General features: G+C 35.3%; 11 protein-coding genes across 18 annotated transcripts; 9 read left to right on the top strand and 2 right to left on the bottom strand.

The window, feature by feature from the left end:
- The first annotated feature begins 12,357 nt into the window (after positions 1–12,357).
- LOC110621628 (cell division control protein 6 homolog B) lies at positions 12,358–18,641 on the top strand. Its single transcript, XM_021765897.2, has 17 exons — positions 12,358–12,777; positions 13,076–13,178; positions 13,275–13,495; positions 14,046–14,120; positions 14,194–14,303; positions 14,487–14,593; positions 14,701–14,760; positions 15,168–15,241; positions 16,197–16,247; positions 16,340–16,389; positions 16,555–16,690; positions 17,189–17,278; positions 17,493–17,555; positions 17,640–17,735; positions 17,905–17,994; positions 18,071–18,192; positions 18,279–18,641. The coding sequence occupies exons 1-16, from the start codon at positions 12,553–12,555 to the stop codon at positions 18,101–18,103; spliced, it is 1,584 nt and encodes a 527-aa protein (XP_021621589.1). The 5' UTR covers positions 12,358–12,552; the 3' UTR covers positions 18,104–18,192; positions 18,279–18,641.
- A 105-nt stretch (positions 18,642–18,746) lies between these two features.
- On the bottom strand, positions 18,747–20,786 carry LOC110621635 (60S acidic ribosomal protein P0-1). The gene is made up of 5 exons (XM_021765903.2): positions 20,483–20,786; positions 20,210–20,278; positions 19,629–19,727; positions 19,158–19,550; positions 18,747–19,057 (listed from the first exon to the last, which is right to left on the bottom strand). Exons 1-5 carry the CDS (start codon positions 20,738–20,740, stop codon positions 18,908–18,910), a joined length of 969 nt encoding a protein of 322 aa, XP_021621595.1. The 5' UTR covers positions 20,741–20,786; the 3' UTR covers positions 18,747–18,907.
- Positions 20,787–21,577: 791 nt separating this feature from the next.
- Positions 21,578–26,204, top strand: LOC110615219 (anthranilate synthase alpha subunit 2, chloroplastic). 2 transcript variants are annotated; one of them, XM_021757104.2, is made up of 11 exons: positions 21,579–21,933; positions 22,670–22,854; positions 22,940–23,129; positions 23,509–23,660; positions 23,974–24,089; positions 24,189–24,435; positions 24,526–24,582; positions 24,672–24,824; positions 25,024–25,104; positions 25,302–25,388; positions 25,594–26,204. In XM_021757104.2, the coding sequence occupies exons 1-11, from the start codon at positions 21,699–21,701 to the stop codon at positions 25,915–25,917; spliced, it is 1,827 nt and encodes a 608-aa protein (XP_021612796.1). In that variant the 5' UTR covers positions 21,579–21,698; the 3' UTR covers positions 25,918–26,204. The 2 variants fall into 2 exon arrangements, with proteins under 2 accessions (XP_021612720.1, XP_021612796.1); XM_021757028.2 differs by having other exon boundaries at positions 21,578–21,933; positions 24,189–24,582.
- A 581-nt stretch (positions 26,205–26,785) lies between these two features.
- Positions 26,786–39,663, top strand: LOC110614899 (probable NAD(P)H dehydrogenase (quinone) FQR1-like 3). Of its 7 annotated transcripts, none has more exons than XM_043959274.1 (6): positions 26,788–27,067; positions 32,736–32,965; positions 37,775–37,881; positions 38,008–38,101; positions 38,295–38,560; positions 38,986–39,663. In XM_043959274.1, exons 3-6 carry the CDS (start codon positions 37,856–37,858, stop codon positions 39,209–39,211), a joined length of 612 nt encoding a protein of 203 aa, XP_043815209.1. In that variant the 5' UTR covers positions 26,788–27,067; positions 32,736–32,965; positions 37,775–37,855; the 3' UTR covers positions 39,212–39,663. The 7 variants fall into 7 exon arrangements, with proteins under 7 accessions (XP_043815215.1, XP_043815218.1, XP_043815209.1 ...); XM_021756764.2 differs by having other exon boundaries at positions 32,699–32,965; XM_043959280.1 differs by lacking the exon at positions 37,775–37,881 and having other exon boundaries at positions 26,786–27,067; positions 32,699–32,965.
- Positions 27,595–33,112, top strand: LOC122724667 (uncharacterized protein K02A2.6-like). Its single transcript, XM_043960352.1, has 3 exons — positions 27,595–27,670; positions 28,189–28,629; positions 33,048–33,112. The coding sequence occupies exons 1-3, from the start codon at positions 27,595–27,597 to the stop codon at positions 33,110–33,112; spliced, it is 582 nt and encodes a 193-aa protein (XP_043816287.1).
- A 485-nt stretch (positions 39,664–40,148) lies between the features above and the next one.
- LOC110619582 (pleckstrin homology domain-containing protein 1) lies at positions 40,149–40,810 on the top strand. Its single transcript, XM_021763097.2, has one exon. The coding sequence runs from the start codon at positions 40,212–40,214 to the stop codon at positions 40,641–40,643; it is 432 nt and encodes a 143-aa protein (XP_021618789.1). The 5' UTR covers positions 40,149–40,211; the 3' UTR covers positions 40,644–40,810.
- Positions 40,811–51,004: 10,194 nt separating this feature from the next.
- On the top strand, positions 51,005–52,885 carry LOC110618392 (UDP-glycosyltransferase 71K1). Its single transcript, XM_021761517.2, has 2 exons — positions 51,005–51,162; positions 51,293–52,885. Exon 2 carries the CDS (start codon positions 51,319–51,321, stop codon positions 52,738–52,740), a length of 1,422 nt encoding a protein of 473 aa, XP_021617209.1. The 5' UTR covers positions 51,005–51,162; positions 51,293–51,318; the 3' UTR covers positions 52,741–52,885.
- A 189-nt stretch (positions 52,886–53,074) lies between these two features.
- LOC110614580 (pentatricopeptide repeat-containing protein At2g29760, chloroplastic) lies at positions 53,075–55,910 on the top strand. The gene has a single exon (XM_021756182.2). The coding sequence runs from the start codon at positions 53,219–53,221 to the stop codon at positions 55,436–55,438; it is 2,220 nt and encodes a 739-aa protein (XP_021611874.1). The 5' UTR covers positions 53,075–53,218; the 3' UTR covers positions 55,439–55,910.
- A 924-nt stretch (positions 55,911–56,834) lies between these two features.
- LOC110614812 lies at positions 56,835–58,257 on the top strand. Its single transcript, XM_021756518.2, has 4 exons — positions 56,835–57,032; positions 57,423–57,468; positions 57,558–57,718; positions 57,807–58,257. Exons 1-4 carry the CDS (start codon positions 56,835–56,837, stop codon positions 58,131–58,133), a joined length of 732 nt encoding a protein of 243 aa, XP_021612210.1. The 3' UTR covers positions 58,134–58,257.
- A 1,726-nt stretch (positions 58,258–59,983) lies between these two features.
- Positions 59,984–61,593, top strand: LOC110614656 (ammonium transporter 1 member 3). Its single transcript, XM_021756300.2, has one exon. The coding sequence runs from the start codon at positions 60,036–60,038 to the stop codon at positions 61,440–61,442; it is 1,407 nt and encodes a 468-aa protein (XP_021611992.1). The 5' UTR covers positions 59,984–60,035; the 3' UTR covers positions 61,443–61,593.
- Positions 61,594–61,803: 210 nt separating this feature from the next.
- Positions 61,804–63,568, bottom strand: LOC110614733 (dehydrodolichyl diphosphate synthase 2). Its single transcript, XM_021756408.2, has 3 exons — positions 63,031–63,568; positions 62,875–62,942; positions 61,804–62,482 (listed from the first exon to the last, which is right to left on the bottom strand). The coding sequence occupies exons 1-3, from the start codon at positions 63,442–63,444 to the stop codon at positions 62,035–62,037; spliced, it is 930 nt and encodes a 309-aa protein (XP_021612100.1). The 5' UTR covers positions 63,445–63,568; the 3' UTR covers positions 61,804–62,034.
- Positions 63,569–68,699: the final 5,131 nt, after the last annotated feature.

Here is a 68,699-nt window from a genome sequence, read left to right as displayed (position 1 = left end):
AATGTCGATGGAATAGCTCGGTCAGGCCCTCCTTGATAAGTCAGTAGAAGAACCAACCTAGCCGCCTTTGGCAAGTTGGTGGAAGAGCTCCGGCTAAAGATTGACGGAAGAGCTCCGGCGGGTTCCCTTCAGGAGGTCGGTGAAAGAGGTCAGGCCAGTCACTTTCGGAAGATCGGCAAAAGGAATCAAGCAGGACGACCCCGATGGACCGACAGAGCAAGTTAGGTCGACTGGTGCACGAGCTCAACCAGAGCAAGTCCCAATTAATCGAGGTCGGCAACATATACTCCAACTACAGAATCATTCTGTGGACTTCTTCCTTGAGCCAAGCTCGTCAAATTGGGCACTTTCTCTCTTTTATTTTGTTGTTGGGTTGGTTGATTAGCTTTCTTCATCCCTTGATGAGGGGAGCTACCATGCACATCAATTATGGGGAGCTGGACCTCTTTCTCCCTGGGAGACTCGGTGACTTTACTTCTCTTCCCTGAAACCTTGTCAGAGGGCATTGCAGATGAAGAGCTGGAAATGTTATGGCCTTTGTTGAATTGGACTTGGTAATCTTCCTCGCTATAGACCGAAGAATAAAGCTTGTCCACAGGGGTCCACCGTTCCAAACCTTCTTCATCAGATTGCTTGAAATGTATCTCAACTTCAGCATCTCTGGGCTATGAAAGGCTTTTGGGATGCTGGTGTTGAACCACAGAGCCCACACCATCCACCAAAGGATCATGAATAGAAGCTGTATGGTCAGTGATCCGCTTGAAGCTAGGAAAAACAAGCCCAGTAATGAAGTAGATGATCCTCTGGCAAATCCCATAACGATGAAGGGAACGGACTACCGGAATCCACATCCTGTGTAATGGTGAAACGGGTGGAGGATAAGCGTAAATTATTTAATGCTCAGGGGTCGACGTGGCTCTTAATGGAGCTGGAAGGCTGCAAGCAGAAAATCACAAGTGGGGAGCTCGGACAATAGCAGGTCGGCCAAACATCAAAATTGTAAATTTTTTAAGGTAGAGTTTGATGGGAGTGGAGAAAGCCACGCGTCCACATGACCCACTCATAGGTGGTCGACGTGGCTCTTGACGGAGGTAAGTATCCAAATTCCCTACAAATATTACAACAATGCCATTGTAAATAATTTGTTAAAAATAGCTTGCACCCAATCAACTCCTGCTGCAAACAATTAATTATTATTCATCATCACAACCAGATAAACTTCAAAGTTGAGAGCTTCTTATCACTACTTTCATTTTACTTATCATTTTACAATTATTATTGATTGTAAATTTATAAGTTTACATAATACTTATGTGGGTGTGACAACTTAAAATTAAATTTACTAAATTTTATGTGTTCAAGCATATTGTTTTATAAATTAAAAATTAAAAATTAGAATATTTAAAAGGAATTTACACATGCAAAATATTATTTATTGAATCTCTAAATTGTATGAGCTAATATTGTTAGTTAGAGCTAACATTTACATTCATCCGAAATATGAAACTAAGTGACATGTGCGACATATTATTTATTGATAAATATTATTGAATTAACAACGAGCATCATCGTTATACACGCTATGTGCAAGCTTTTATTTTGCAGAAAAATCTTGAATCTTACGCAAGACCTCAGTGAGGTAGAAGACCGGGATCATCCCCAAGATCTCCCGGCACCAACATAAACCAAACTAAGACATAGAGACCTCAGGGAGGTGGAAGACCGGGATCCCCAAGATCTCCTGGAGCTACAAGTAACCGAACTGAGACATAGAGACCTCAGGGAGGTGGAAGACCGGGATCTCAAAGATCTCCCGGAGCAAAAAACGGCCGGCGAAGATCTCAAAGATCTCCCGGAGCAAAAACGGTTGGCGAAGATCTCAAAGATCTCCCGGAGAAAAAATGGCCGGCGAAGATCTCCCGGAGAAAAAACGGCCGGCGAAGATCTCAAAGATCTTCCGGAGCAAAAACGGCCGGCGAAGATCTCAAAGATCTCCCGGAGCAAAAACGGCCGGCGAAGATCTCAAAGATCTCCCGGAGCAAAAACGGCCGGCGAAGATCTCAAAGATCTCCCAGAGCAAAAAACGGCAGGCGAGATCCCCAAGATCTCCCGGAGCAATAAAGACCAGGATCCCCAAAGATCTTCTGGTGTCACATGCTCACAGCAAACAGCGGCATACAATGACAACACACAAAAACAACTCATAAGAGCATAGTTCCGACCTCACATAAAAGATCGGGGCACGGGACCATAAATGAAAAGCTAAACTCTGACCTCCCAAAGGAGCTCGAGTCATAAGGTAAAGAGACTTTGATCTCGCACAACAGCCAAAAGCGCCAAAGTGCCATGCTAACCTCAAGAGGGTGTTGGAATAAAAATAAAAGAATTTGAATCCAACCTCTCGAAAGAGCTCGGATTACAGGCTAATAAGACCCCGATCTCGCAAAGTAACCAGCATATAACGAAATTAAACAAAGTTGACCCAACGCCTGTATTGTGTAACAATGCGACCTGCTAAAGGCCGATGCAACGCTCACGGCGCCAAAGCACCATGCCGATCTCAAGAAAATGAGCCTGGTACTGGTAAATCCAATAAGCAGACCGAATTAAGGCGAGGCAAATCCTAAGCAAAATGCATACCAAAATACAGAACCAAACAAAGAATCAGGGGCAATCATAAAAGGCACCGACCTTGAGAATTGATCGCTAGCACTAAACCAGCTCAACTAGCCTAGAGAGAGGTCTAAGCAGCAAAGAGCCCGCAAAACGCTCGAGGGTAGACAGCCCAGAGAACACTCGGGGGCAAAAAACCCAACTAACCGATACATACACAAGAGCCAAATGCTTAGATAAAGAATCAAGGAGACAGGAGCAACGTAAAAAGCCAAATAAACCATTCTGAACGACCGAATGGGGCAGTAGAAGGCCCTGACTCATTAGGATACAAAAGAATCGAGCTCCCTCTATGAAAAGGCCCACAAATGCAGGAACGCATAAAAGGATAAACGAAGGCAAAGGACCGTGCTCATAGCTCGGATTAATTTGCAATAAACAAACATTTAGTAAGAATAACCCAGGAAGAGGAAAACGACAAAAGAATGAGCTCTCTATCCGAGTGGAGCACACAGCTTAAACCTCACTGACTGCCAGAAGGTTATCTCAAGAGAGACAAGGCGTCTGAGCTCGTAACAAGAACAAGATTTAAAATCATCTAAAGTGGGGCACTTATACAAATAAGACATTTCTCTAGGTATTATGTATCCGAGCTCGCAACAATGACGAGATCGTGAGTCAAAAACAGAAATGTCGTCATGGGAATAAGAAAAACTCGCAAGTCAGAAGCTTAACCAGACTCCGAGTTCTTAGCCCGGGTCAGTTCGGCTAGCAAAGTCCCAGTAGAGCCAGCCTGGTCCATCAAGTAAGTAAAATTGACAAAGCCAAAAGACAGTCTGAGTAGAAAATAATGATGATGCACAGGCCGAGGTGAAATATCATTCATCATCAAGAACACATCTTCAGATCGCCATACATTTAAACACCAAAGTAAAGAGATAAAGAAATAAGACAAGTAAAGGACGTTTTGACAAGAGCTGTTCTCGAGCTGCACGGTCATTAATGGAGCCTAAGTATTTACCCCCTCACTAGTCATGGAATAACTGCTGAGGAGGTAAAGGGGCAATTGATAACCTACAGATCTTCCCTAGCCCAGGAATAAGGTTGGATCCAAAAGAAGGCCACAGGTCCAAAGCCCATCAGATCATATGCTCGAAAGACGGCTTGACTTCACGAGCCTGGGCCAGCGACCCAGGGCAATCTGGATCAGATACGAGCACAAGCCCAATAGGGGAGTAGGCCCAATCACTCACCAACCCTGTTCGCATGCGTGCCAGGGTGAATTAAATGGCCACCTGCGTAGAGAAGGGTCTGACACGTCCGTACGTACGGGCCTGAATGACACAGACAGGTAGCACTATAGATGTGGGGGGGGGCAGAAAAAAGGCAAGCTCTCCTCCTCTTCTTCTTCTTCTTCTCCTTCTTCCTCTGGAGGGCCTCCATATTTTTCTCTGAAACTCGGGCCTATCCATGAAATATTATATCATAAACCTGACTTGGGCGTCGGAGGGTCTCCGCCGGGAGTATCCCCGGTAGACCCCTGACCATTTTTCCCTATTTTGCAGGCCCCTTCGTCAAATAGAATATCGAGAGATCCATTTGATGAACCCATATGATGGACCAAGAAGAAAATCAGATTTATCATGGAAAATGAGGAGAAAAAGATTTATCATTAAGATTTTTTAAAATATTTAAAAATTATTATTATATATTAATAGTATGATATTATTAATATTATTTTAATATAAATATAAATATAAAATTTAAAATAAAAATTAATAAAATTACACGTCACTTTTTATACTTTTTTAAAAAAACAGCAACATCAATCGGGGTTAACTGAGAAACGGATCCGGGTCGATTGTTGTATCGACGTGTAAATGATAATTTATAACTTATATATATATATATATATATATATGTTTTAAATCAGTTTATGACTTATATATTACGAAATTTTACATAAAAATAGAAAAAACAAATATTAGTAATAAAATATTTAAATTAATTATAAATAATTAAATATTATTATATATGAAAATGTGAATATCATTTTATATAAATATTGCTATATAAAAAAATCTTATTATATCATTTGTCCCGGTCCCACTACAGGCAAGAGAAAACGGTGCGTTTGGGATCCTACTCGACTGGTCTTGCGTACATCGGATCTGATCTCGCCATTTTTGAAGTGCCACGTCTTCACTCACACCGGTGCCAATTCTCTTTCTATTGCTACCTCGAACTGGGGATTTTTCCAATGCCTTTCGTCGCACGTGTATAATTTATATTTTTATGAAGAAATGCTAGCAAGATTGATTATTCAACATTTATCATCCTGTTAATATAAAATATAATAATTAATTAATATAATAAAATAATTATCATTAAAATAAATATATTTTAACCAATATGAAAAAGTGTGAAATAATTTATTTTTATTGAGAAATTTATTAATTAAATTCTCAATTTCAAAAAATATATTAAAATATTTTTATAATATATATAAAAAATAAAATAAATAAAAAGGATAATAATATTTAAGGTTCAATCATTAATCTATAGTATCTCCCAATAAATAGTGACATTGTGGGCAGTGGTCTTTCAGATTCTTTTTGGAGTTGTGTCGTTATATAATGAAAATGTTGAAAAAGACAAATAAAAAGAAAAAAGGAATAATAATTTCTAGTTGAAGGATTAAGAGGTGAGGCATTGACGGCCCAAAATAAAAGAACGTGAGAAGAGGAATGCTGTACTTGCTGCCACTTGCTCTTGTCTTGCTGCTCTCAGTTTGCGGGAGGAGATCAGAGAAGTAATTTCTCAGTACTTTGGCAATGATTTGTGTACAAAATTTTAAAATGTCATCATTATTGAACCTAAGAGAAAATCTTTATATTTTAATGATTGGGGTTCATTTTATTTTATTTTATTGAACCTAAGAGAAAAATGTAGAACAGTAATCAAATTATATTGATGTTATTTGATTTTTCAGTAAAAATGAGAGAATATATAGTTATGGATTACAATTACTTTTTCTTTATTACAGTGTTAATGAATTTTATATTTAATATAAACAATTTGTGATAATTAAAAATTAAATTTCTAAAGTATATGTTTGATGCATTTCAATGTAAATTTTATTTTTAAATTCGACTTAATAAATAATTTAATATTTAAAAATTATAATCATTTCTAGATAATTTATTAGATATGATCGTCTTTCTATTTAAGATGATATATCTCTTTATTTGATTAAATTTTATTAATACAACCAATAATTTTATTTAAAAAAAAATTAGTTAATATAGGTAATTATAAAGTTTAATTTATTCATTATTGATTTTGTTATTAAATTGAGCTTAAAATTATAATTTTGGATTAATTTAAATAATTTTTTTAAAGCAGTTAAATTAAACATTTAAGTATATAGAAAAAAAATAATAAATTAAGCATCTAAGTCACCCATGCAGCAAGTTGATATATACGCAGAGAGCAGGCAATTGGAGATGGTGAATCAGATAGCACTGTGAGTCCTGGTGCAAGGCAAAGGCGCTGCAGGCAGAGTGGCGAGGTCAGATGCAAGTGGTCGTGGGTCAATAGCGCGGTACCCGACAATACATTCGGGGCCATCAAGGTACTGTTATATCTATTGACAGTCTGGCTGTGCCACCTCCACTCTCCTTCCCGTTTACATTTTTTAATGATCAATATGATTTGTTGAGATTTATTCCTATTTAGATTCGTATATATTCTCAAATTCAGTGCCACTTCCTTTTATTTTTATCGAAAATAATTTTAATCTAAACGACACCATTTTACAAACTCAAGCTCACATATCCAAACTCTGTTAGATAAACCCACATCCTCCAAAACTTGCAGCTACTATACCTTTTTTTCAGAGAGTTTCAACATCGACTGCCTTGAGGGAGTATATTCAAGCAAGCAAGCAAGGGAGAAGCAATCTCAGATCTTCCTTGCTCAACTCTAAAGGTAATATATAGCAATGCATTAGGAAACACAAGAAAACTTGTGCTATCACATGAGAGGAGAGAGTGACTATTACGAAATCTCCCCTTCAACTGCCAGCACATATGCTGCATGCAGTCCCCCGTTAAAAAAAACAAACAATTGAACTCCAACAAGAAAGCTCATCTATGCAGGGAACTAAAGTGTATACAATAAGACTAAAGACAATAGTACAAGAAAACTAACAGAAAATCTTTAAAAGAAAAAAAACAAAATTAAATGAGTTGGGTGGGAGGGTGGGCACCCATCTCTAGAGAGGAAAGAGAGCTTACAAGTTTATAAAGAGAATGGTTTAAGCTTTAAATTTAGTGGCTATTCACTATAAGTTATAAGAATATAATAGTTTTATTGGAAGATTAAATTACTGGCAAATTTTGTGAGCTATGTTACTGTCTTGTATTGAACAAGGAGACTAGCATGTGCAACCATGACTCGGCTTTAGATTTAAAAATAATTTTCAATATTTACTTGATATAAAAAATGTTAAGCGAAAGTTTGACTCACAGAAAAGCTTATGAATTTGATTGGATAGGTGAAAGGTTATGTTTTTCGGAAGAGTTCGAAAGTTTTCCGCCTCTAAAATTGTTAATAATATTTGTTCTTTAATATAATTGGTTCAGGGTATTAATACTTTGACTGTTCAGAGCGTTTTAATGTATTGTCCTATTGAATACGGCGATGGAGTGCTGCAGCTCATTTATGTGGATAGTCGGCTAATAAATGTTGAGTCGCTTCATCTATATTCTGTCCATCACATATCTCTTTACTGTCAGTCTTATTGCACATGCAATTATAACTTTAAGAGGAATCTGCGTATCTTAAAGAGGTGTTTGCTTTTTCCAAACATTGGTGAGGTAAGCTTGTATATTCCAAATATTAATAAGGTCAAAGGCATAAAAAATCTAACATGCATACTATGACGATTGGATCCTTCATTGTGCGGTCGGACCAAATAACTTGCCGCGAACTCTTCTACTTCTCTTATACACACGTATTACAATTTCAGATAAATTCATCATTATTATATTATTATTAACTAAAACATATACAAAGTTCCATACCTAAATATGAAAATAATGATCTTTATATACTGTATTTAATTTTTTTTAATTATAATAGATTAAACTAAAAAAATTATCCAATTGTAATTACTCCTAATAAAATTTCCTAGTTTCATCTATTTTTCTTTTGTGCCCATTTGTAATTGGGAGTAATTGAATGATGATGAAAGAGCCATGGATTATAAAGAGACCAATCAGGTGATAGAAAAATCTAATTCACACTTTTGAGATCTAATGAGTTAATTAATAAGATGATGACACATAGATGAGAATTTGATTTACGTTGAAATTAATGGATTTAACTGGATAGTTAAAAGGGATAGGGGTCAAACTAGTATTTCTGAATCTAAAGACGTTGAGAATTCTTTTTTGTCTATGAAACTCTAGGATTTGAGTTTTTTTTTTAAAAGAAAAATCGTCATTTTGTATAATTGGTTCAGGGTTACTAGTATTCTGATCACTCTGCTACATTCTGATGGATCGTCCTATCGAGCACAATGGTAGAGTATTGCGGCAGAAATGCCAGACAACTTATTTATGGTAAACAATTGGCTAATAAAAACTAAGTTATTTTTGCTATGCTCTATTTATCACTCATACCGCACACAATGATAAATCTGTTGAAAACTTACGTATTTTAATGAAATCGACTTATGCGTTCTGTGCATGAATGAAGTAAAAAATATAAGAGGTTGGGCTTGCATTCTACGAAGGAAGGTCTTCCCGCAAAATAGTTGGACTGAACAAACTAATATCAACCCTTTTTCTTTCTTGTACATCGGTAACTATTTCAAAGGACCCATAATAATGGTATCACTAATTATATCAATTATATATATCTAGAATAGTAAAGCGCACTTAACGTGGACAAGACCGATAATCTGTATGAAAAGGAATTATAAATAATTAAAGAAACTTCTACAACGATGGAACATTACCGTTTTATGATATTCGACTATCATATATCATCAGAAAATGAAATGCTATAATCTACCTTCTCTCCTTTCTCTACGTGAAGTAGGTTAAGTTTACAGGGGAACAGTTCAGTTACCTGTTCTTAATTATAAAAAGTATCACCATCATGTGGATTCAACTAGAAATTGCTACAGATCAACAACAAGGCATTGGTAGTTGTGGGAAAGTTTTGTATTGATAGAAACAATGCTCATAAGAGCAGCAGGCGCAATGAAAAATCTTATTTAAATGTATTTTATTGTATATGTAAGTTTCATATAATTTTTATATGAAGATAAAAGCAGATTTAAATTAAAGTTTTCCCGTAGTCACGATGTATGCACATTGTAGAAGAGGCCACGAAGCCAACGTTTGGTTGTGTAAAAGCAATTAATGCCCTAACGACCCATTCTTCAATTTATTGCCTGAATTTTATGCCCCTTTTATGTAAGAGGATAGCGAGCTGGATTATTGATGCATGGACATCATCGCATCCCAAGGAAATATTCTGGCCTGAAAACGACCCTACCTATGGCTATGGACCATGTCAACGAATGCCAATTGTTGTTGAACACTAAATATTAGACAAATGTCTTTAGAAAACTATCGAAAATATAATAATAAAAGAAATCCATCTTAAATGCACAACATCCATGTAGATATTCTTAGTCACAACTATTTATTTTTAACTTTCTCTTGTTATAAAAAATTATTTTTTGCCTTATTTACTCATTTAATTTTTAAATAATAAAATAATTTAATTTCTATAATTAGTATATTATATTTATACGGTACTACATTATAAAAATTAAATTATTCAACTATTAAAATTAAAGAAATGATATTTACATTATCATGTGAAAAATTATATTATTTAAAATTTAAAAATTAAAGAAGTAAATAGAATAAAAATAAAATCAATAGTTAAAATAATTTTTCATAAAAAAAGTGAATGAAAAAAATTACTTATTTAACTTTTTAAAAATAAGTATACAACAATTGATACGGTGTAGCATTAGGCTATCAATTCCCGGAACTAAACCTGTAAGAATGTTAAAGTTTGTTGTAGAATAGAGTTAAAGGAAGGAGCAGACATAATCAAGAACAACAGTTTCATGTTTATTTGTCTAATCTTGAGGGAAATTAAAGATCGAAGGGCGTGGAGACCTATCATTTGTTTGGCAGCGAGGGAAAATAGCCAAGAGGAGGAAAATATAGATACAGAGTGGACAGTGGGTTCTGTGGGTGGGCCTCATCAAAGATTGGACAGAGACATGCAGACACTAATGCCACGCCAATCTCCTTATCTCCTCAGCTTCTCTTCTCTCTTTCTCTCCCCCTCAATCAAACACCCCTTTCCATTTGATAACTTTATGCATCTCTCCTCAAGCAATTCTCATTTTCATTCCCCTTTCCAAATTACTTAAAAATTCAACTTACAGCTACAAACATGGAATTCAGTTACCGTTTACCATGCATGAAAAACCATTGAATGAGATTATTACGAGGATGGTATTGAATACAATTTGAATGATGAGTGATTATTTTAATTATATAAAAAAAATAATCAAGAAAAAAACCCCTCGTTGCATTCGAGGGATGACTGATAGTGGTCAGCACATAACTAACCAGATTAATGATGAAGAAATAATGAATATTAATTTATTACGAGGAAATTTTGTTGGTGGAAAATAAAAATATCTAATGGGCGGAAGGTTGCGGTCCTTCTCTCGTTTTATTATTTTTGCTTACTATAATATTATATTTTATAAAATAAAACATATTTACAATCAATAATATAATCTCTTATATTTTACTGGTTGTTTTATATATATTGCCGTTGTATTCTTCAAACCTACTCGTGATTTTTAAGTCATTCTTCTCCAAATTCGTGCGTCATCTTCAAATTTAAATAATTTCAGCTGGTTTTATAAAATTGATGAGGTTTTGTTTTAAATTTAAAATTTTATTGGTTACGATTTTGTTGTGAAAAAATCTGATAGTATATTTTAACGAGGTGTTTCTGGTTTCTCAGGAGGTAATTGTACGCCGGTAATTATTGAAACTTTAGCTCTCCATCACTATTTACTCTTTGTGATGAAATTTTTGTCTTTTAATGGCTCCATTCTTATGAACTATTTACAGGTAGTCCAAACTCTTCAATTTACACATTTAGACATTTCTGAACTCTCCGTCACTATTTGCTATTTGCGATGAAATTTTTATATTTTAATAGCTGTATTCCTATAGACTATTTGCAAGTAGTCCAAACTCTTCGGTCTACACATTTAAATATTTCTGAACTGAATTTGATTTTGAATATTTGTAAACCTTTGTTAGACTCTATAATTATATTTATATTAGATGGGTTTATCGTTATATCATTCTAACTGCTCATATTTTAATTAAAAAATTTATTAGAAATGATCATCACTTTATTTAAAATAATATTTTTTTTATTAATTTTATTAATACACTTAGTAGTTTTGTAAATAAATATATATTGCTGTTGTAGATTCAAAAGCTAATGCGGTAGAAATGGAGATTTGGGATCATGAACAAGTCCACGGAAATCCTACAAAGCCAAAATCAAATTTGTTTTTGTTATGATAAATATGGGGACTGACAACTTTTTGAATCATAAACAAGATCATATTCATGTACATCTGCCACGACTTGCAGGGGAAGGGGAAGGACTAAACTTTATCTCATGCATATCTGATAAAATTTGGAAAGTTTTAGTTGCTACGTGTGCTTTGTAAATTAGCCCCCACTTCATTTTCGCATGGCCCTATATAGAATATAGTTGTACAGATCAAACGGTCATTTTATTTGCACGTACACACAAGCCTGTCATTGATTTTATCTTTCCATTAATAAGAGGAAATTATTATTTTTGTATATGTAGAAAGAGCAATCATAGACTTATTCTCGGCATCTAGTCACTTTCTAGACTTTACTTTTTAATTTAAGAAAAGAAATTAATGAATTTATATATAACATAATTATTGACTATCAGATTATTTATAAATGGATTAGTATCTATATTTTAATATTTTTAATTTTAATGTATTTATATTTTTTAATAAATTTATTTAAATTATGAAATTTAATTTTTGTTATATTAATTTATTTTAATTTTATTTTTGATGTATGTAGGATTAGTATTTAATTGATTCAGTTTAAAATTGAGATAAATTAAGAATTAAAATTTTAGCATTTATAAAAATTAAATTAATTTTAAACATAAATTAATTTAAATCGAATCGATTTAATTCAATTTAATTTATTATTTAAATTTTTTAATCAACTTATTATTTTTTATATTTTATTTTAAATATTTTGAAGTTTAATTAAAATATTTTAATTTTATTTATAATTTAATATTTTTATGTTATAAAAAATAATAAATTATTATTATTAATTCAGTTGAAATAAAATCGATTTGAAATAAATTAAAATATTTAAAAATAAAAAATTAAATTAAATTAAAAAATTAAATTAATTTACTATGATTTTTTTTTTCAATTTTAATCGAATAGTGTTGACTTTTGGTTATGTCTATTGACCCTAGACAGTTGTTTATTAGGTTGCCCTTATTGTGTTAACATTGTGTTTGTAATTGAATCCCCTATGGCCAGGGTTAGGGGGAATGTGGCCCAATTATTTATGAAGACTGGTCTTATGAAAATAGGTTCGTTTCGGCCTCAACGACTCGACTGCGCGACTTCAAAATTCACCAATAAGGCATGGCGGGAGATCAATTTTCTACGGTTACATTTTCCCGCTAAAACACTAACACAGTACTTCTCTCTCTTCTTCCTTATTTACAGATTACCAAAACCCTCACTCTTAATTTTTTCTCCATCCAAACATAATTCAATTTTACAACTACACAATGCCTTCAATCGCAGCCCTCAATTCGTCTCCCTACAAGGATATGGTGGCCGTCATATCGGAGAAGCCCAGCGAGATCACTCCATCCAATGTTCAATCAACCACACCTCAGAAGCGGAAGTTGAGATCTAACGGACCGCTGGTCCAGGAGACCCCGGTCTCTTTACCGGTGAAGCGGAAATCCCCTCGCCGATGCTTTTATTCCAGCCCTACTGCCCCTGAAAATGTGAGCCTTCTGCCTTCTTCTGCGATTCTTCTATTTTTGTGAAATTGAAGCTTAATAATAGCGTTTAATTGTTTTTCAAAAAGAAAATAAAAGATCGGTTCTCGATATGTAATTATGGGATTCAACGAAGTGAAAATAAAGATGTTTAGATGCATAATCTATTATTATTGTTTTCCAGCAATTCAGCGAGTGTGTTTGAGAGAGGGAGAAGTTTAATCTTCATATGTCGTTTTTCTTATTCTTTCTTTTGTCGCATCAAAGCATATGCCTTAAGGTTAGCTAATTTGTTATTTTGCAGGAAATTGAGAAGGATTCTTGCCAACAACTAGAGAAAACTTGCAATTCTCCGCCAAAGAAATTGTATGATGATTTCACAGATAAACCAAAATTAAATCCTAGAGGCAAGCACAATTTACGTATTTAAGATGTTGGTTTAAATGTTCCACAAATTTCAAAAGACTAATTAGATTTGTTTTCCTTTATTTATTGAACTTTAGATATAGTTCAAATGAGTGCAGTGAAAGAGGCTTTGCATGTATCAACTGCACCATCTGTTGTTGTGTGCCGTGAAGATGAGCAGAAAAAGATTTTTGATTTCTGCAAGGCATGTATACAACAGGAAAAGGCTGGAAGTTTATACGTGTGTGGGTGCCCTGGGACTGGAAAGTCATTATCAATGGAGAAAGTAAAGCAACATTTGGTTGACTGGGCTAAAGAGGTAATAAACTACTGTTCAATTTGTTTGTTTTTTTTTTATATATATAAATTAGTTAGATAAGATTTCGCAAGGATGTTCCATGAAAGGTGTAGTTTCATTGTTCGAGTGCTGATTTTGATTTTCATTGCTCCAGTGACTTCTCAAGTTTTTCTACACAAGGTCTTATAAATTGTGCAATGGAAAATTTAAGTTGTGTATCTTGAGTATATAAATTAATGCTTGGGTACTCTTCTACACCAAAAGCACTTTCTTCTAGTCTCTTTTATTTCTGTCCTCTATTTGGTTAAGAATCGAGACCTAGTAACCAAGCTGGCTCAAAATGATGTCTCTGAACATATCTCATGCTTATTTAAAGGACTAAAAGGATATCAACTTGTGAGCGTTTCTCATGCTTATTTAAAAGTCTAAAGGGCATGAATGAACTTAAAACTCAAAAGTGCAGTGGTTAAACCCTTTAAAACTAATTGTTTCATGCACTAGTTTATGTGGTATTGCTCTATGTTCTGTTCTTTCTGAGCACCAATGCTGATGAGGTTGTTCTGTTCACCAGTCAGGTTTACAGTCCCCAGAAGTGTTGAGCTTGAATTGTACTTCTCTAACAAAAACATCTGAAATTTTCAACAAGGTACTGAATGTAGAATTTGTTCCACTCGATATTCAAATACTGCAAATGCTTACCAGCTTATTTTTCTTGCTAGATAATGGGTAAAAACATCCCAAAAAGAAGAATAAATGGATCTGCTTCACCTCTACAGCATCTTCAAAATTTTTATTCTCAGCAGCAGCAATCATCTGGCTCAAACATGATGTGAGAATTTGTGCTAATACCTGTCCCCCACTTCTCTTTCTTGCTCTGTTTCTGTGTGTGCAAGGGAGGATGGACTGGCAAATGCAACATGAACCTCTATAACCATATAAAATAGAACTTGATAAATCATTTTCTATATTGGGTGCAAAGCACAAATTGGAGCTAAAAATTGTCCCTGTTCAGGTTAATAATTGCTGATGAGTTGGATTACTTGATCACTAAAGACCGGGGTGTCCTCCATGACCTTTTCATGCTTACAACTTTTCCTTTCTCTAGATGTATATTAATAGGTATGATATGAAGTTTTCGATTTGGACTACTTTCTTAGGGATCTTGAATTGGCTTTCGAGTTGCCAAACGTGCAAGCATGAGCTAATTGTACTTGTTTACTTTGCAGGCATAGCAAATGCCATAGATCTAGCAGATCGCTTTCTTCCAAGACTTCAATCAATGAATTGTGAGTTTATCACTTAGCTCTTACCCAATTTTATGAATTTCTTTTGATCTTCATTAGCCATAGGAGAAGATTGCATTTTTGGTCAATATTCTGTTGATATTCTTTGCATGCTGCTTGAACATCATGAATTGTATCATGCCTGGCGCTGTATCATGAACAATAGAATTGGGTTTACTGAATGTGCACTTCCCCTAGTTTATCAGAGGCAAAATCAACATGGTACAAATAGAATGCGAGTGCTTCATGTGTTGTGCATTTCTTTTGCCACACCTATTTAATTTTATCAGCCAATTGTTCTGAAAAATGAGGTTTTTAGCGTTTTTCAATCCTGCATGATCTTGTTTCAATTATTAAGAATTCTTTCTAATTTAGATGTACTTGCTGGTTTGTCTCCTTTCTTTTGATAGGCAAACCCATGGTTGTGACTTTTAGGGCCTATTCAAAAGATCAAATCCTCAGAATACTTAAGGAGAGGCTGATGGTAATTCCTAACTTCTCTTTTGGTTTTATTTTATTGAAGAAATTGTCCTTAGTATTGAAATATTGACAACTTTTGGAAGATTTAATTCACATGAGCAATAAATGTGGCAAAAAAGAGTCCATATAGCTTAAGTTTGAAATTAATGTTAGTTGTTATTGAGCATGCAAATAAATTTGCAATATTGGATAGAACCATTATGGGTATGAAATCCAATGTTATTTTCAATTGACATTGCAATAAATACATAATAGTAAATTTGTAAATAACTTGGGAATGAACTCTGTTGAATGCATCACCAGCATATTTTATTAGCACGTTTCCTCTTCTACTAATTAAATTTTGAGAATGGCTTTGATTACTGGACTGCAACTTTTATACACACTCATGGAGGCATGCACGTGCATACATACATGCACTTGCTAATTAGACATTTGAGGGTGGATTTGCTAAACAGTATATTGATTCATCTAATATAGTTACTACCAGTGGGAATCTGGTTATTTATGCCTATTCTCGGAGTTTCTTGGCATTGTATTGATTGAAGCACATTACTTTTGTGTATGTGTCAGGAAAGACTTAAATTTGTATACAGATTGGAAGTCTGTTGTTTTTTACTTATCTTTTGGATGGCAAGCTCATATTTTGTTAAATATTTCTAGTTTTGAGTATCATATATTGCATAAAATCGAAAAAAAGGAAAGAGCCACCAATTCTAGGATTAATTTGAGAATTCTAAAAAGCCTATCTGTATTATACTCTCAGAACCCAATCTGACATATTTACTGGCATGTTCTTGATATCACTCCCAATATATTGCTTATTGTCAAGAATTTGCAATGTCATTATGCAAAAAAGCCTTTCCGAATTAAATATAAGAATATAATTTTTGAAATGTTTGAAAATTCAATATCATTTCATAAAGTGATTTGTAATAACAGTTCTTATGTACCAATAGGCACTACCTTGTTCTGTTTTTCACCCGCAAGCATTGGAGCTCTGTGCCAGAGTAAGTCATGATTTTGTTTTGTAGCATGATGAATCTGATTTCTTTTCTTTCGCAATATGGCCACCAAACATTGACTGCTTTACTGCAACCAGAAAGTTGCCGCTGCTTCTGGAGACATGAGGAAAGCACTGTGCATTTGCAGGTATGTATTATCTGTTTTCTTTTCACTTCTTAGTAGGAGGTTTGTTTGTACTGAGTAAATCGATGCATGCTAGAGATGAGTTGGTAATGTTGCATGTGCTTTCATCAATTTGGGCCTTGGCCTGGAAATGTATAGCTAATGTTCTTTACTTTTTTTTTCTTTTAGGAGCGCAATTGAGATTCTAGAAGCAGAATTGAGAGAATCTGCAAGCAATCTGAATTCATCTGCAGTGGAGAACGAGTTGTTCCATCCACAAACTGCTCCAGCTTGTGAATTCTTTAAAAGACTAGAATCCAGTATAGTAAGTGCTCACTATTAGCTGTTAAAAATTTGTTTGTGGTACAAAATTGCAAGCATGTTTGAAAGAGTACTCTTTTCAGTAATCCCAGCAGCCTCAATGGACAAACATGTTTAGTGATGAGGTTAACAATTCAAATTGAAGTGATCAATTTTGCTATCTCCATTGGCTTAAATACGCTCTTCGGTTTCTTGACAATTATTAGTGGATTCTGTGCCTTTTTGACATGATGGAATTTTTTTTGTTTTCCTTTTCCCTTTGCATCATCCACCTCCCTTCCCTATCTATGCTTAGCCTTCTACTAGTTAATCACAATGCCACTTGTGTTTAAGCTATATTAAAGAGACTTAAATGGAGGAAGAATTTTGTTGCTACTAGACTTTTCTAGGCCATGTGTTTGTTAATCGCTAAGAATTCATGCTAGCAACCTGTATTAGTTTTTGATATGATAGAAGATATTTTCTGTCTCCAATAATTTCTCAAATGCTGAATGTATTATAGGTGGGAATTGATCATATGGCTGTTGCTTTGTCAAAAGCATATAAATCACCTATAGTGGACACCATTCAATCTCTTCCTCAGCATCAGCAAGTAAGTTGCATTAGTACATGATAATTACAAGTTCAAATATTAAACTATTTTAACTAAAGGATGATTTTCCAAACATCGACACTTCAAGCTTCCACTCCTTGTATCCATTCTCCAGTTTCTAAAGAGATATTGATATATTTCCATTTCCCCTGTTGGGATCTCTTTTAATGCTCAAGTATCTGTATATCAGTGTTTCACTGACATCTGAATGCAGATAATATTATGTGCTGCTGTGAAATTTTTCCGAGGAGGAAAGAAAGATACAGTCTTAGGAGAGGTGTGCTCCCTTTCTTCAAAATAATGATAAAAAAGTTACAAACTTCTGGAAGTTGATGGTATGTAACCTTGTATGTGGATGCAGCTGAACAAATATTACATAGACATATGCAAGTCAACGATGATACCACCAGTTGGAATTTTGGAATTTTTGAGCATGTGCCAAGTGTTAAATGACCAGGTAATAAGCAACATTTGACATGTTAGGTCGTTCTTGGAGAAATATTTTGGTGGTAATAATCAAAGCTTGTGTATGTGTGCTTGCATGCGGTAATAGTGCACTTTTAACTATGTTGAATGAAGAGTTATACTTCGTTAGAATATTGATGGAATTATGGTTCCAAGTGCAGGGTCTTCTGAAGCTAGGTCAGTGTCGTGATGATAAAATGAGAAGACTGACGCTAAAAATAGATGCAGCAGACATCACATTTGCATTGCAGGTATTAATTTATTCGTTGTCCTTTAATTTTTGTTCCCCTTGTTATTGTTTTGTTTCTTATAAGTTTATTCCAACAGGGTGTCCGTTTCTTTCGAAATTGTCTTCAATGATTCTATTAAAGTAGATGCATTTGCTCTGGTTCAACTTGGAATTTAATAGCTTATTCATCATTAAGTTTTCTGCCAAATCCAGATTAGAGGTTGGCATCCAATACCTTTTGAGCTGTTGTATATTATTTGTTTGTATCTGAATTTGATTTTTAATGATTGTATCATCGTGTTTCAGCCGTCAGCAGCTTGACAAGTTTGATGAATGAAGACAAACATATGTATTCTCATATGCCAAAAAATAGAAGAGAAATGGTTTCCGTGCAGATTTCCCGAAGTGGGAATCATCTTCCAGTAACCGATAGAGTTTTACCTATAGCATATAAAAGCAAGATTTATTCAAACATTATTTGTAATTAGTCCCTTTTTAAATGTTAATAAAAGGACTGGTTATGTTCTGTGCCCTGTAATTATAATATGCAATTGACAGGTTCTCTGAACCAAGCACTTGCAAATAAAAAGGTATGCGCGTGGTAGTATTGTATAGACTAGTGATTATCTATTTATCTATGCCCAAAGCACATTAACTGGTGTCCTGAAACCTGAAAAGAACAAAATTATCCCTGTGCTCCGTTTTCCCAATATTTTTCGAAAATGGACTGAACTGAATCCAAAAAAATTTATAATTTTCCCTATTGCTACTAATGCTGCAATTATTTTTTTAACCAAAACTGCATTGGATTATGAATCAAGGAACTTTAGCATACAGAGTTCAACCAAAAGCATCCGATTCACAATAGAACAATAACGATACCATCTCACAGATAAAGAGCATATAGACTGCCTAATTGGTACCAGCAAAAGGATTTAGTCAAACAACCCAGCGACGAGATCCTCATCCGAGTCTTCAGCGGATTCTTCTTTCTCTTCCACCTTGGATGCAGCAGCTGGAGCAGCACCACCAGAATCAACAGCCGCAACTGGAGCTGCAGCAGCAGCAGCAAACTTGTTTGGATCCTGAAAATTTGCAGTTCAGGTAATTATTAAGGGACAGGGAACATCGAGACAACAGAAACAGCAAGCCAAATTTATCATTAGCTGTGGATCAAAAGCAAACCTTCAAGAACTCCTTCACTTCCTCTGCCTGTGGGAAAGAGTATTCTGATGCTAAAGCAAAAGAAAGGACATTCTTGTATGCATTCACGAACATGTGGGGTGCAGCTGCAAGGGTTGGGAATGAAATGGACAGAGATAGGGAGGCGATCATGGTCACTCCATTAGCAAACTTAGCCACAAGATCATCCTCTGTGAGATCAAGCACCTCAGGGCTGAAAACCGATCCATTGTCATAAACAGAGACGACAATAAGACCGTATGAGAATGGTCGGACTCCAAGCTTTGAGAGAAGGGCAGACTCAGATGAGCCCACCTTTTCACCCTTTTTAATGAGTTCCACAGGAGTAATGATTTCCACAGTACCTTTGTTAATCTTGGTTGGGATATTCAGCACCTGGATACAAACAATAAAGTAAAGCGTGAGATTAAAGCAGACGCAAGAAAAGAGGGAAAACAATAAATGGATACAAACCTGAAAGAAGGATGTCTGGGAGGGATCCAGTCCAGTGTTCCCAGGTGGGACGACAACATCAATTGGCGCAACGATGCCAACTCGTGCTGGAGCTCCCACCTTTTAAAGTAAAGCGTTTAAATTATAAGACAACATTAATCACAGGGAAACTTGAAGAGTAATTGAATTAAGTATGAATGAATGGTTAACGACATCAAATTGAAATTCAAACCAACTAGAACCGCAGTAGATAAAAACAAAGATTGCAGTGCAAACCATGTCACAGGAGTGAAAGTAGAATATCCATTTAACTCACTAAATAATATGAGTCATGACAGAGTTATTTATTTCTAAAAACAAACTGAATCTAAACCAAACAGGGCGTGGCTTTATTTGCCAACCAAACATGCTAGCACATGCAGCATCGGTTTAGCTCCCATGCAAATATTTATAGTTGCCTTATCCTACTACAGCAAAGTTGGGTTCCATTTGATTTATAAGTATTTTCCTTCTACTTGGCAATATTGTATAAAACAATGACGAAGAATTACCAATGTAATAGGTTAAATTGAGAAATAATTACCAAAAATTTTCATATATACCTTGTACTTGCCAATCTCTTCTCTAACTTCCTTCAAATCACCCCTGGTAAAGATCAATCCTACATTACCCTGATTCAAAAGAGACCTGGTTAATTAACATAGAATAACAAAGTAAAAGGAACACCCGTATCGATACATGCACTTCACTTGAGAAACAGAAATGATCACACAGCAATCATGCAGACAATGTAAGACGAGATATGTATATATATGAGGTGTGATCCGAAAACATAAGTGAAAAATGATAATAAGTTATTAAAAATGAAAGCTTACAACAAGCAAGGGAACGAGATTGTTGAAGGCATCATTGCCAGTATTCTCAGCATGGAGTCTAATGGAGCGCTTCATCATGGTGTTCTTACCCATCAGGATAATGGAGTCGCCACGCAAACCCTTCCTTATATTCTGGAGTTGTTTGGAACCCACATTATCGGCGGCCACGATCAGTATCTGGGAGTAGTCATCTAGGAGACGACACAGTCTCTGGTCGTAATTGGTTTTCTTCTGAGCTTTTGTTAGCTTGATAGGCATTGTTGTTTGATGATCAGATGAGAAAGCTCAGATGGTGGAGAGTGAAGTGGTGAACCCTAGGAGTGGGTTGGAGATTGTTGCATGGATATTGTTGCATGGATATTTATAATGGTGTTTTTCTTATCCATTTGGGTTGGGGCCCACAAAATCGTCTTTTTGGGTCCCAGCAATTTTTTTTACTCACAAAATTAAAACCTCCCATTTACATAATTTTTAAATCAAATATTTATATATTTTAATATTTTGATGATTTCTTATAATTTGAATATAATTTTTTTGTCCGACGTAGTAATCTTTGAGTAGATCAAGATCAACCTAAAAAGTTTCTAAATTTACTTTAATATTTACTTGAAAATCTTTTTTATTTAACAGATAAAGCTAAAAGTAAGGATGTTTAGAACAAGTGGAGATAATTTTTCTTTAAAATCTTATAAATTCCATGGTTGGAGGACACCTCACCCAAATAAATAGAAAACTACTTAAATCCATATAACAACCATCGTCTCAACAAACTATTCCTAATAACTAAGAAAATGACGTACAACTTAGTTTCCAAAAAAAAAAAAATGACATACGACATGAGAAAAATGAGAAAGTTGTGGCCCACTGGCGGCCGAGGCAGCCCCTCGGTGCTCAAATTTACAGAGAGCCAGAGCATCGAAGCTCCATATAATAATAAATTAAATTAAATGCTAATATATAAATTTATATGATAAAAAATATATAAATTCAGAATATTTGTATTATTTATAAATTTTAATGTAAATATTTTATTTAAAAATTATTAAATATTAATCCAAAAAATCCAACTTATATTACCGTTCAAGGACATCAATTGAATGAATCTTTCAACTGTGAGTGAATCTTCAGAAAGGAAAGATTTTTGTCTGTCAAACCCATTCGCTCAATTTAAAATCAAAACCCATACATCATCAAATTTGCCGACACCTCTCCCTCCATGGCCGAGGTCTCTCACCTTCACTTCTCCCCCTCTTCCTCGTGCTCCTCAGTCATGGCTAGAACCCTAGCCGCTACTCCCCGTCAGCTGCCGTTAACTTTGTGTTCCACAATATCTTCCAATGTTAAATTTAATGGAAGAGTTTCCAGCTCAATTTCATGTGCCCTTCCTTCAGCTGCCTGGACACCTCGTGTCCGTTCGCTCAAATGCTCTGCTTCGATGTCTCAATCATATGGTACTTATTCTCATTACAATCTCTAAAATGTTGTACTTGTGAGTGAGTTCTGATGTTTCAATGTTTGGTTGGTGACTATGAGGAAATAGTTAGTTATTTGATTGGTAATGTGTTGAGATTTTCTTCTGTTTCGCTGCTGATCATTCGAAGGTAGGAAAAACAAAATTGGAATTTCGGATTTCTCACTTGATTTTCAACTGAGATGACTCTTACAACCGAGCTAGTCCATTTGTTGCTATCTGTTTGGTTCTGAGAAGATGTAGCTTAAGGAGAGAAAAAGAAAATGTATTCAATTTTGTGACCCGCTTGCTTAATTGAAGAAAGGAAAGAAATGGACTCCTTGTGATTTTTGTTTCATTAAAGTTTAATTTTGCGATCAAATTGGAATCTGCTCCTATCCAATTCGAATAGATGTTTTAATGGATATTTGAACTATAAATTTACCCAAATCATAAGAAGTCAAAGGTTTTATTCTTCTATTGTTTATTCTCCTATTCCTTGTATCAATAACCAAATGTTTTTAAAGTGATCCAGCTTACAATAACCTTTGTCATGTTAGTTTAAGACATTGCTTGACTTAAATGTGTTGATTTAAGATGTTTCTTAATTATATACGTACACATTTGTGCATATACACACGCTTATATTGTGTAGATTTTTTTCTTGCCTCTACATTTGGTTGCATAACTCTATTTTGCCTTTCATCAATTTTGTAAAGTGTGCGGATTTTTTTCAGCCCAACAATCTGCAAAATTTCTAGAAGCTTCCAAGAAGGGAAATTTGATTCCTTTATACCATTGTATATTATGCGATCACCTCACTCCAGTGCTTGCTTATCGCTGTCTGGTTAAGGAAGATGATAGAGATGCACCGAGCTTTTTATTTGAGTCAGTGGAGCCTGGTTTGGATGCTTCGACTATTGTAAGTTTATTTTTGTCATATGCAATTTTTTTCTAGGCATGCTTATAATGTGTATGCTTATATTTACCTTGGACAATTATGATAGGGGCGCTATAGTGTTATAGGAGCTCAACCGAGTATAGAGATTGTGGCTAAAGAGAACATGGTTACAATTATGGACCATTATGAAGGACGGAGGACAGAGAAGATTGTGGATGACCCAATGGCAATTCCTAGGAGAATGATGGACGATTGGAATCCCCAACTCATTGATGAGCTTCCAGAAGTGTTTACTGGTAAATGTCTGGTTATAGAGTATACTTGTTGTATTCATATTACTTTGTGTATCACTCCAGTCTTAAGATCTCAAGTTTTTGGTCATTGGGAAGGTTAGCTACTTCAAATAGAGTTGGATTCATCATCTGATATAATGGAGTTGATATATTTTATTCCAAGTTCTCGACAAATGAAAGGATGTTTGCTGTTGGACTCTTCTGTTTTTCTCTCTGAACACAAAATTAGGTTTGCACAGCTGGATGAATATTGAAGGGATTTTTATTTGCAGAAATACAGACAAAGTTCTCATAATGTTCTCCAACTTAGTCCCCAAATCAAAAAACATGGATGCTTTATCAAATCGGTGCTAGTATAATAACATGATCTCTTTTTGGCTAGGTGGGTGGGTTGGTTATTTCTCATATGACACAGTGCGGTATGTGGAGAAGAAAAAACTGCCTTTCTCAGCTGCCCCACCAGATGACAGAAATCTTCCTGATGTCCACCTTGGCCTTTATGAGGATGTCATGATTTTCGATCATTTGGAGAAGGTACTTTTTGGTCGAATGATGAACCATTTTATCATTTTGAAGCTGATTTAGGCTGTAGCCTCTTTTTTTTCTGTAACCATGGTTTTCATTCCAAGTTCTGTAATCTGTGTCATCTTTCCCTCTTTTTAGGAGCTTATGGCTTGATGACATATTTGTGAATACTTGTTCCTGATTATGATTATATTTATTTAAAGCATGTTTTCTCCTTATTTGAAACCTTTGCAGGTAAATTCAGGGAATAAACTTCTTAAATTTTGTAATAATTTCATAGCATCTTTCATATTATTTTTTAATTTTACAATTTTCTCATCAGAAAGCATATGTTATTCACTGGGTGCGATTAGATCAATATAGCACTGCTGAGGAGGCCCTTAGTGATGGAATGAACCGGTTGGAAAATCTGTTATCTAGAGTGCATAATACAGCTACGTGAGTATCTTTTTTTTTGGGTGTAGTGTTGTGCCATTCTTCCAATCCCTTATCCTAAAAATTTGATATCAGAATTGTAAAATAGATTGTCAATTTCAGACCTAGGCTAGCTTCAGGTTCAATACAGTTGTCAACCCATCTCTTTGGCCCTAAATTAGAGATGTCGAGCATGACAAGTGAAAAATACAAGGCAGCAGTTTTGCATGCCAAAGAGCATATCCTGGCTGGCGATATCTTTCAGATTGTACTGAGTCAGCGTTTTGAACGTCGTACATTTGCAGACCCATTTGAAATATATCGAGCTCTGAGAATTGTTAATCCAAGTCCATATATGGCTTATTTACAGGTACTTTTTCTTGTCATTAGACCTATCTGTTTGAAGGGTTTGGTCAATTATAACTTTCTGAGCATTTGGTTGTATGATCCTTATCATCAGGCTAGAGGGTGTATACTAGTTGCTTCTAGTCCAGAAATTCTCACGCGTGTGAAGAAGGTAAACCATGATAAAGCAATAATGAGTTGGACGATTGTTGTTGTGTTCTTCTCATTTGTTTGCCATTTATTTTTGCTGTTAATTGGCAGAATAAAGTTATAAACCGACCCCTTGCCGGGACTGTTAGGAGGGGAAAGACACCTAAAGAAGATAAAATGTTGGAGAAGGAACTTTTGAACGATGGAAAACAATGTGCGGAACACATTATGCTAGTTGACTTGGGAAGGAATGACGTGGGAAAGGTTGGGTCTCCTTTATTATGATGGATGTTTTATACGCATATATGTTGCTCAAACTAAAAAAGTATGCTAGTAATCATGAATAGTATCAAATGACACACTCAAGTGTTTCGATTTACAGGCATGATTGGCTATTTATGTGCTATCTTACTAGTTGTATATATGGTCATAAATATGTAGCTAAGGTGGACTGTTCATGCAGGTCTCTAAAGCTGGTTCTGTGAAAGTTGAAAGGCTGATGGATATTGAGCGATATTCTCATGTTATGCACATTAGCTCAACGGTATGCATGCTTATTTTGGTTTAAGAATACAGATTATAATAAAGGAACAGGAAAAAATATTTACACATCATTTATACTGGTTTTATATGGAAACAAAATTCATCTATATTGTGCGGTTCTATTCTTTTTCAACTGTTACTGTAAGTTAGCAATGCTAGCTCTGTAACTGATTCCAAATGAATGCATTCTCTATGCAGGTCACTGGAGAGTTGCTTGATCATTTAACTAGCTGGGATGCATTGCGTGCTGCACTACCTGTTGGCACAGTTAGTGGGGCACCAAAGGTCTACCCTGATCAGCACTTTTGCATTTCTATTTGCATGCATTTATAATCTCCTTACTAAAAATGGCTTGAACACTTGAATGATTAATCTCTGCCCAATATAAATAGAAACCCTAGATTCTGATCCTGTGGATGGTTCTTTTCTCTGACCCTCATGAGGATTGGTGATTTTCACGTTTCTTACCAGAAAATATGTTCGAATGCAGGTAAAAGCAATGGAGTTGATTGATCAGCTAGAAGTAACAAGGCGAGGGCCATATAGTGGTGGATTTGGAGGGATTTCATTTTCTGGTGATATGGATGTTGCCCTGGCTCTCAGAACCATTGTTTTTCCTACTAGCACCCGTTATGATACAATGTATTCATACAATGATCTAAACAAGCGGCGAGAATGGGTTGCCCATCTCCAAGCTGGTGCTGGAATTGTGGCAGACAGTGACCCTGCTGATGAGCAGAGAGAGTGCGAGAACAAAGCTGCAGGTCTGGCTCGTGCCATTGATCTTGCTGAAGATTCATTTGTCAAGAAATGATTAAATGTCATGGAGTTTTAGGTTTATTTTATGTTCAAGTAGAAGTGTTTTGTGATGGAACTAGGGTTGTACTTGGTTGGTTGAATGTGGGAAGTAGTGACTGACATCAACTCGTTGAAGAAAACCAAGGAAACTAGGTTTAAGAGCAAAGATACGGGCAGGACGGGAACTAAGCTTTTCGTCTGTAGAAAGTAATTAAAATGCTCCAAGTGGAGAAACATTATATTTGTAATAAAAATGTTTTTGTTTGGTTGTAATAAAAAATCGGCGAAAGGCATTTTCTCCAACTCATTGCCGCTGTTGCCATATTCTTCACTGTTGTTTAGTTGTTTGCTGGCCGCAAGTTAGATGTTCCTTGTGGCTAAGTTCTCCTCTCGTTTTTGAGTTACAGGGCCGAAGCTTAGAGAAGACTTTACGACATGTTGTAGCTTAATGTAACAAGTTCTAAAAGATGCCATGTGCTATAGTTTTTCTGTTTTATCTTTATTTTTTATATTACAAATTATTTTTTTATCAAAATAGTTTGAAAATTCAACGACCCGAATCTTCTATATATACATATACATATATATATATATATGTATATATATCAAAATTTTATTAAAATTTCAGTAATTTTTTTAAAAAAGTTATTCAAATATTTATATATCTTATTGTTATAGTACTTTTTTTGATATATCAAATATTTACATAAATTACCCATATATATTAAACAATTATAAAAATATATTTATATCTTTTATCAATATAAAATTATTTCCATCATTATTGGAAAAATAAATTATTAATAATATGTTTGGATAGGGCAAATGGATAAGAGAGTAAAAACAAATTCCTGCATCCTTTAATGGAGATTAGATCATCTCCTCATCATCAAAAGATTTGGGGGTAAGTTGAACACCCTTTTGAAGCTTAATGTAGAAATTATAAAAAACAATAAAATTAACACTTGATTTTCTGAAGCAAAGTACCAAATACCAATTTCCATTTTTAGAAGTAAAAAAAAAAAAAGGTTTGATGAATAATCAGACAAAAAGATAAGCCTCCACCACATCACAATTTGATTATCTTACGCAACGGGCATATTTAGTTTCAGCAAGTGCCATCAATGTCTCGAGGGAGAGAGCTCTCTGCGACTGCAACCACAAAGGTTAGATAATATATTTGCTCCATTAATTTTTCCCTTTTCCTTCTTAAATGGTTTCTTTTTTTGACGCTGTTCATCAGTTTTATTTCCTGGCTTCAGGTATTTCTAAGGTTGCCCCTTTTCTGTTTGATGGAATTTCTATTAAGTGTTTATAGCGTCTCCACTATTATTGTCTTCACTTTTCATTTTGTGAACTATAGTGATTGTTAAAGGTACAGTTGCTGATCATATTAGCCACTCTGTTTGAACTCTTACTTAATTGTGGTTGTTACTTCATACTATTCCTTGGTTCTCTAATTGAATTCAGATACTCTTTAGTTCTTTCAATTGTTTATCAATACGAGCTTAAGCTATCTGAAGAAGCAACATCTCAAGAGTCGATTCTGATTTATGATTTTTGGTGAGCTTGTATTCTCTCTTGGGTATTTCTAGGACATCATTTCTCAAATGGTTCACGCCACTGATTACTTGAATCCCATCCTTCACAACCCCGCTTTCTTGCGTTCACAACTGTATTGAACTGTGCGCATATGGAGGTTTTCCTATGCATGAGTGAAATCATTGAAACACCAGTGAGTAAAAGCTTTGTTTTGTGGATGATGAATGGTAGAACTAGAATTCAGGCAATTGGTGGCATGAAACGATAACTTACTTCTAATTTAGGGTTGGATGGATTATGATGACTGCCAGGCTTCATTAACCTAGGAGGAGGCCAGGCCCAAGAAGGCAATACTGGCCTAAAGTCCATGAGACTCCCTTGACTGACCGGTCCAGCACCCTCAGCCCTGATCTGAATATGCGGAGCAGACCGGGTCGCTCACAAGCTCAGGTCCAGTAGGTAAAAGCTCAGCCCGGTAACGTGGCCTGAGGAAGGACAGCAGGCCTAGTCACTTCGTAGCCCCGCCCGCAAGTGCGCCGAAGGAAATTAAATGGCCGTCTGGCGTGGAGAGGGTGTCTAACGCTTTCGTACGTACGGACCTGCGTGACAGAGGCAGGTGACACTGTAGTAGAGAGGCCGTTAGGCGTCACTAGCAGACAAAAAGGGAAGGAATAAAAGGAGAGGAACACCCTCCTCTCCAGCCAAGCTTACACAACTATTGTAAACCCTATTCTCTGGATTTCAGAACATCAATTGGCGCCGTCTGTGGGAAGCAGTTTTGGAATACTGAGGGTGCTTATATCAGACAATGGCAAGCAGTTCGACTGCAAGATCTTTAAAGAGTTCACAAGAAACATGAACATTTGGCATAAGTTTTTGTCGGTGGCCCATCCTCAAACTAATGGCCAGACGGAGGTTACAAACCAAGCTATCCTCCAGGGATTGAAGAAGCGACTGGATAAAGCAAAGAAGAATTGGGCAGATGAGCTCAATAGCATCCTGTGGGCATTCTGGACCACCCCTCGGACGCCAACGAAGGAGACACCTTTCGCATTGGCATTTGGTAGTGGAGCTGTGGTTCCTATTGAGTTGCAAGTTCCCACTCACCGAGTCCAGTTCAATAACGAGGATACCAATAGTGACAAGTTAAGGAGTAACTTGGATGCCCTAAAGGAGATCAGAGAATGTAAAAAGATAATATTTGTTGTTATCTTTCATAATAGAGATTACAACCTATTTATACATGAGAGACGATATCTAAACAGGAAGGAAAATCAAGCCTATGATTATACAATCCCTAAGATTAAGCAACTGACCCATCTATTAATATTTACTTCCTATATTAACATATTTATTTTCTATAACTTATAACACTCCCCCTCAAGTTGGATCATAGATGTTAATCATGCTCAACTTGTTACATATATAATCAACTCGAGTCCCATTTAGAGCTTTAGTGAAAATATCTCCTAATTGTTCTCCAGTTCGGATATGTCCTGTTGATATTATCTTTTGTTGGACCTTTTCACGAACAAAATGACAATCAATCTCGATGTGTTTAGTCCTCTCGTGAAATACTAGATTGGAGGCAATGTGGATAGCTGCTTGATTATCACACCACAACTTAGCAGGCACCAAATTTGTGAACTCAACTTCTTCCAACAGTTGACGTGCCCACAAGATTTCACAAACGGCTTGTGCCATGACTCGATATTCAGATTCAGCACTAGAACGGGAGACCACATTTTGCTTTTTACTTTTCCATGTGACCAAGTTACCTCCCACAAAAACACAATACCCAGTAGTTGACCTCCTATCAACTTTTGAGCCTGCCCAATCAGCATCAGAAAAGCATTCAATATTTGAGTGCCCATGGTTACCATAGAATAGGCCTCGCCCTGAGGCCCCTTTAAGGTAACAGAGAATCTGTCCCAGAGCATTCCACTGGGCAACAGTTGGAGAGGACATAAACTGACTTACCACACTCACTGAATATGCAATATCAGGACGAGTTACCGTCAAATAATTCAGCTTGCCAACTAATCTTCTATACCTTCCAGGATCTGTAAATGGCTCACTGTCTTCTGTGGTAAGTTGAAGGTTAAGGGTCATTGGGCACTACAAGGCTTAGCATCCAATTTTCCTGTTTCTGCCAACAAATCAAGAACATATTTTCTTTGAGATAAGAAGATGCCTTTCTTACACCGCATAACTTCGATTCCCAAGAAATATTTCAAGGAACCCAAATCCTTTGTATGAAACTGTATTTTAAGAAATTCTTTTAGGGATGTGATGCCAGCAATGTCACTTCTTGTAATAACGATATCATCCACATATACTACAAGCAGAATTACTCCACTATCAGAATTTCTATAAAACACTGAGTGATCACACTTACTCATCTTCATTCTAAACTGTTGGACCACCTCACTAAACCTGCCAAACCATGCCTGAGGACTCGGTTTCAAGTCATAAAGAGATTTTTGAAGTCTACAAACCTTACCTGACTCCCTCTGAGCAACAAAATCAGGTGGTTGCTCAATATAAACCTCCTCCTGAAGATCACCATAAGGAAAAGCATTTTTAATATCCAGTTGATGCAAATGCCAATCATGAGTGGCCGTCAAGGAAATAAACAATCGGACAGATGCGAGCTTGGCAACTGGGGAGAATGTATCAGAATAGTCAACTCCATAAGTTTGTGCATAACCTTTGGCCACTAAACGGGCCTTGAGGTGAGCAATAGATCCATCAGGGTTTACTTTCACTGCAAACACCCATTTGCACCCAATAGCCCACTTTCCTGGGGGTAAGGACATCAACTCCCAAGTACCATTAGTGTCAAGGGCCATCATTTCCTCTTCCATTGCAGCACGCCAACCAGGATGGGACAAAGCCTCAATAACAGTTTTGGGAATTGAAATAGAATCTAAAGCAGTGGCAAAACAACAAGAAGAGGAGGATAATTGATCATAAGAGACACAAGATGAAATAGGATAAGTGCAAGTACGTTTACCTTTGTGAAGAGCAATGGGCAAATCCAAATCAGACAGTGAAGGATCAGTGGGAGCAGGATCGGTCGACGAAGAAGCGGGTAGTGGAACGGAGTCAGAGTCCTCTAAGCGTCTGGAATACACATGAAAGATGGGAGGGCGACCTGGCACATGAGCGAAAGGTGTAGGAGTAGTCTGAGGAGACAGAGAGCGAACAATGTATAACAAGAGGTCATCTTCCTCCTCCTGGGTGTTATAAACAGATGATGGCGGAAAAAATGGAGTGGACTCAAAGAATGTTACATCCGCAGACACAAGATACCGATTCAGATCAGGAGAAAAACAACGATACCCTTTCTGACGTCGAGAGTAGCCAGGGAAGACACATTTGAGTGATTTGGGATCCAATTTAGTAACCTGTGGACGAACATCACGAACAAAACAAGAACAACCAAAGATACGTGGCTCAATAGGAAACAAAGATTTAGTGGGAAACAAAATGTTATAAGGGATATCACCATGAAGGATGGAGAAAGGCATGCGATTGATAAAAAAACAAGCAGTGGATGCAACATCAGCCCAAAAACATTTAGGTACCTTCATTTGGAATAAGAGGGCTCTGGCTACTTCAAGAAGATGTCGATTTTTTCTTTCAGCAACTCCATTTTGTGAAGGAGTGGCAACACAAGAGGACTGATGAAGAATCCCTTTTTGTAACAAATAAGATTGAAATTCCCCAGAGAGATACTCTTTAGCATTATCACTTTGTAATATACAGATGGAAGTATTGAATTGGGTTTGGATTTCAGCATAAAATGCACAAAAAAAATAAAATAATTCTGAAAGACTCTTCATTAAAAATAACCAAGTAGTACGAGAGAAATCGTTAACAAAAGTAACAAAATACTTAAAGCCAAACTTAGACACAAAAGGACAAGGACCCCAAACATCTGAATGAACTAACTCAAAGGGGGACGAAGTCCGTTTATTGACTCGAGACAGTGTAGGTAAACAATGATGTTTGGCAAATTGACAAGACTCACAATCTAGAATAGACAAAGAATGAAACTGTGGATATAACTTCTTCAAAGCCGAGAGAGAAGGATGCCCCAAACGACAATGAACATCAAAAAGTGTTAAACGCATGGAGCATATCAGAGATCGAGGAGATCGAGGTAGTTGCTGATCCAAGACGTAAAGACCCTCTGACTCACTCCCTCTATTAATAATCTGTTTCGTCGAAAGATCCTGAAAAACACAGTGATCAATAAAGAATGAGACATAACAATTCAATGCACGAGTGAGTTTACTAACGGAAAGCAAATTAAATGCGAACTTAGGGAGACATAACACAGAGGATACAGAAAGAGAAGAGGTTAAGTTGACATGACCAGAACCTATGACAGAAGATTTAGTGCCATCAGCAAGAGTAACATAAGAAGGCGATGTATGAGACTCAAGATTGGACAAAAGGGTAGAATTACCTGACATATGATCGGTAGCACCAGAATCAATAACCCATTTGGAGGATGAAGACACAAGACATGTAGTAGAGTTACCTGACTCGGCAATTGCAATGATAGAGGAGGAATTAGAGGATTTTAGAGATGCCTGGTATTGGATGAATTGTGCATACTCATCTGCAGATATCAAAATTCCCTGATCGGAAGATCCATTCAATTTGTGTTCCGTGATTTTAGTCATCATAGGAATCACATCAATTACGGTGGTGGTTTTAACTTCGGTCATAAGGACAACCAATCCAAAACGATAGCAACAAAAGAAACACAGAATCAGAAAACAGTACCCGGCATGAACAGTACCACGTGAACAGTACCCGGTGTGAACAGTATCGATGAACAGTACCTGTGAACAAAACCCGAACGGCAAACAAACCTCAGATCTGACAAGGGAATGATGTGGCGACTCCAGTGATGGTGAGATCCAAATGTTACCTTTTATGGGTAACCCAAATGAACAGAGACCTAAGTCTCCAAAAATTTTTTTTTTGTTTAACTTGACTAGAGAGAAAAAAAAAAAAATTAAATCTCTACGAGAATGGCTTTGATATCATGTAGAAAGATAATATTTGTTGTTATCTTTCACAATAGAGATTACAACCTATTTATACATGAGAGACGGTATCTAAACAGAAAGGAAAATCAAGCCTATGATTATACAATCCCTAAGATTAAGCAACTGACCCATCTATTAATATTTACTTCCTATATTAACATATTTACTTTCTATAACTTATAACAGAGAAGAAGCTCAAGTCTGCACTGCTGCTTATCAACAGAAGGCACCTCGCTACTACAATAAAAAAGTCAGGGAAAGGAGCTTGAAGGTAGGAGATCTGGCCCCAAGAAAGCTGGAGGCCACAGGAAAGAGAGCTGCAGTGGGAAAGCTAGCACCAACCTAGGAAGGCCCTTTCAGGATAACCAAAGTTGTCAAACCGGGTGTATATCGAATTGAAGACCTGCAGGGAAATCCGGAACCCCATGCTTGGAATATCCAGCATCTGAAGAGGTACTTCCCTTAAAGTGCTTGTAACATGAAGAAAACTCTTGTACTTTGAAAATATGAATGAATTGAATAATGCTATTTTTAGCAAGCAATGTTATTCCTATTATTATGCGTCTTAGTTCTCTTCGAAAAAGAAAGAACAGATGCTAGAAGACCTCAGTGAGATAGGTGACCGGCCTCGGAAAATGACCCCGGCACCACAAAACCGGCTGTGACGATAAAGCGACAGTAAGGCCAAAAGAGCCTAAATCTTGCTCAAGACCTCAGTGAGGTAGGTGACCGGTCTCGGAAAATGACCCCCGGCACCACAAAACTGGCTGAGATGATGAAGCGACAGTAAGGCCAAAAGAGTCTGAATCTTGCGCAAGACCTCAGTGAGGTAGGGTGATCGGCCTCGGAAAATGACCCCCGGCACCACAAAACCGGCTGAGATGATGAAGCGACAGTAAGGCCAAAAGAGCCTGAATCTTGCGCAAGACCTCAGTGAGGTAGGTGACTGGCCTCGGAAAATGACCCCCGGCACCACAAAACCGGCTGAGATGATGAAGCGACAGTAAGGCCAAAAGAGCCTGAATCTTGCGCAAGACCTCAATGAGGTAGGTGACCGGTCTCGAAAAATGATCCCCAGTACCACATAACCGGCTGAGATGATGAAGCGACAGTAAGGCCAAAATAGCCTAAATCTTACGCAAGACCTCAGTGAGGTAGGTGGCCGGCCTCGGAAAATGACCCCCGGCACCACAGAACTGGCTGAGACGATGAAGCGACAGTAAGGCCAAAAGAGCCTGAATCCCACACGAGGCCAAAAAGCCTAGAAACGACAAGCAGGCCTGAAGAGACTGAGCCTCAAGCAAAACGATACGAGACCAAGATCGGAAGAAAAATAAAATTAGAAAAGACCGAGCTACGAGGAATGCAGAAATCACCAGCTCTTTAGCTCAACTAAATAGACGAACTTGCCATTCAGCTTGGACTATCCTATAATGAACGAAGCACTCAAATAAAGTACGAACGGCAACAGCTGAGGGCGCGGTCCAAACCTGGATGATTGCTAGAAAGGGGCATGGAAAAGGGGTTGGATGCCCCGAGTTCACAACAAAGACAAAGATTGAAATTGCCTAAGGTAGATCAGAAACATTTGCAGAGGACTCATCATCGCCCTGCTGAGGCCCGTGAGGCCCATCACCCTCTTCATGAGGTCCAATCGGCAAAGAAGGAGCGCCCTTAGGTAAGGGATTATCGTCCTCCCCATAGCACACCTCCTCCCCATCAGAATCTACTTTAGGAGCTCGGAGCTGAGCTAATGGGGTGGAGGGGGCATCCCTAGCTTCTTTCAGACCTTGGTTGAATCCAGAGGTGAACATGCGGAAAGCTCTGCTCCATATCTCGTTTTTCATCACATCAGAGGCTTTGAACTCCACAAGTCGCACCTCACAGGCCTTCTCAATCTTGGTCTTAGCTCAGGAGAGTCCTTGTAATGTTGAAGATGATCTTCACAGGCCCGCCTGATTTCAGTCTTTAACTCCGAAGAGTCCTTGTACTCTTGTAAACATCTCTAGCAAGCTTGATCGATCTCAGCTCTCAGCTCAGCAGACCCTTCATACTCCTGCAGGCACTCTTCACATGCCAACCGGACCTTGTCCTCAGTAAGTTTGGCATCCTCGAGCAAGGCAGAACACCTCCCCTCCATAACCTTGACCTCTTGGAAGAGCTGTCGTTGCTGAAGTTTCGATTCCTCAGCTGCCGATGCCAGGCCTTTCAAATCCTCGGTGCACTTGCTAAGTTCCTGCTCAAGGACGACAATCCGAGCTAGGGCCTCCTCCCTCTGGGATACCATTGTTTCAAAACGGGCTTGGACGTCATCACGATCTGCTCGAGCTGCCTCACACTGACGCCAGGCCTCATCACGCTGGACCACGGCCTCATCTCTTTCACGATGGGCACTCTCCAAAGAGGACAGCTGCGCTAACACTTCATCGCGACGAGACTGCTGCAGCTGCCCTCTTGTCAGCCCTCCTAACAGCATCCTGAGTCTAAGTCAGCTCCTCTTTAAGGGTCTTCAGATGACCGTGAGCTACCGCGAGCTGACCCCTGGCATCACTTGTTGCTGCGAGATTTTCCCCATGGCGGGCTTCCTCAATTTGGCGGTCCACCGAGCTCTGGAGTGGCTGGTCACGAGCGTCGATCTCCATAAAGACACCCATTACCTGGCAGAAAGAAGATGCAACAAAATTAGAAAACAACGGGAACAAAAACAATCCAAAACAGAGGAAATAACTCACCATGAGGAGCATTTCCCTAACTGTGTCCCCTAGCTCCCCTCGAGTATGGGAGCGAAAAGCCACCTGCTCCCGAGTATAACAAGCTAGAAGGCCAGTGAGAGCGAGTAAGCGTGGGTCTGAGGCATCAGTGACCCCACCGAACATTCTCTCTTGCAACAGCTTGGCAACAATGCTCGTGGGGGACTGGGGAGTGATTTCATCGGCATTCAAGATCTCATTGTCCGGGGCAGAGTATAACGGCTCCACTGACGTCTTCTTCTTCTCGGCAGGAGGCGAGGCTGAAGCAGGCTGCTTAAAGTGCGAGCCCTCTTCGGGGCTGGAGCCATAGCTGGAACCTCCGTGGGAGGAGCTCGCTTACCAATGGCCTCCTTGAGAACGATGTCACCATTGGCCGAGGTCTTTTTTGAGCGAGGAGCAGCTGAAAGGGCTTTGGCCTTTGCCCCATCCTTGGAAATACTCTGGCCAGCTGGGACGACCTCGGCTTCACCCTCGGGAGCACCTTTGACAACTGGCAGGACCTCAATGCTTTCCTGGGGAACACCTCCAATAGTAGAAACGACCTCATTCTTTCCCGACAAGACGTCCTCAATGAATTCCTCAATGACGACGAGCTCCTGGGATGACGGGATTGAGGCCGGCTTGGACTTTGAAGCCGTGGGAGGCCTGGAGGAAGAGTGAGACCGGCTACGACTGGAGGCCTTAGAAGCACCAGAACGGGACTCCCTAAAGATCGGCACCAGTGCACGGGAAGAAGTTGGGACATGAGGGACAATCCTACCAGCTGCCCTAGGGAAGATCATGCGGGCAACCTCCCGAGTGGTGTTGGCCACTGACATGCCAGCCCGGAAAGCGTCTAGGGCAGCTCGCATGCTCTCCCGAGATAGAACAAAGTTCTTTGGTGGCTTAATTTTGTCCATGGGGAGATCAGAAGCTGCAGAAAACACAAATAATCAAGCGAGTTAGTGGCATATCCGATGAAATGTAAAGAGAAAATAAAGAAAGATAAGACCTCAGCTAACAAATACCAGCTTCCTGGCAGTCCTGAAGACTGGACACAAACATGCACTTCTAGACGTCATACTTCCGTTTAACAGAAGTCAGTCTGAGAAGGCTAATCTGCTCAGAGAGGGTCAGTTGGGGAAGGTCGTTGCAGCCCGGAGGTACATCCCTCCAAGGGAGGTCGACTTGCCACGACACCCCGGGGCCTTGTTTCAGCTCCACAACAGCGAACCCCAACCTTTGATGGAATCTTTGTGCCCAGAAAAGATGGACAGCCCCCCTCGAGGGGCAAAGTAATAAAAACTCTGGCTAACCCGGACTAGACGGAAGAAGGTAGAAAACAGGGCAGCCGTAGGGTTGAAACCCCAACTGAGACTCACCGACTCAAAGGAACACATAAAAAGGATGGAATTGGGGGCAAGCATACGAGGGGTAATCCTGCAATAGTGGAAGACCTCGATGAAAAAAGGGGAGAATGGGAAAGTCAGGCCAAACTCGCGTTGCTTGACAAAGAAGACCAGACTGAGATCTCTCTGGGGATCGACAAGACCAGAGGGAGTAGGATCCGGAAGGACGATTCTCTCATTACGGTGGGGAGCCCTAATGTGATAAAGGGGGGTGTCTAAGTATTCGCGAGAAAAGAAAGTTGATAGAGAAGAAGGGGTGACATTAGATTCCTGGTTCAGGACATCAGGAAGCCTGTGACTCTCCATTGCAGTTTGAAAAATGTACCTTGAAGACGGTTTTAGCAGGAAGACGAGAAAAGTGGAGCACGCAGAGAGCAAAAGGAGGAGAAGGGTTTGGTGGAGATTTGAGAATTCGAATTTGAAAACAGTAAAGGCGAGGAAGGGACGTTTTGTGAAGAGCCGTCCTTGGGCCGCGCGGTCATTATGAGGTCTTAGGGATTTACCAACTCATCACTCATGTAATAACTGTTGAGGAGGTAAAGGGACAATTGATGACTGCCCGGCTTCATTACCCCAGGAGGAGGCTAGGCCCAAGAAGGCAGTACTGGCCCAAAGCCCATGAGACTCCCTCGACCGACCGGTCCAGCACCCTCAGCCCTAATCTGAACACGCGGAGCAGACCGGGTCGCTCACAAGCTCAGGTCCAGTAGGTAAAAGCTCAGCCCGGTGACGTGGCTTGAGGAAGGACAGCAGGCCCAGTCACTTTGCAGCCCCCCCCGCAAGCCCGCCGAAGGGAATTAAATGGCCGTCTGGCGTGGAGAGGGCGTCTGACGCTTTCGTACGTACGGACCTGCGTGACAGAGGCAGGTGGCATTGTAGCAGAGAGGCCGTTAGGCGTCACTAGCAGACAAAAGGGGAAGGAATAAAAGGAAAGGAACACCCTCCTCTCCAGCCAAGCTTACACAACTATTGTAAACCCCATTCTCTGGATCTTAGAACATCAGATTATAAATTTTCTCCCACTTGAAATGGGTTCAATCCAATTCCAGCTAGACCTTTACTTGAGCCTGCAAAAAGAGATTTCACAACTTCTAATCCGTGCATTTTGTATTGAATTTATCCAGGTGAGTGGTGTCTTACTGTTGCATGATTAAAGAGCTGGTAAATTAGGATCAGACTGTTGAGCCTTGACCAAGACTTTAGCTATGGGTAACACAAAGATCTACATAGTGTAAGTTTCTCCTCCCTCAGACTTCTCTTACAGAGTTGGTCTCTACTCTCTTGAATTAAGATTATGAGCACATGTTGCATTTGTCTGTTATTTGACTTTGAACTTTTTCCTTCCTGTTTTTTACAGGTATTACTCCTTATATGGACATGTTGAGACAATGGCACGAGAAGTCCAGCAAGGAGCTAATTCAGTTCCAGGTGTTGAAGCAACACTTTGGCAGGTCATTTTTGTAGATAAGGATACTATATAGCTAAAAGGCGATACAATGTTTATGGGAATAAGCGCAAATGACTTTATTTTTTGAGTCTTTATTAACTTAATTTTTTGGGTCTTGGGGGGAGCTAGTGGAAATGGGGATTAACCATAAAATACCAGAAAATTTTCAGAAATGTTAACTTGATGGATTGGAACAGGTACCTGAGACACTTTCCAATGTGATAATGCAAAAGATGAAGGCCCCTCCTAAAGCAGATGATGTACCGGTGATTCAACCAGAGCAGCTTTTGGAGGCAGATGGTTTTATCTTTGGTTTTCCTTCTCGTTTTGGAGTGATGGCAGCGCAGTTCAAGGCATTCTTTGATGCTACCCATGAGCTATGGGCATCCCAAGCACTTGCTGGCAAACCTGCGGGAATCTTCTGGAGTACTGGTTTCCATGGAGGAGGCCAAGAACTCACTGCGTGAGTTCATTCATTCTTTAGCTTCTATATAAATCCATTTTGTTTATATTATTTTTGATATGTGCAGGTCTTTCTTTTAGTAAACATGTCTTGCTAGCTTCATCCTGATTGCCAATATTCAGAAAAATCCACTTGCTTGTCTTATTATCCAATTTCATAGAAAGACTACTCTTATAATAGAGTAGAAAAAGAATGAAAGGTTGCTAAGAAATTATCTTATAATTTTATAAGAAAATGATTGACAATGGCATGTAGTGTGAAACCACTAGTGTAAATGGACGTGGTCCTAGTCAATTGAAATCCCTCTTTATGCATTTTCTGCATTTTTTTCTTTTGTTTGAATGAGTGGCATTTTAAAATTTCCGGTGCCAGTTGACACATAAAGCTAGTAATCATTTAATATTTCATTTATCTCCTGTTTGCAGATTAACAGCCATAACTCAGTTAGCACATCATGGTATGCTATTTGTTCCTCTTGGTTACACATTTGGCAGTGGTATGTTTGAGATGAATGAAGTAAAAGGTGGCTCTTCTTATGGTGCTGGAACATATGCAGCAGAAGGAACCCGTCATCCCACAGAATTAGAACTCCAACAGGCTTTTCACCAGGGCAAATATGTTGCTGAGATAGCCAAAAAGCTCAAAGGTTAGAACCTTCGAGCGAGCTTAAAATAATAATAACAATAATGCTAATGAGTAATCCACTGGATTCCAACAAACAAACATCCAGATGCCGTGCACAGGCATTATAACAGAGATCTTTGGGGAGTGGGTTTGGGAACTGGTGATGGAAGCTAGCAAAAGCAAGATGATAACACCGTATGACAGATTCACTTTATTAATTTTTGGAGGAACCATGACAATTGGCCCGGTATCTGAAGCAATTCAGGGCAGAGGTGATGGTGGTGTATTACAGTCTACAAATGGTGGCTTTTATGGGTAACCTTGGAATTTCTGCTGGCTTCTTACGTCACTTTATTTTCTTAGTTATGTGAAACATAAATGCAAATTGATGTGGTGCGAGTATAGTGGATTACTTGCTGCTGCAGTTGTATATTGCCCTTATTTATGGTTTATAATTTTTGCCTAAATATTTTGTTTTACTTGCTGTGGTTCATGATAAGGTTTTGCCAACTATATTATCGTCTACCAGCATGTATACACCAACCAGTCTTCGCTGGTATTTCTCTGCCTGTCAATGGTACATTTCTCAATTTCTTTTCTTTTTTAGCTGCACATGCAAAAACATGATGCAGGCTGGAGTGTACATCTGCCTATAAAATTTGCGATTCGGCAAATTCAAGTGTCGGTATTAGTATTCCACTTAAGTTTATTTGGAAATTTTCAGTTTTGGGGTAGATGATTGTTTTTCCTTTTTTTTTTTTTTCTAAAAAAAAAAATATTAAAATTTGATTAAAAATAAAGTGCGAACATGCTAAGAGTGTGATAGGCTCTGGCAGGAGAATTATTAGCCCATATGAGTTAAGACGACGACAAAGTAGTTTGTTTCTACAATTAACAAACGGCATCGTTTATGAAGTGAAAAATAATAAGAAAAAACTGGGATTAAAACAAATGAATTGCAGCCTATATAAAAGCCAAAAACCCAGCGCAAGTCCACGTTTCTCTCTCCGATTCATCGCGCACAAAAATGGAGTCGTTCTTACGATCCTGGACTGGTCAGGACCCAAACCCTGACGATTACCGCAACATTCAGTTCTGGTCCAACCCTGAGCGTTCCGGTTGGCTCATGAAGCAAGGCGATTACCTCAAGAATTGGCGGCGCCGCTGGTTTGTCCTCAAGCAAGGCAAGCTCCTCTGGTTCAAGGACAACCGCGTCCTCAGCTCCTCAATTCCTCGCGGCGTCATCCCCGTCGGCAACTGCTTGACTGTGAAAGGCGCCGAAGACGTCCTCAATAAGCCTTTTGCCTTTGAGCTTTCCACCAGCCAAGACACCATGTATTTTATCGCCGATTCCGAGAAGGAGAAGGAGGAGTGGATCAATTCGATTGGTAGGTCTATTGTGCAGCACTCAAGGTCTGTCACTGATTCCGAGGTCGTTGATTACGATAGCAAACGGTAATTTTGAAGATTTTTGCTTCTCTTTCTCGTATAAAATAGGCACTCTACTTCTTGTTGTTGTTTGGTGTTATATTCTCTCTGTGTGCGTGTTTGCGCGCGTGTGCTTGTGTATGTAATTGTGGATCTGTCTGGTTCTTGCTTTCTTTAATTGGAAGGGCTATTTGGTTATTCATCGCTTTTTGGGTTTTCTTGATTGATTATGCTGTTTGTTGAGGATTGTTCCGATACCAATTGCATTTTCTTCATTTGATCCCCTTCTTTTTTTGTTCTTAACTATGTGTTTCTATTGTTTTGCAATTTCAGTAGGCATTTAGTTCTTGAATTTTTGGTTCATTGAAGATCAAGGGTGAATGATTTACCCTAATTGGTTACAAATCCTGCTTTTCTTGTTAGTTTATCGAGTCCGTAAAGAAGGGTCTTTGTCCAGGGACCATGGTATTTATAGATCAAGCCTATATGGTTTTGGCAAACTTTAGATTTTAAGTTGCCAGGCTACAAAATTTGGTCCTTCATTATTCTTCGTAGGATTTTCCGCAGAAGCTGGACAGATTGGTAAATTTCAGCTCTTCAAGTGAAATTCCATAAATGGGGTACTTTCATATCCTCTGTTCACTGGACTCTCGGAGCAGTAGGGATGATGAGGGAGTGAAACTTCCCAAATAGGTTAATATTGATACTCAGAAATATATATTATTCAAAATATATGTATCAGCAATATTTCCATTTTCAAGCTGAATTCTTCTCCCTAGCAATTCTGGTTCAAATTATCTTATACCAAAATGAAAAGGAGAAAGTGAATGCAATTTTATTTTTGCTTCATTTAGACAGCAAACCTAAAGGTCTCAAATAGAGAAATGACATGTTTCTAGAACAGAAACTAGACATAATCCTTTCCCTTTCTCAATGCAGTCCTTCAGTTAGCAGTAGAGCTATCCGATTTCATCACATATTCAGGCCCAATAAGTTTATTTCTGATGGAACACGACACTCTTGCTGCATCACATATGTTCATTTGTCTTTTGGGTGATTCAGCTAGCACCACTCTAGTTCTTAAGATTGAAATCAAGAGTCTTGCATTTTGTTTCTGTTCATGCTAAACTCTTGGATTTCTGTTGCTAGTTGAGCCCTATTCTTCACTTATCCTGTGTACAAGTAGTGGATCATCTTTCCCAATTACTTGTTCTGGCACGCCATTTTTGTGAAACTTTGTAGGTTTAGACCATCTTTAAACATGTCATTAGTAGGTAGGTCTCTCGGCTGTAGACATTTCCAAGAGGAGTATCCCAAAGCTGTGCGCATCTCTGCTAGGGGTTGCCTGACTTCCCATGTTCTGCATTTTCACCCCTCAACTCTTAGTGATCAATTGTAATTATGTTGAGCATAACTCATGAGTTCCACAGTTAAAAGTTTGTGATAAAATGAGTTAAAAAATGCTTGCAACTTTCTTGTAGGAGCAAGATTACAATTGTACTTCATTATTTTACGCTAGTTGTTTATACTGCATTTGGCAATCGCGCTTCTGTCAGAACTGGCTTGACATCCAGCAAATGCATGGGGCTTTTCGGCCAATAAGGATAAAAAAATAAAAAAAATTTTTAAACCCTCGACAAATTTTATCTACTTTGAAGTGCGGTAGATTTTTTTTTCTTTTTTCTTTTTCTTTTTTTTTAAAGTCAAAAAGTTAATAAACAATTTATAAATGTGCGGTCTGATATATATATATATATATATATATATATATTAAAAGTTGATTAAATAATTTTTGTCTGTTACATAAATATTAAAATTTTTAAATTTCTGATTAATATTCAGTTTTGTATTAAATATTTTTTTCACTAAATAAACTTAAACTCTTAACTTTTAATTTATATTAAGATATTTTATTATATGTTTATTAATAATTTTTCTAATACTATTAAAGTAACCATTGTTTTTATAAAATTTAATGATTTTTTTTTAATACAAGAGCTAAATTATTATAAAAAATAAAATTTAAACAACTAAATTATTATAGTCCAACAATAAATTATAATGAAATAACTGTTCTGTTAACAAAAAAAAAATCATATATTATAATAATATTTTATTAAATTTTTTTATTATATTAATATAAACAATTTAATTTAAGTATTTATATTAAATATTTTTTTATTATATTAATATAAATAATTTAATTTAAGTGTTTACATTTTATTTTTATTTTATACATCTGTTTATTGTAATGTATTTTAAAAATTATATAAACTTTATAAAAAAATAATTTATTGAGTTGTATTAAGTTTATTTATTTTAATAGAGTTAAAAAAATATTTAATATAATATTATAATAAAAATCTTGATATAAATGAGATATTAAAAAATTTAGAGATTAAAAATGTAGAGCTTATATATAATGAAAAAATATTTAATATAAAATTATTATAAAATATATTAATATATATTAAAAATTAAAAAAAATTAAGGTTACATGTTTAAAATTTATTTATTTTTTTATGATTAATAATAAATTTTGGAGAATGTATATTTTATTAATAAAATAAAAATTTAAGAAGTAAATTATTTATTATTTAAGAAGTATGAATTAAGTTATAAATTTTATTAAATTTTAATGGTCATAATGTAAATTAACTTTGAATATATATATATATATATATATATATATATATATATATATATATATACTGCACATAGATAAGGTATATTTTTTAATTTTTAATTTTTTTTATTAAACTACTGTATTTATAAAGTGTGGTTAGTTAACTTTTTTTTAAAAAAAATTCTAAAAGTGCTGTAAGTTAACTTTAAATTTACTCTGACATGGAAAATAATTTTTTTTAGACTAAGATTTTATTTTATTTTTTTAACCTTTATTTAGAAAAAGCGCAAATGCATGATGAAAGTTTGGAAATTGTACATTTCATTAACAGGCAAAAAGAAAAAGAGAAGAAAACTCTGTGTTTCTCAAAGTAGGCCCGGCCCAGCCAGTTGAACCGTAAAAACTGGGAACCGGTCCCTTGCTCGGTTGGGTTCCCCCTTCAAAAACCCATTTAATAGCAACAAACCCGGAGAAGCGGCTGGGTAACTGGTCAGGTGGTCACCTGTTATGTACGCAGCGCGATTTTGATATGGTCTCGCTGGGTCTTGATTATTTTTTTTATATCTTCCTGTTTTGTAGACAAACAACGATGTCGTCGTAGGTAACCTGTGACAACAATTATCTTGTCTATTTATCTTTTGCTGTTGAATGCTGTTTGTTTGATAGTTGAATTGATATAATATATTGGTAGCTGATAAATATTTATCGACTGTAATTTATATCAGTTTTGTAATATGAGATTTTTAGTCAAGTTAATTTTTTTTTTTTTTTTAGATTTATGTCATTCTTTTAAAATTTATAAACAAAAATTTGTCTTTAAATTAATTTTTATATTAATAAACCAATTGTAGTTATAGTAAGTAATAAATAAAAAAATATTACAAATAATAATTAAATTATTATAATAATAATTCTTATGTGATGTATACATACACATATACATAAAAATCATTGTATTTTAATTTTAATATTTATGAAATGATAAATTAATAATTTTATTTTATTTTGATGGTAAAATAATATATTATATATTTTTCTTGATAATTTTATATATTAATAACCCACTCCTTGCGTCTCATAAATGTATGTTTGTTTTGCTTTTCATTCATTTTAATTTATAATTAAATTTCTTTTTAAAATAAAAATTTATTTATTAAAATTTTAATCTGCTTCCCATAACTTTTATTCATTTTATGTATTTACAGAAAAATAAAATTTTTATTAACTTTTCAATTATTTTATTAAATATTAATAAATAAAAATTAGATTTTGATTATTTGGCATTAAATATTAAAGGTTAGGAAGATAGCTGAGTCTTTTGACAATACCTTTGATAAACTAAAGAAGTCTTAAAAGTGTTTTTAAAAGAAATTTACGATACATGGATCGAAGTTAGGAGAGACAAAACATGTGGCTGAGGCATACAATGTGGGAAATGGGTTGTTGGCCGATGATGGTGGTAACATAGGCTGTGATTTATGGACATGGGCCGTAATTTGGCCAGGTTTAGGATAATATTTTTCTTAATTTGTTAGTTTGTTGGGTATATTATTATTTTGTTTTAAGAATCATGATTCTTATTTTTTAGATGTCATGGGCTAAAAAATAAGAATAAGTATTAGTTTTCTGTTCCATTTAAACTTTCACTAATAAAACAAAAGGCAAATTTATTCTTGAATGAAATTGTGCTTATTCTAGCTCAAAATAGAACATCAATCCAGATAGAATTCTTATAACTTTAACTGGACCTATCAATAATATCAGAGTTATGGCTACCAATCGTAAACGAATTGAGAACTTGGAAGCTGATTTCAATAGGTTACAAAACAGCATTGGCCAGATAAAGACATGAACGAAAAATTGCTCCAACTATAAAGTGCTCGCAGCAAAATCTGAGTTCATCCCTCTGATAAATATAAGACTACTTTTCGTACCTATAATGGCCATTAATACTTAGTCATGCCATTCAGATTATGTAATGCACCATCCACATTTCAGGCTATTATCAACTCTATATTTAGACCTTTCTTTTGCAAGTTCATACTTGTTTTCTTTAATGACATATTAATTTATAGCCCCAATTGGATCATGCATATTAAACATGTACGAAAGGCTTTTGAAATTTTAAGACACAACTAATTCTCTGTGAAAATGTGCATTTGGAATGTAAGAATTGGAGTATATAGGGCATATCACATCCCAAGGATCAAAGTGGATAAAAAAATATTGATGTAATGCTTAATTAGCCTGACCTACTAACATCACAGAATTGTGTGATTTTTTAGGATTCACAGGATATTATAGGAAATTATATAAAACTATAGCTTGTTCGCCTGTCCTCTAACCAATCTCTTGAGAAAAAGACAATTTCAATGGACTCCTGAAGTATAGACTACATTCCAACAATTAAAAGATGCCATGACCTCCACACTAACCCTTGCCATGCCTAACTTTAGTGAGTTGTTCATCATCAAAGCAGATGCCTCGGGCGAAGGGATCGGTACAGTGTTAACTCAAAATAGTCAGCCCATTGCATTCATCAGTCGAGCTCTCGGGATTCCTAAGTAGAATAGGTCCATCTATGCAAAGGAAATGCTCGTCATCATCCATGCTATACAAACTTGGTGATCATACTTGTCCTCAAATTCTATATCCTTACACACCAAAAAAGTCTTAAACATCTATTGGAGTAGCGCATCATAACCCTCGATCAGCAAAAATGGGTATCCAAATTGTTGAGATATGACTATGAAATCAGATATAAGCCCCAAAAAGAAAACAATGCGGCAAATGCCTTATCCCGGATAGACGACAGCCTTGTCCTTAATGCTCTTTTTGTACCGCAAACTACCCTATGGGATACTATTAAAGCAGATGCAGCCGCAGACCCATACAAGTAGAAGATTTTATAACAAGCAAATGCAAAGTTGGGACAACCTTATCGCCAATGCAATGGGTTAATCTACTACCACAACCTAGTGGTGGAGCCACCTCACTATAATTTTATTTCACAATTATTACAGGAATTTCATGATTCCACACTTGGAGGACATTCCGGAATATTAAGGACATACAAGCAGTTTGCACAACAATTTTAGTGGTCGTCCATGTACCATACAGTGCAGCACCATATTGGAGTCTATGACATATGCTAGCGTACTAAAGCCAACACATTCTCCCTAGCAGGGCTCCTCCAACCTTTGCTCATTCTTTGTTGAGTGGGAGGACATCATCGTGGACTTCATCGATGGTTTGCCTAATTCAAATAGAAAAAAATTCATAATGGTGGTTGGATTAAGTAATCAGCCCATTTCATAGCTTTATCACATCTCTACACTGCAAAAATAGTTGCGGAGAAATTTGTTGATGGCATCGTGAAGTTGCATGGCATGCCACAATCAATTATTAGTGATCGTGACCAGAATTTATGAGTCGCTTTTGGCAAGAGTTCTTTCATATGTCTGGATCCAACTCAAAATGAGCTCCACCTACCATTCCCAGACTGATGGACAAACAAAAATAGTGAACTGGTGTATTAAACAATATCTTCGTTATTTTACCTCACAACACCCCCGCAAATGGCACTCTTTCTTGCTATAGGCTGAGTATTGGTACAATACTATGCACTACATTTCAACCGGCATTGACCCCTTTCGAAGCTCTATATGGTCATCCACATCCCACCATTCACAAGTATGATGTTGGGACCAGTCCAGTACATGAAGTGGACCAATAATTCCTTAGCCGCAATGACCTGCTTCATCAACTCAAGACTAATTTACATGCAATTAGTAATAAGATGAAAGAATCGCCGATTCTAGGCACTGAAACATTGAATATCGAGTAGGTGATTGGGTTTTTCTCAAGTTTCATCCATATAAGCAATATTCTGTATTTAAACGAGCTTGTCACAATTTCAGAAGTAAGTTCTATGGTACCTACCAAATTATCGAACGAATTGGATCTGTTGTCTATCATTTTTAGTTACCATCTGAAGTACGAGTTCACCCAATTTTTTATGTCTCACTTTTAAAGAAAAAAAAGAATAATACAGTCATGCCAACCATCTTACTTCTGTGACAAATGACGACGAAATAATTGCCGAGCCAAAGCAACTCCTCGATATGTGTTGATTAAAAGGAGAGCTAAATTTATCGAGTAATGTTTAGTTAAATGGAAACAACTACAGATTGAAAACGCCGCCTAGAAAGATACAAATAATATCCCATATAGATTCATCAATGGTGATCTCGAGGATAAGGTCATAGTTTCAGGGATGGAAAACGATAGACTAAGGAAATCCCAACGTGTTTTCAAAAGAAACCCACGATACATGGACTCGAGCTAGGAGAGAGAGAAAGCATGTGGCTGAGGCTGAGGCATGTAACGTGGAAAATGAGTTGTTGAAATGATGGTGGTAACATAGGCGGTGATTTATGGACGTGGGCTATAGAGTGTCTGAGAACAAGGACCGTAACTTGTCAAAGTTTAGAAAAATATTTTTTTTAATTTATTATTTTATTGAGTAGTATTATTCTGTTTTAATAAGCATAAGCTAAAAAATAAAATTAAGTATTAATTTTCTATTTTATTTAAATTTTTACTAATAAAATAAAAAATAAATTTATTTTTGAATAAAATTATAGTAGTTCTCATAAATCCAGATAGAATTTTTATAATTTTGAGCGGCGCCTATCAACTTTTTTTTTGTTTTCTCCTATATTAATAGGAGCTGCAACGACACAGCTCATAAACTAGTAGCTAGGACTCTCCAGATTCCTTCTTTTGTTTTTCATCCTTAGCAATAATCCTTATTTGTTGCCTCTCTCCTCTCTAGTTAATCTTTATATGTTGTCTTTTTTTTCTTAAAAAAAAAAAAAAAAAAAACTCATCCCGTTTCTGATTTTTGTGTGGGTTCAAATTGAAAAAACTGACCGAACCGAATTAATTTTAAAATTTGGTTCGGTTTGAATTTTAATTTTAGAAATTTCGGTTATTTCAGTTCGGTTCGATTTTAATCAGAAAAAAAAATTTTAAAAATCGAACCGAACCGATTAGTGATAATAATATGTTATTTTTAAAAATATAGAGAAATTAAATTATATTAAAATTAAAATATTTTAATTAAATTTTAAAAAACTAAAAATAAAGTGTAAAAAATAAAAGAATAATTAAAAATCGAAACTGATCAAACCGAACTGAATCAGACCGGTTCGGTTCGATTCGGTTTCTGATCAAAATCGATTCGATTCAATTTTCATAAATACTAAAATTTCGATTTTCGGTTTATTCGGTTCGGTTCAATTCAAAACCAAACCGACCGAATGCTCAGCCCAAGGCATCAGAATAGGAGTTTTTCCTTTTCGTATGTTTTTCCGCATGGATCTTTATTCTTTATTTATGGTCCGCATTTAGTGGAATGTGCAGCACTCAAATTTAAAACTTCCGATATTTTAAAATAAAAATTATTATTTAATTTCTCAAATTTTATTAATATTAATTACTAAATTTCAATACTAAGAATTAAATTAATTTCTCTTTATATATTAATTTTATAAATAAATATATCTCTTCATCTAATTTTTGCTAGTCAATAGATGTGAGAATTTCCTATTTTCGTGATAGCCTATTCAAATTATAGTGGTGTATGAATCAATTCAATCCAATTCAAATAAAATAATTTTAATTAAATGATTATATTGAATTATTTAAGATATTTTATTTAATTTATATAATTTTTTATTGATTAATTAACAAATAACTATTTTATATCTAATTATATATTATAATTTTAACTTTACCTTTCTTTTTTTTAATATAATACTTATTAGATTTTTTATATTTCTATTATTCTTAAAGATATAATATCTCAATTTTATTATTTTTTATTTTTATTATTATATTTTAATTTTTAAAAAATTAAAATTAGTCTCATTTCTAAAAAAATAATATATGTAAATTATTTTTTAAAATTCTGTAAAATTAAAATTAGTTATATTTCTGAAAAAAGTTAAATTAAATGTGGAAATTATTTTAACTTTTTAATTCGTGCAAACTTTAAAAGTAGCCACGTTTTTAATAAAGAATTAAAATAATGTGCAAAATATATTTTATATTTTATATTATTTTTTAATTTATATAAAATTAAAATTAATCACATTTCTAGAAAAATTAAAATAATATATAGAAATTATTTTTTTTTAATTTTTAAAAAGTTAAAATTATAATTATAATTTTTATATTAAAGTTAATTTTTTTTAGTTTATAAATTTTAAAAGTGTATAATTTATAAAATTAATTAGATGTTTTTTATTATTTATTATTTAAAATGTAATATTTAAATTTAATTTTTTTATTTTTATTTTATTTTTATAATATTTTTTAATTTATATTTTTCAATTAAATTTTTATTATATTAATAAATTTACGGTTAAAATCAGAATGATTTTTATTGTATTTTTTTAAGTAAAACTATTGATTATATTAATAAAATTTTATCAAATAAAAAGAATATCATTTCAAATATAAAAACGATCATACCTAATAGATTCTCTGGCTAAAGTATGAGCAGTTTGAGTGGTATAACGACGAATTTATCTAACAGAAATATCGGTTCTAAATTTTAACAAATATTTACAATCATTTCACGAAAAAAAGTTTTTACAAGATAAAACTCAAATAAGATTTCAAGACTGACGTTGTCGCTGTAATTTCAAAAACCCATAATGATTAGTAAACTTTCATTGAATATTATCTTTCGAAACAATCGAATCAATTAAATTTGAAAAAAAAACAACTAAATTAAATTTGAAAAAAAAACAACTACAAACACATGACTCTTTCACATTAACGAAAACCTCCTCTCAATCCTTATCTATTGACTAAGAAACAATTATCAAAATGTAAAAAATTATAAAAAAATTTTATACGAGAACTAAAAAATTTTGTTTTTATAAAAAATAAAATGTTCAACTTGTAACTAGTAATCAAATCTTTCAATACATTAACTGTCCGAAAATCACAGAGTCTTCGACAGGACGGTCATTATTTTTGGCTACTCTAATCTTTAACTGGATGAGTCGCTTTAAAAATCAATTGATGTTTCGTTTTCCATGAAAAAGGAAAAAGAAAAAGTTATATTTAAAAAAAAGAAAAATCCTAGATTGGGAAACTTTAATTTTTCATTGTATAAAACTAAATAATTATTTGTTATAATAAATAAAATTGATTTAAATAGAATTTTTTTTTCTCTTTTGTAAGCGAAGAAATATACCATCCTTTAATAAATAAAATTGATTTAAATCTAAACCAACTATTAAAGCGTCTCTAATTCAAATATTATAATCGGCATGCAATCTGCTAGTTTGATTATGAATTAAAATAATAAAAAAATTGAATCACAAAATTTTGAAAATCAAAATAGAGAAATAAACAAGTTTAATTCAAACAGTTTGATTCATTTGTTGCTTGAATCTCCTTTGAATATAATTTTGTTGCCCTTTTAATGGTTTTTTTTTTTTTTTTTGAGCCTACTGTCAAAAGGATAATGAGATGAAGATAAAAGAGAGAAAAAAAAAAGAAAAATATAAAAGAAAATTAGTTGAGTATATTTTATTATAATTAACATTTAAATTCTAGTATTTATTTTGGGAAAAACATATAAAAATATTATACTTGCTTCAAAAAACAAAAAAAAAAGGCTTTCAGACATTAATTAGTAAGACTTATTAACTCCATTAAGACGGAAACCAGTTTTCAAAGAAGCACTTAATGAGAAACAATCCCAACCACAGTAACAGATCTTTATAATATGAAGACAAAGGAGATGAAGCGAGAATAATCAAAGATGCTAAGTTTCAGACATTGTCTATAGGATTCTTATCTTTCAAAATCACGAAAAACATAATCTTGGAAAAGCTCGAGAGTATCTTTTTGTCCTCTGCTGTTTTAATATTTCTATATAATATCTATTTTTAATCATTTCTCTTATTATTTTCTTATTTTTCTATTTTCCTTCCTTTTTGTATGTTGATGGGGGCATTGTTTGTTCACAGGAAGAAAGAAGAAAAAACTAGAAGCAATGAGCAAGGCAGAGCTAATATTCGTTCCAGCTCCTGGCGTTGGTCACATAGTTTCAACCATTGAATTCGCAAAGACTTTGATCCTTCGTGATGATCAAATACAGGTCACCATCCTTGTCATGAAGCTACCCATCACTCCTTTCATTGATGCATACACCAAATCGCTCACTGCTTCCCAACCCAATATCCGTCTCATTGACCTCCCTCAAGTTGATCTCCCTTCTTCTGAACTTCTTGCCAAATCTGTGGAGAGTTATATTTGCGCCGTTATCGAGAGTTACAAACCCCATGTTCACAAAATTGTCTCTGATATTGTATCTTCCAGATCTAGCTCAGATTCGGTTCCAGTTGCTGGAATAATTCTTGATTTCTTTTGCGTGTCCATGATTAATATTGGAGATGAATTGGGTTTGCCTTCTTTTATATTCTTGACATCCGGATCAGCATTCTTGAGTCTCATGCTTTATCTACCCTCTCGCCATCAACAAATTGGCGCTGAATTTACCTTCTCTGATTCTGACGTAATAATTCCAGGTTTTGCCAATCCTGTTCCTCCAAGAGTTTTACCTGGAGCTCTGTTTAACAAGCATGGAGGTTATGCTGCTTATATTACGGTAGCTCAAAGGTTCAAGGACGCAAAAGGTATAATAGTTAATACATTTACCGAGCTCGAATCTCATTCGCTTGAGTCCTTGCACGATGGCCAGAACCCTAAGATTTACCCTGTTGGGCCGGTGCTAAACCTGATTGGTCATCCTCATCCGGACATGGACCACAGTCAATGGGACAAGATAAGAAACTGGCTCGATGAACAACCAGACTCATCTGTGGTGTTCCTGTGTTTTGGAAGTGGAGGTTCGTTTGGCGTATCCCAAGTGAAAGAAATAGCTCTTGGTCTGGAGCAGAGTGGGTACAGATTCTTGTGGTCCATGAGAGTTCCTCCAGGAGAAGATGAAGCCTCAAAATTGAAGAATCCAGAGGAGATGTTGCCAGAAGGATTCTTGGAAGGAATAGAAGGGAGAGGAATGGTATGTGGGTGGACTCCACAAGTGGAGGTACTAGCACACGAGGCCATAGGAGGGTTCGTGTCTCATTGTGGGTGGAATTCTATATTGGAGAGCTTTTGGTATGGGGTGCCTATTGTGACCTTGCCCATATATGCAGAGCAGCAGCTGAATGCATTTACATTGGTGAAGGAACTGGGGCTGGCAGTGGAGCTGAAATTGGATTACAGGTCAAATGGAGATGTTGTGAAGGCAGAGGAGGTGGAAAGAGCTGTGAGATGTGTGATGGAAAGTGAAAATGAGGTGAGAAAGAAGGTGAAAGACTTGGCAGGAATGGCGAGGAAGGCAGTGATGGATGGGGGATCTTCATCAACTTCAATCACAGAGTTGATCAAGGATCTGAGAAAATATGTTTGAATCATTGCTGGTAATGAAATAGAGAAGGGGAAATAAGCCAATTGCTACTGTGCTAGGCAGGAGTCTCTCACTTATTTTGTTTTGAGAAATATGGGCTATCATTCTTAATTTCTTGTTTTTGTATACTTATTATTGCTCGGTGTCAGCTGAAAATTTCAGTTGCTTTGCATATAAATAAATTATGAAAATAAGAAGGATTCACTTTTTTCCCTTAAGTTAATGACAAACGTGTCAAACATATTTATACAATAATTAATGAGTTTTAACAACATTATGAAGAATAATAACGTAGAAGATGATGAATTTAAATCTTAAACTTCTAAAATTTAAAATGTAAAAAAGGATAATACATAAATAAATTAGTACTAAAGTAGGCAAGGGCAAGGGCCAAGGATAAAAAAGACAGGGTCATCGGGCGCTTTTGGCTGCAATAATAAACCGCAACGGCAATGAGGCGCTAGCCCAAACAAAGGAGAAAATGGCAACTTTAAGTAGCCCTCTTCTTTCTCTTCCACGGAGCCCAAACCCGCCCGTTCCAACTGTCAAAAACGACCATTCCTTCGCAAGGTACCAACAAACTCTCTCTCTCATCGACCAATGCACCAACTTAAAGCACCTCAAACAGTTTCATGCTCAAATGCTCCGTTCTGGCGTCTTTTTCCATCCTTACTCCGCCAGCAAACTCTTCGCGATGGCTTCTCTCTCATCCTTCTCCAGCCTCGATTATGCTCGCAAGATGTTCGACTATATTCCCCAGCCAAATCTCTACACTTGGAACACCTGCATTCGTGCTTTTGCTTCTAGCCCCGAACCTATTCATAGCCTCTTTATATTTATCAGAATGCTTTATGAGAGTCTAGATTTTCCGAACAAGTTCACTTTCCCTTTTGTGATCAAAGCTGCTGCCGGGATTTCTAGTTTGCCTGTAGCGCAAGCTATTCACGGGATGGTCATTAAGGCCTCATTGAGTTCGGATTTATTTATTTTGAACTCTCTTATCCATTGTTATGCCTCGTGTGGAGATATGGATTCAGCTTATTTAGTCTTCTTGAAGATTGATGAAAAGGATGTTGTTTCTTGGAATTCGATGATTACGGGGTTTGTACAGGGAGGCTGTCCTGACAAGGCACTGGAATTATTTCAAAGAATGGAGGCGGAGAACGTGAGTCCTAACGATGTAACAATGGTGGGTATTTTGTCTGCCTGCACAAAGAAGTTGGATTTGGAATTTGGGAGATGGGTTTGCCAGTATATTAAAAGGAATAAGATTCATCTGACTTTGACTTTGAGTAATGTGATGCTTGATATGTATGTGAAAAATGGAAGCATGGAAGATGCAAGAAAATTGTTTGATAAGATGGAGGACAAAGATGATTTTTCGTGGACAACTATGATTGATGGGTATGCGAAAGGGGGGGATTTCGATGCAGCTAGGAGTATTTTTTATGCCATGCCTAGACCAGAAATAGCTGCTTGGAATGTGCTGATTTCAGCTTATGAACAGAATGGGAAGCCAAAGGAGGCTTTGGCTATTTTCCATGAATTACAGCTTAGTAAGACTGCAAAACCGGATGAAGTCACACTTCTAAGTACTCTGTCAGCTTGCTCTCAGTTGGGAGCAATAGATATAGGTGGATGGATTCATGTGTACATAAAGAAGCAAGGGATTAAGTTAAATGGTCATCTCACAACCGCACTTATTGACATGTATTCTAAATGTGGTGATCTAGAGAAGGCGCTTGACATTTTTTATTCAGCTGAGGTGCGAGACGTGTTTGTTTGGAGTGCCATGATTGCTGGTTTGGCAATGCATGGTCGTGGCAGAGCTGCTATAGATTTGTTTGTCAAAATGCAAGGATCTAAGGTGATGCCCAATGCTGTGACATTTACCAACTTATTAAGTGCTTGTAGCCATACAGGACTAGTGGATGAGGGCAGGACGTTCTTTAATCAAATGGAGTCAGTTTATGGTGTTGTGCCTGGAACGAAGCACTATACTTGCATGGTTGATATTCTTGGTCGTGCTGGCCATCTGGAGGAAGCTGTTGAATTGATAAGGAAAATGCCAATAGTTCCAAGTGCTTCTGCATGGGGAGCTCTACTTGGAGCCTGTAGAATCCATGGTAATGTTGAGCTTGCTGAAATCGCATGTGGCAATTTGCTTGAGATTGACCCCGGTAATCATGGGGCCTATGTGCTGTTATCCAATATATATGCCAAAACAGGGAAGTGGGATAGCGTTTCTGGATTAAGGCGCCATATGAAAGTTTCTGGAATCAAGAAAGAACCAGGTTGTAGCTCAGTTGAGGTTGACGGTATCGTTCATGAGTTTATCGTGGGCGACAACTCTCATCCACTCTCAAGGGAAATCTACGCAAAGTTGGACGAGATTCTAGCTGGACTTAAATCTGCTGGTTATGTGCCAAATGCATCCCACCTTCTGCAATTTGTTGAAGAAGAAGATATGAAAGAGAAGGCCCTTAACCTTCACAGTGAAAAGTTAGCAATTGCCTTTGGGCTTATCAGATTAGGCCCTTCACAACCAATCAGGATTGTGAAAAATCTTCGTGTTTGCGGGGACTGTCACTCAGTGGCTAAGCTCATATCTAAGCTTTACGACAGAGATATAATATTAAGAGATCGATATAGATTTCATCATTTTAGTGGGGGAATCTGCTCCTGTAAGGATTACTGGTGAATATGGGTGGAATTTGCTTTGAAGAATTATCCCACAGTACCTAGAAGATAATGTTAAACCTTGGTTTGTAACGAAGAAATTGGTGAATAAAAGCACAGGTAACGCTCATGATCTCAATTCTCTAGGAATTACAAAATTTTTCTGCGAAGATTTTTGAAATTGCTCTTACATCATTGGCATCAAGAGATTACAGGAAGGCTGAGTAAAACAGAAAATTTTAATTTCTGTCAACGTTCTCCAGGAAGCTAGTTTATTTAATGTTCCTTCATTGCATTTGCAAGCTTGGAGGTGGATAATAGTTCGATGTCTCTGTTTCTATGGTGTGCCAAGAGGTGTTTATGTCTTTATGTGCTAGGGTTTGCAAATACAAATTGACTTGGTAAAAATGTTGTTGAGAACAGGGCGGAACCCCGAAAAATATTTTAGGGGTGTCAAATTAAATAATATTATAAATTATATATTTATTTGATTATATGGAGTTTTAATTTTATTTCTAAAATATAATATATTATTAAATTAAAATTCAAGAAAAAGTGAAAATTTAGATGTAAATAAACTCACGTCGCATGTATCAAATGTGAAACTTAAAATTTAAATATATTCACATAAAATTTAAATATTAAATAAATCTGCAAATGTATCAACAAGTAAAAATAACTAAAAAATAAGGTAATTCCTGTAAAGAAAATAAAATACAAAATATAGTTTTTTCCATTTTTGAGTTGTATATGTAACTTTTTCATTACATATATATAAATTCTTTGAAGCTTGGGGGCAGGGCTCTTCTGCCTCCCCTTGCTTCCGCCACTGGTTGAGAACACCTAGGTGTTACTAAACATCAAGTTCGGTTTGATTTGGAACTCTTACTTCCCCGGCTATTGTAGTATTTTTTTCTTTGTAATAATAATGATAATATTTAGTGGAGCACAAATTGCAGAATAATTTGTCATTCGCATGAGTGCTGCCAATGTAATAAATAATTCCTTAAAATGAAAAAGGTAATTAAGAAAAAGAAGATAACCAATTTTTTTTTTTTTTTGTCTTTTGCTTTTATATAAATATGTCAAAAAATGGGGGCAAAAGAGAAAAGAATAGAGGTATTAGCAGAAGCATAGTGAGACGGTAAATCAACTCTTGACCAAGCACCAATCAAACAAGGCTAATAAACCGACTAAGATGCTTAAAACTCTCGCAGTCCGTTGAAATTAACAATTGATGCGATTCTGCCACGTGTCAATGACCCAGTGCCTCTTCTCACTTCACTTTTGTTTTCCCATCCAGTATATATATAAACACATTGCTGTAAAATTCTTCATTCTTACAGTTTCAGTTACAGATACTTGCATTGCATCTTCGGCAATCCAAGATCTTTCTCGCTCCTCTTTACAAAACATTCATGGAGGCTTTAACCAGCTTGTCCACTAAGATCTTTGCAAGAAACGACAACAAGACTCCACTACCCTCAACTTTAACTCAACTGGGTCGATCTGACTTTGCCTTCTCACCATCCCTGTCTTTCAAGAAATTACCGTTTGATCAGTTGGTTTCATTTCGATTCATCGCTAAATCTCATGTGGCATCTGACGCTGCTGAGGTAAGTTTTCCTCATTATTATAAAAAATTCGTTTCTGCATGGATTAATCAATAGTTTTTTAGTTATTTTCTTCTTTTGGGTAAGTAATACTAAACTAATCAAGGTTATGTTCATTCAGATCTCTCTCTTTCAAAGTTCTATTGTTATTCATATCTGCCACTTTACTTGAACAAGGCTGTCCAGATTCTCTCTATCCCCACCCCTTTTTCCCCTGTTGTTGATTTGAGCAATTACTCTAAATAGATGTATTGTCATTTGTGTAAATATTAAGTTTTCTTATAAGCGGATTCTTTCTGTACAAATTCGGGTATATCATATCATGGGAACTTGATCAAATTATGATCGAAGTTAATCCAAAAGTTGTAGCTTGATTGTTCATCTGTCAAATAGGTATCGACAGGGCTGGAAAATGCTGTAGCTGGCTTCCCAAAAATACGTAAGTGGCATAATGCTTCATTCTCCACATTCTTGGATGCAAATATAACTTCCCAATAATACATAATTAAAAGCTTCTCTGCTTCTCAGAAAGATCAAGGACTGCACATGTGAAATTCCAGTTGCAGAAGGAGTGCAGGTTTGGTGATCAATTTCTCCTGGTGGGTGATGACCCCATTATTGGAGCGTGGAATCCTGAAAGTGCTGCCCCAATGAACTGGTCAGATGGGCACATCTGGAGTGTTGAACTGGTAAAAAGAAAGAAAATTTTTATAAGAATACCATATGATCTGCAATCATTCAATGTGAAGTTTGATAAAAATTTTGAATTCTGTTTAGGATGTGCCTATTGAGTCCACAATCCAATTCAAGTTTATACTGAAGCAAAGCAATGGAGATATGATTTGGCAGCCTGGTCCAGACAGAATTTTCAAGAGCTGGGAAAGCGAAGGCACTGTTGTTATTGCAGAAGATTGGGAGGATCCTGATGCTCAGAAAATTACAGAGGAGCAAGTTATGCAACAAATGGAGGAACTTATGCCTAATATGAACAGTGGCGTAATGTTTTCAGAAGATCGTGTTCGTGTACCTATGCAGGTGGTCTCTAGGGAAGCGGGATCCATGATGGGCGATGCTTCATTTGGAGTTGATGCAGCTATGGAGTAGAGTAATTTCTTTATTTATGAACCAAAATGTTCATTCATTCCATATTCTCTTATTACAAATTTCTGCTCATCTAAAGCTTGAGAATGAATTGCGTAACTATGGATCTTGTTTGGCTTTTCTGTCATCTTGAACTCTTGGTTAAAGATAATATTGAATTTGTTGCATTAAGACAAGTATTGCAATTTCATCTTATCTACCATTCTTTCTTTTTTTTTTTTTTTTTTTTTTGGTTATAGTTGGGATCTTATTATCTAATTTCCAACCGAAACTCACTGTATATTACTAAACTAAGAACTCTTATTAATTTATATAAATATTTATATATTAAGTATTAATAAGCTAAAAACAAAAATTCTAGATTATAAACGAATGGTAAAAACAAAAAAGCGCACAGAATTTCCCAATTTCACAGCGCGCTAAACAATGGGAGAGACAAAAAGCAAGGTTTCTACCATCTACAACATAAAGCCCAAGAAATGCTAAAAATCTGATGAGGGTTTCGGTCAGTGAGATAATCTGAACTAGAATTAGGAAGAAATAGCACACGAAGCAATTGTTAATTGCAAAGAAGAAAAGAAATTTTACTGAGCAAAAAAGAGCGAGGAGATCGCCTTCGGTGAGATCGAAAGAAATGCCGCCAACAAAAACATAAGCAGAATCTTTGAATTTGGTGCGCCAGGAAGCTTCCTCTGTTCTGAATTCGCTTCACCAGCGTCAATGGATTCATCTTCTTCCTGCTCTCTCACCATTATTAACTTTCAATTTTCTTCAAAAGTTTCACTTTTCGCATATAACCACTAACCAGAGTGCTAAAGTGGCCATGCGCAGAGATGGGAATAACGAGTGTGATTTTATGCACTGAAAATGTGACAAAACTTGTTAATTAACAACAAACAGATCTTCATTTAAAAGGAAAAAAAAAAAGCAATTTAGAGGGAGTTTAGTTTTATGATTATATAAAAAATAAAATAAATTTATTTTGTTATAGAAATAGGTTAAAATTTAATAGAAAATGTATATTATATTGAAAATTTACGTAAAATGATAATTATTTTTGTAAAATAATTATTTATAGAAGACATGTTAAATTAATAAAAAAAAATTGTAAATCAATATAATATAATTATTGTTAACTTAATATAATTATTGTTAACTCACTAAAATTCTCTACATCTTATAATTTTTATTTACTTTACTTATTCATAATTATTAAAAAAGATAATTTTTTAAAAATATTAAATTTTATTACTTATAAATATATATTTTGCGAAATATAAAATTAAATAAAATTATAATAATTAATTTTTATATTATTATAGTATAAAAAAGAAAAGTAAAAAATAATTTTAAAATAATAAAAAATATAGATAAAAATTATGAAATGAATATATATTATTTTAAAAAACTTAACAATATTATTTTTAATTAAAATTAGCATTTTATTTTATTATTTAAAAAATAGATTATTATATTTATATTTTATTAATTTTTAAAATATATATATTATAAATTTATAAAATGAATATAAAAATATTGTAATTTTTTAATTTTAAAAATTTTAAAAATATTATGAGTATATTATTTTATTTTTTTTATTAATATAATTGATTACCAAAAATAGAGTAAAAGAAATATAAACTTTTCCAAAGTTTCACAGATGTTTGTTTTGAACACAGTTCATGTTCAACGACACCGTTTTAATGCTATCCGTTGTTCCGGTCAACAACTCGTGTAATGGCCCTACAGGTAAATAAGAGGAGGGGAGACGGGCATAGTAGCAGCTACCATTCAAAGTAAAACCATTTGCCTTTTGTTTTCAAGTAGCAAAATATCATACCATATCTCCCAGCTCTTACTTGCACCAACCATCTCCTTCTCTCTCTCTCTCTCTCTCTCTGAGGCATGGAAGTCTCATGGGAACAAAGTGTCACAGACTCTATCAACGCCATTTACCTACTATTCTCAGCATACTTGGTCTTTGTTATGCAGCTTGGCTTTGCCATGCTATGTGCTGGCTCAGTCAGAGCCAAGAATGCCATGAACATTATGCTCACAAACGTTGTTGATGCAGTTGTTGGTAGCATCTCTTATTATCTCTTTGGCTTTGCTTTTGCATTTGGGGTTGGCTCCAATTCTTCCAACTCCTTTATTGGTACCACTTTTTTTGCTCTAAAAGATATCCCCAACAATACTTATGACTATAGTTATTTTCTTTTCCAATGGGCATTTGCTATAGCAGTTGCTGGTATCACCAGTGGCTCTATAGCTGAACGTACCCAGTTTAGTGCTTACCTCATATTCTCTTTTTTCCTTACTGGGTTTGTCTATCCAATTGTGGCTCACTGGGTTTGGTCGTCAAATGGCTGGCTGAGTGCTAGTTCAAGCGAATTGTTTTTTGGGTCTGGCGCCATTGATTTTGCAGGTAGTGGTGTGGTTCATTTGGTGGGTGGGATTGCCGGCCTCTGGGGCTCTCTCATAGAAGGCCCCCGAGTCGGTAGGTTTGATGCATTTGGAAAGCCCGTGCCAATTCGCGGGCATAATGCAACTCTAGTGGTACTCGGTACATTCTTGTTATGGTTTGGCTGGTTCGGTTTCAATCCTGGCTCTTTTAATAAGATTCTTGTAGCCTACCCTAATACAACTGATCAAGGTAACTGGACTGCTATTGGCCGAACTGCAGTGACTACTACGTTGGCAGGTTCAACAGCAGGCATTGTAACCCTGTTCGGCCGGCGGTTACTGGTAGGCCATTGGGATGCATTAGGCGTTTGCAATGGAGTGCTTGGTGGGTTTGTTGCAATCACTTCAGGCTGTGCAGTTGTTGAACCATGGGCTGCAATTGTGTGTGGATTTTGCGCTGCTTGGATCCTAATTGGGTTGAACATCCTGGCCCTAAAGTTGCAATTTGACGACCCACTGGAGGCAACTCAATTGCATGGTGGATGTGGTGCTTGGGGATTGATATTCACAGGGTTGTTTGCTAAGGAGGAGTTCGTGATTCAAGCTTATGAGTCAGGTGAGAGTGGAGTGGAGAGGCCTTATGGCCTTATAATGGGCGGGGGATGGGGTCTTATTGGATCCCAAGTGGTTGAGGTTTTGGTGATAGTGTTGTGGGTGAGTATCACTATGGGACCTCTTTTCTATGCCCTTCACAAGCTTAGGATTTTGCGGATATCAATTGATGAAGAAGTTGCAGGGCTTGACATCTCTAGCCATGGAGGCTATGCCTACGTTGGTCATCATCCAGAAGGTGATCAACCCCGTTTTTACGCAGACTATATGCGCCTGCAAGCTCAAAGTCAATCATAAGTGGAGTTCTTGGCATTCTGTGCACTCTGTTTCATCTCATTCTTATTCTTAATCAACATCTGTAAATAAAGATGAAATGCAATTGTTAGAATGATTGATTTTTTTTTCCTTTATTTACCGAATATAGAATAAAATTTGTAAGCTTCATTAATGATATTTTATCGGAGGAGGAGGTGTACATCAACCAGCTGTGACTCGGACAAAGCCCCTGAAGAGATTCGTGGTTATTCAAGTCATGCAAAAATTCCGAGCAAAACCTCGGGTTTATTTTTCAAAATCTTTTCCTTTCTCTTTATATTTGGGCTTGCTAATCAGGTTTGTCTTAACCCTGTGCTCTACTTGAACTTTTTATTAATGGAGCTTTGGCCCAAAGAAAGAGCATATTGTATTTAAATAGGAATAATCGCACAATACATGAGCTTTGTATATTCCATTTAGTATAATAGTAAAACGTCTTTCCATCTACATACGACGTAAATGTATATCAGGCACCTTGATTCTGCTTAGGTGCACAATTGGTCATGTATGAAAGCCTGACCAAACTGTATTGTATAAAATGCTATCAACAAGTAACCATGCCAATGTTATACGATTATAAAACTCGCCTACCATAGCGTCTCTGCCTTTGCTGGTATGAAGTTATGGCCTCTACGAGCCCATCTTTTCCAAAATCAGGCCAGAGTTCTTCTGCAAAGAAAAGCTCAGTGTAGGCCAACTGCCACAGCAAGAAGTTGCTGATTCTAAGTTCACCACTAGTTCGGATTAATAAATCAGGGGAGGGAAACTCAGAGCAGTTCGTTTCTAACTCCTGCTCGATTAGGCTTTCGTTAATGTCTTCTGGTTCAATGACACCATCCTTTACGCGGCGAGCAATATTTTTGCAGGCTTTTACAACATCATATTTCCCACTGTAGCTCACTGCCACAAGAAGGTGAAGTTTGGAGTAGTTTTTTGTAGTCTCTTCTACTTCATTTATTAATTTCTGCAGAGACTCTGGGAGCCTTGATGAATCCCCAATCACAGAGATTCGAACACCTTCCCTGTCAATAAGAAACGTGATGAAATTAGTTTATCCATCCAATAATTCTCCAGAAACAGACGCACCAAGATGCATAATTAATTCAGTTTGTTTAGGTGGATTCGTCGGATGATAATCTAGCACTTGATGGGTACTATAACGTGCTGGATTCTGCCTGGAATATTAGAGATTTTTATTTTTTTTTCCTCCAAGTTCCTGCTTCCACGCGTATTTAGGACATTCAAATGATTAAAGTATTGGCCCTTTTGGTTTCGGATAAAGAATAATATTCCAGAAGGAATGACCCACATGTAATAACTAACACTAAAGAGTAAAAGAAACGTGTCGGAGAAAAACTAACACTAACACTAAAAAAGGAAAGTGGTAAAAGAAAGAGAATCAACTGCTATCTACCTCACAAATTTATCCATCTCTGCCTTCAACGTTCTCTCAAACAAGCTCAACAAGAAATCAACCTCCACCTGCACTACACCCAAGTCCAATCAGAAATTTTATTTCTGGGTTTGCTTTAAGCTTGCCCAATGTGAATTTCGATAAAAGAGTACTGACCTTGGGTCTAGTCCAATTATCGCAAGAAAACGCAAAAACAGTAAGAACTTTAATCCCCCAATAACCAGAAAGCCGCACGATCTCCATCAGAGAGCGTGCACCAGCCTCATGACCCATCGATGCAGCCCCACCTCGTTGCTTGGCCCACCTCCCATTCCCGTCCATGATCACGGCGACATGCCGCGGCATCAAATCTCTCCGTAGCCCCTCTGGCAAAGGCTCAGGCTCGGTCGATTCTGCGGTGCTTACAACAGTAGTATCCTCCTGTTTGACAGCTACGTCTGTTTTGGCCCCGAGAAGGCGGTGAATTGGGCGTGTTTGGATTCTGACATCTGGAGAAAGGAAAAGTTTGCGTTTTTGAGGAGTTGGAGTCTGGTAAAAAGGGACAGGGAACGGCAAGTGTAAGGATTGCATTCTTCTTCTTCTTCTTCTTCTTCTTCAGCTGTTATTGTTGTCGTGGTTTCTCTTGATTACTCTCTATATATCTATTGTCTTCCACTTCAATATGTGGTGAGACTGAGATCCGTTTTGAGATTTTCATTCCTGGAAATGATAATTCCAGAATATGTGGTAACAAGGTGAAGCGAGGGACCTTCCAAAACTGTCAGTAATTTTAGCTTCAAGTGGGTTACTTCCGACTTTTTCTTTCCATGAATCCGTACAAAATAGCGCCGTGAAACGTGTCCCACACCTGGACCGCCAATTACACGTATGTGATAATGCTCAAAAGCGACGTCGTACCTGAACAACAACTCCAGCCCCCAAAAGAGTTCCCGCAATCCCAAGCACGTAATTGAGAAGGAAGAAAAATCAGAGGACGGAGGAGGAGTTTAGAAGTTTTGTAGAAGCTATTCGATGTGGTAAAAAAAAAAAAAAGGAAATCTCACGGCGGAGACCATCCAGATCTTCTCTCTCTGTTTCTTCTGGTCGTTTTGCAAATTGGTGTGGTGTTGTCTTTTAGTATCTTAATTCTGCAGATTAATTAAGATCCTCATTCTGGACAAGTCTAAAACACGTGGAATTGTTATTTGTGGAAGCGGAAGAGGAAACGCAAATGCGCAAGTTTGGGATTGAAAGTGATGATGGAGGATTCAAATCCAAAGGCAACTAGGGAATTGCAAATAATAATATTTTTAATTTGTATCCTTCTAATTTAATAGTTATAATTTCTCTTCACTTTAAAATATGTATATAAAAAAACACATATACCCTTCATAATCATATATTATAAAATATAAATATCTACAGTAAGTATATATGCATATACTTATTTGTAGCATTAAATACTTTAAAATCTATTAGCAATTGGATACGATAGGAATTGAATACTCTAAATTAAAAGAAATTGAACTTCTTTTATTTCCATTATCTATTTTATATTTTTTTTCTTATATAAATTATATTCTCCATTTATATTGCACATCAAGAAATAGTATTATTTATAATTTAGGTATTCTATTATGGAGTATATATAATTTAGAATTTTATATTTTTTTTATCAACTAATTACTAATTTAATTATAATCTTATTATTAATTAATTACTATTTATAAATTATTTACATCACAAATTTTAAAATTTTAGTATATAATTTTAATTTAATCAATACCATTTTCATTATAATGAAATACATTATTGTAATCCATTATTTTTCTCCTTTCATTATAATTTAGAATTTCATAGTTTTCTTAATTTTCTTGTACTAGCTTGTAAATAATTTTAGGGGCTTGTCGTGCCTTTTTTCCTCTTTTTCTCCGATAATTGGAAGCGATGGAAGTGGTGGCAGTAAATTTTTGTTTCTTATAGAAAGCAATGGGGGCGTAGAAGGTTTGCCGATTTACCAAGTGTATTGGAATTGGGCTGTGGGCTTGGATTGTGAGTCTAAGACTTGAGTTCATGGGTTATTGGACTTTTAGCTCCTCTTGTATCTGTTTAGCCTGTTGAGCCTTTAAATAGTTGCATATTTAAAAAAGAAAAACAGCTTCCTTCTTCTCTTTTTGTGCAAATATATATATATATATATAATTCATTATTTTTTAATTTAAAAAATAAATTAAAAATGATCATTTGAAAAGAATTATATAAAAATATAGTTTTAATTACCAATTTTAAAATTCTTAGTTATAAAATTTTGGTGTTCCTGTCTATATACATATTTATTTTATAATTTTTTGACACATTAATTTCTTGACACATATTAATTAATATTAAACATATATCTTAGTAATATTAATTAGTAAAATTAAAAAAACAAAAATCATAAATTTTCCTAACTATATTTTATGAATTTAGTATTATCCATTTATCAAACTAATACAATTATACAAATTATAATACTATAATTATACAAAATACGCACATAAATTTCAAATACTTGTAAAAATTCAAATATATCACATCAAAGTCTATAATATAGAGGATGTCAAATATTTCAATAATATTGAGAAAGCCACAATTGATAAATCACAATATAAATTTTAATTTTTATTAAACTATTTTTTAAAAATATATCAATCCAATGAAATTATATTTCAAGCAGTTAAATAAATTCAAAACAACAGAAATTTATAAGATTAATAGAAAATAAATTTAATACATCACTCTAATTAATTAAAATTTAATAATTAATAAATAATAACAAAAAAGTTCAAAAATTTATAAGATCCTTAAGAGTTGTGTCGCTTGCTGAAGTAGAGCGACTGTATCTATTCGACTCTCTGATCTTTCACGTAATTCTTTTACTGGTCCTCTGTTTTGTCTCTTAGAAAATAAATCAGATTCTTTATGCTTCACAAATTTCTTTCGATTTTAAAGAGAAAATATTGAATTTGTTTATTTCTTTTTTCAAAATCAAAGGAGTTAGATTTTCTTTTCTGGTTCATATAGAGGTTAGAGATTTCATTGCTTAAGTTATGCAGTAGTGAGAGTAATTTAGTCTCTTAAATATGGACTAACGGTTAAAAGTATTTAAAAGTAACGGTTGTCCTTTTCAATTAATATAATTAAATTATAAAATTATTTTAATATAATTTAAAAAATATAAAAATAATTTAATTAGAATTGTAGAGGTAAAAATGAAAATTATTTTTAAAAATAATATAAATTTAAGAATTTTAAGTTGGTAAGAAATATGAAAAGGAAATTATATATCAGAAAAATATTTCAATAATTAAAATTTAAAATGGAAAACTTTACCCCAAAATCAGTAAATATATCATTGGATGTGAAATTTAGATCAGAATGATAATATAATTAAATAAATGAATGTGTAATTATAGATAATAAATTAGTAAATAATATAAATATAACATTGTTTAATAAACAAATATATCCAACTAGAAAGGCTCCAAATGGACCATCTTTTTATATATTACCAATATAAATCTGGCCACTTTTTCATTAGTGTTGTTCGTATGAAAAGTCTTTTCACGGCCGCTGATCGATATTTTGCATTTTAATATATTTAAATTTCAAATAAAATAATTTAATATTTATATTTATATACAATTTTGATCTATTATTAAAATTAAAATATAAAAAATTATTAATTTTTTAAATTATAAATTATTTTTATTGGTGAAAATACTATTAAATTTTTAGTAGACTAATGTATTTTTAGTAATGTAATCATATTATGAATATTATTTTTTAAATGGAGATTGAAAATTGAGAATAAAATTTAATATTTTTTTTTAATTTATTTCGATATATTTATTATTAGCGAGCAGAGTATAAATAACTTTATCCTCTAAGTTGTTATTTTTTTATGATATGCATTTATATCATTTCATCTTTTTTATTATTATTATTTTATGATATGCATTTATATCATTTTATCTTTTTTATATTATTATCTCATATTCTTTTAAAATGAAGTTTTCATACTATTATAAAATATAAAATATTATTAATAAAAAATACAAAATAATTTAAAATCAGTTAAATATATGATATAAAAATTGAAAGTTTTATATCTTTTTAATATATATATATTAAAAATTTTAATCCACTTAAAAAAATAAAAATAATTAAATCATGGCTAAATATTTAAATTGTACTTATAAGTTACAATACTATTTTAATTATACAATAAATAGCAATTATTTTTAAGTTACAATATTAAAAATTGTTTATTATATGTACCTACAACGTAGTATATAAACATATCAATTTATTTGTATTTTTTATTTAAAATATATTTTTGATTTTCTAATTATTAATATTGTTTCATAAAGTTCTTTAAAGAAAACCTTAATATTTTCCATAATACTATTAATATCATTAAATAATATATATATAAGAGGGAAAAAGTTTAGTTCATATAAAAGCAAGAAAAAATGAGTGAAATTTAAAATATTATTTCATATTTATATATTAATTAAAAAATATTAAAATTAATATTAATCTCATATTAATAATATATTCTATAACTAATATGTTAATTGCGGTGAAATTTTTTTTGTGTATTTTAAATATTTAAAAATAATTTTATAAAGGTAATTATTTTATTTATTTTTATTATTAATTTAATTAAATTTTGAATAAAAATAAAATTTATGAGATTATATTACTGTGTAAAAAAAATTATAATATAATTATAATTATGAGATTTCTGTTGTATGTCTCTAAATATTTCTGATCAATATTTTTATTATGATTGAACAATAATTAAAATCGTTTAGACTAATATATTTTATATTCTTTCATGTTATAGAAAATAACTGATTTTATATGTGAGATATCTATAATTAATATGTAGATATTTATTTTATAAATAAATACACTAAATTAATTTACATGAAAAATCCATAAAAAGTTTTGGATCATACATTTAAGCTGATTCACATGAAAAATTAAAAAAAATTTTTGAATGATAAATTTTTTGATCGTCGATTCATTAAAACTTCACTAGACATAACATTTGAATAGTTTATGATTGCGATAACTCAGCTAAAATAATTGGTCTCGTATTGTGCTGCAATAAAAATAAAAAATATTTATTTTTTATAATTATAATTATTATTTTTATTTAAACGTAATTTATATGGATAAAAAATTTTATTTTTTTTATTATTTATACTGTGTTGAATTCAAATTTCATACGACAGTAGTATTAAAATCCTATTTAAACTATTAAAGTGTAATAAAAATTATATTTATTATTGAGTTAATTACATTAAATTTTGTGTGCTAATAAAATTTAGTATTTTTTTTATAAATTTTTCCAGATTTGTTGTTATGAATTTATATTTGATCTGAAATTGAAATAGTTTTAATTTTAATTAAATATATTTTAATAAATAAAATAAAATTAAAAAAAATTATTGATTTCTGGAAATCTGAATTCATTGACATCCCAGCAAAGCACCACCGGATGCAAGGTCATGCGTCCGGTCTGCCGATCGACGTGTGCCTGTCACCGGCGAGGCGCTTGCGACAAGCATGGTGGACGAGAGGAGGGTCCGGCTGTCTCGCTGGTCACGACGAAAGGATCAGTGAAGGCCGAAACAGCTCCTTTCAACAACGCCCGACGATAGTGTCGCGCGCTTGTCGCTGGCTTCGCACGCTTGCCGTGCATAACAACCGCTTCTGTGGATGCTGAGCTCATCGTTGGACGCCTCGAGCCGTTTCAAAGTCGTGGAAGAAGGCTGATAGCGCGACTCCGGGAG

The sequence above is a fragment of the Manihot esculenta genome, chromosome 1 (assembly GCF_001659605.2).
Source record: "Manihot esculenta cultivar AM560-2 chromosome 1, M.esculenta_v8, whole genome shotgun sequence".
In the NCBI taxonomy this organism is placed as follows: domain Eukaryota; kingdom Viridiplantae; phylum Streptophyta; class Magnoliopsida; order Malpighiales; family Euphorbiaceae; genus Manihot; species Manihot esculenta.
This window is presented reverse-complemented; position numbering and strand designations above follow the sequence as displayed.

Bases quoted from the DNA above. Each gene is read 5' to 3' on its own strand.
- LOC110621628 (XM_021765897.2), top strand. From the start codon at position 12,553: ATGCCTTCAATCGCAGCCCTCAATTCGTCTCCCTACAAGGATATGGTG. The intron at 12,778-13,075 runs GTGAGCCTTCTG...GTTATTTTGCAG, and splicing joins GCCCTACTGCCCCTGAAAAT to GAAATTGAGAAGGATTCTTG. The intron at 17,995-18,070 runs GTATTAATTTAT...TTATTCCAACAG, and splicing joins ACATCACATTTGCATTGCAG to GGTGTCCGTTTCTTTCGAAA.
- LOC110621635 (XM_021765903.2), bottom strand. From the start codon at position 20,740: ATGCCTATCAAGCTAACAAAAGCTCAGAAGAAAACCAATTACGACCAG. The intron at 19,728-20,209 runs GTATATATGAAA...TTACTTTAAAAG, and splicing joins AAGAGATTGGCAAGTACAAG to GTGGGAGCTCCAGCACGAGT. The intron at 19,058-19,157 runs GTTTGCTTTTGA...GCAAATTTTCAG, and splicing joins AAGTGAAGGAGTTCTTGAAG to GATCCAAACAAGTTTGCTGC.
- LOC110615219 (XM_021757028.2), top strand. From the start codon at position 21,699: ATGGCCGAGGTCTCTCACCTTCACTTCTCCCCCTCTTCCTCGTGCTCC. The intron at 23,130-23,508 runs GTAAATGTCTGG...CTTTTTGGCTAG, and splicing joins GCTTCCAGAAGTGTTTACTG to GTGGGTGGGTTGGTTATTTC. The intron at 25,105-25,301 runs GTATGCATGCTT...TTCTCTATGCAG, and splicing joins TTATGCACATTAGCTCAACG to GTCACTGGAGAGTTGCTTGA.
- LOC122724667 (XM_043960352.1), top strand. From the start codon at position 27,595: ATGGAGGTTTTCCTATGCATGAGTGAAATCATTGAAACACCAGTGAGT. The intron at 27,671-28,188 runs GTAGAACTAGAA...TCTGGATTTCAG, and splicing joins TGTTTTGTGGATGATGAATG to AACATCAATTGGCGCCGTCT. The intron at 28,630-33,047 runs GTAAAAAGATAA...TGCTATTTTTAG, and splicing joins CCTAAAGGAGATCAGAGAAT to CAAGCAATGTTATTCCTATT.
- LOC110614899 (XM_043959274.1), top strand. From the start codon at position 37,856: ATGGGTAACACAAAGATCTACATAGT. The intron at 37,882-38,007 runs GTAAGTTTCTCC...TGTTTTTTACAG, and splicing joins AACACAAAGATCTACATAGT to GTATTACTCCTTATATGGAC. The intron at 38,561-38,985 runs GTGAGTTCATTC...TCCTGTTTGCAG, and splicing joins GGAGGCCAAGAACTCACTGC to ATTAACAGCCATAACTCAGT.
- LOC110619582 (XM_021763097.2), top strand. From the start codon at position 40,212: ATGGAGTCGTTCTTACGATCCTGGACTGGTCAGGACCCAAACCCTGAC.
- LOC110618392 (XM_021761517.2), top strand. From the start codon at position 51,319: ATGAGCAAGGCAGAGCTAATATTCGTTCCAGCTCCTGGCGTTGGTCAC.
- LOC110614580 (XM_021756182.2), top strand. From the start codon at position 53,219: ATGGCAACTTTAAGTAGCCCTCTTCTTTCTCTTCCACGGAGCCCAAAC.
- LOC110614812 (XM_021756518.2), top strand. From the start codon at position 56,835: ATGGAGGCTTTAACCAGCTTGTCCACTAAGATCTTTGCAAGAAACGAC. The intron at 57,033-57,422 runs GTAAGTTTTCCT...TCTGTCAAATAG, and splicing joins TGGCATCTGACGCTGCTGAG to GTATCGACAGGGCTGGAAAA. The intron at 57,719-57,806 runs GTAAAAAGAAAG...AATTCTGTTTAG, and splicing joins ACATCTGGAGTGTTGAACTG to GATGTGCCTATTGAGTCCAC.
- LOC110614656 (XM_021756300.2), top strand. From the start codon at position 60,036: ATGGAAGTCTCATGGGAACAAAGTGTCACAGACTCTATCAACGCCATT.
- LOC110614733 (XM_021756408.2), bottom strand. From the start codon at position 63,444: ATGCAATCCTTACACTTGCCGTTCCCTGTCCCTTTTTACCAGACTCCA. The intron at 62,943-63,030 runs GTCAGTACTCTT...GGTGTAGTGCAG, and splicing joins ATAATTGGACTAGACCCAAG to GTGGAGGTTGATTTCTTGTT. The intron at 62,483-62,874 runs GTAGATAGCAGT...TCTTATTGACAG, and splicing joins GAGATGGATAAATTTGTGAG to GGAAGGTGTTCGAATCTCTG.